This window comes from Suncus etruscus, chromosome 14 (genome assembly GCF_024139225.1).
Source record: "Suncus etruscus isolate mSunEtr1 chromosome 14, mSunEtr1.pri.cur, whole genome shotgun sequence".
In the NCBI taxonomy this organism is placed as follows: domain Eukaryota; kingdom Metazoa; phylum Chordata; class Mammalia; order Eulipotyphla; family Soricidae; genus Suncus; species Suncus etruscus.
Genome location: NC_064861.1, coordinates 93401515 through 93470024, shown reverse-complemented (window position 1 = coordinate 93470024; position 68510 = coordinate 93401515). Strand labels below are relative to the sequence as shown.

Sequence of the window (68510 nt, the reverse complement as noted above, 5' to 3'; positions counted from 1 at the left end):
AAACCCTCGAATGGAGCCTAAAAGGAACAAATTGTACTGTGTGCAAATGTTGCCTTCATTTTAAACATGCTGAAGTAAATGTGCCCCCTTCTTTTGTCATATTAAGGATACAGATTTGACAACCTTGAAATTAAGAGCACTGTGTATAAAAAAACAACTCACTGAAATTATAAGTCAAGAAATAGACTTAGAGAAAAAATGGTGCCTCGTGTGACCGAAATAGCATTTAATAAGCTTATCGTGTAAAGCAACGCGAGAAGAGACAAAACAGTGGGGTTCCGGCAGGCAAGTGGAAAGAGGCGGGCAGAGGGCATTCAAGGTCAGGGGCTGAATCTGTGTGGTCTCACCCCCAAATTCCCATTGAGGTCCTTCTCCAAGTAAAATCATTCCCATTAATTAACAACAGGGGCTGGGAAAGGTTTGAACAAAACAAACAAACAAACAAAACAACAGAGGGGCCAGAAAGATGGTACAGTGGGGAGGGTGCTTGCCTTGCATGCAGACAACCTAGGTTCAATCCCTGACACCCCACAAGGACCCTTTCCCAGCACCATTGGCAGTGATCCCTGAGCACAGAGTCAGGAACTTTGAGCACCACTGGCTGTGACCCCAAAATCAACAAAAGCCAAAAGATTGAAGAATGTGTCCTGAAGCAATAGAACAAATGGAGGTGGTTGGTTACCTTGCATGTGGCTGACCCAGGTTCGATCCCTGGCATTCTGTAGGGTCCCCTGAGCACTGCCAAGAGAGATTCCTGAGTGCAGAGCCAGGAGTAAACCCTTGAGCATTGTCAGGTGTCCCCCTCCTCCCCCCCCCCCCACAAAGAAAAGAAAGTCTCAGACACAGATTCACAAAGGTTTTCCTTTTTCTGTTGTTTTGGGGACCATTTCTGGTCTGGCCCACTCAAGGGCTATTCTTTAGGGATATGTAAAATAAAAATCCACGAGTTGTGAAATCACCCTGTACACCGTTTTTCTAAACCCCATGCAGCTGGGTCTGAAGAAGCAGGGGAATGGCGAAGAAATAATAATAAGAAATAATAAGAAATAATAAACCAAGTTAGCCAGGAAAGGATGTTTCGTGCTCTCGCCTCAGCCAATAAGCCAGAACTCCTCTTCCTTTTTATTTTTATTATTTTGGTTTTGGGGCCACACCCAGCAGTGCTTAGGGTTACTCCTGGCTCTCTGCTCAGAAATCGCTCCTGGCAGGCTCGGGGGACCATATTAGATGTTAGGGATCAAACCAGGTCCGTTCAGGGTAGGCCTGCAAGGCAAATGCCCTACCACTATGCTATTAATCCTCAGAACTCCTCTTTCTTAATTCAAACTAATTCCCAATACTAGGAGGGGAAAGGTCAAGTAATCCAGTGGGTTTTTACATACCAAAAGAGAGATTTATTGGAAAGAGGAAATTGAGGGAACACCTTTGTTTGGGGTTGATAGCTGGGTGGCCTCTTGTAACTATGAAACCTGGTCAAGAACTATAGTGAGGGGCCAGAGAGATAGCATAGAGGTAAGGCGTTTGCCTTGCATGCAGAAGGACAGTGGTTCGAATCCTGGCATCCCATATGGTCCCCTGAGCTTGCAAGGAGCGATTTTTTGGGGGGGGATTTTGGGTCACACCCGGCAGTGCTCAGGAGTTACTCCTGGCTCTATGCTCAGAAATCGCCCCTGGCAGGCACGGGGGACCATATGGGATGCCGGGATTCGAACCACTGTCTTTCTGCATGAAAGGCAAACGCCTTACCTCCATGCTATCTCTCCGGTCCCAAGGAGTGATTTCTGAGCATAGAGCCAGGAGTGCTGCCCGGTGTGACCCAAACGCCCACCCCCCCAAAAAAAGAAGAACATAGTAAACTGCATACACATGGCAAGTGCCTCAATCATGTCTGATACAATCTCTCGGACTCACTTTGTTATTTGGGGGTGGCCAGAGCTGGTTGAAAACACCTCTGCTCCCCAAACCCAAAGCATGAAGCAGCCTGATGCACTATTTCTCCAGCCCACTGGTCCTCTTTCTGAGGTTTCTGAAGACAGATTCTTTTCTTTGGGGGGGGGTCTACTGGGGACAGTGGGAATGTTAGGGGTCTGGGAAAAATCCCCATCCTCAGGACACCCCGAGAGTTCCAAGGAATGACTTAGAGACCATGCAAGAGTACAGATGAAATTTTATTCTGGATCCAGGGTCAGTGCCCCGGGACAGATCCCAAAGCAAAGACCTCAAGCTTTGTTTGAGCAAGGTTTATATAGATCTTTTTTTTTTTTTTTTTTTTTTTGGGTCACATCTAGCGGTGCTCAGGGGTTACTCCTGGCTATCTGCTCAGAAATAGCTCCTGGCAGGCACGGGGGACCCTATGGGACACCGGGATTCGAACCAACCACCTTGGGTCCTGGATCGGCTGCTTGCAAGGCAAACGCCGCTGTGCTATCTCTCCGGGCCCTAGATCATTTCTTAAAGGAATAGTGTCATCATTTCTTACAGGCGCAGGCGCAGTTTGTACATTTTTACATCATAACTTAATCAGAAGAAAGAAACATATTCAATGAACAAAGAGATGGTCATTAACACTTATCAACCCCAGTGTTACAAATTGCAGATGTCAGCTTATCACAGTGGGCCAGGATGGGAACAACCTGGCCTTGTTAGTTGTAGAGAAGAAAGGGGATCACTAAAACTCAAGGTTCAAATGTAGCCATTTGTTAGATTCCTTTGCACAGAATGGCACATATGTCAGCCTCAGAAGCATGGGAGTTGGGCTTTCGGGCGCCGAGAGCCCCCTCTGGTTGGTACTGCTGAAATCACTCTAGGCTTATAGTTATTAGCAATAATATAAGAGTATTTAATGACTAACTTAACTTATTGATATATATATATCCTATAAAACTTAAAACTTACTTAAAGTGGCAGCTATAACATAATAGTAAGTATAAAAGGGCCTTGATCCCACATGCACAAAGCTTGCTAACTCAAGCTAACTGTCTGAGGCCTCTTTCTAACTGTCTGAGGCCTCTTTGTCTCTATGACTCCCCACTCTTCTGGCAGGGGTTTCTGTTGCAAGCTAGGATTCTAAAATGGGGCAGTCTTCGAAAAAGAGAAGTTTAAAATATATATAAGACCTAAAAACATTTAAGAAATTTTTCCTCATCAGGAAGAAGAGAGGTTCTTAGAAGATCACCGAACTAGATCACTGACAAAATCTTATTGTGCAATGGTGGGGTGTGTGAGTGACTTTGGGATTCAGTGTCTACCTCACTTGGGTTTGGGGAGCAGAGGTTTAACCCCATAGAACTTGAGGTTCAGGACCAGAGTGATAGCACAACGGTGTTTGCCTTACAGGCAGCCGAATCCAGGTTTGATTCCCATCATCTCATAGGACCCCCTGAGCCTGCCAGGATTTCTGATCGAAGTGCCAGGAGAAACTTCTGAGTGTCGCTGGGTGTGCCCCAACACCCCCCCCCCCCAAGAAAAAAGATGGACTCGCTTTTCCTCCTTGGAGGCCTTCTGGACCCTGTGGTTATGCAAATACTCTTGTTTTCTTGGCATTTTATATTTGTTTACTGTTGGAGACAAGAAAAGAAGTTGACTGGGACCAGAACTGAGAATTTGGGAAAGCTTAGCAATATTTACTTTGATTTTCTATTTAGTTTTGCTTGGGGGCCACAGTGGGAGTGCTCAGGCCTTACTCCTGGCTCTGAGCTCAGGAATCACTCCTAGCAGGGCTCAGGGAACCATAGAAGATGCCGGAGATCAAACCAAGGTCAGCTCTGTGCAAAGCACTGCATTATTGCTCTGACCAAATAGCTACTTCTTTTTTTTCCCATTGCATGATTTGTTCATGTTCTTAGTTTTACTGGGGTTATAATTATAGCATGTTGAAGTAATAAGATTTCCCAATTTCTTAAAGAAATCCTTACACAAAATTTTTTTTCCACTTTGGGGTGTGTGTGTGTGTGTGGATGTTGTAGTATTTGGGGGATCAAACTTGATGTGCTGGGGATGGAACTCAAAGGCTCACACATGCAAGAATTATGCTTAACCTCCTAAGCCATACAACTGTTCTTTTCCCCTTTTTTGGGGTGGTGTCAGATTGAGGCCACACCCAGCTGGAAGCAAGGTTCTCTCCTGGCCTTCCACTCTTATCAGTGCTCAGGGTTTCAGATGTGGTGATGGAGATGAAACCAGAGCCAGATGTGTGTGACCCAACCCTAGAATATCTCTTCAGCACTTTTCCCTTATTTTTGTTTGTTTGGGAGGCACATCTGGTGATGCTCAGGGATTACTCCTGGACTAATCAGGATTTACTCCTGGTTAATTTCTGCACTCAGAGATACCTCCTGGTGGGATTTGGGGAAATAGAGGGATGCTAGGGATTGAACTCCAGCAGGGGCATGCAAGGCAAGCGGCCTCCCTGCTGTACTATAGTTCCAACCTCCAGCTCCTTTTTGTTTACTAATGACACTGCATTGCTTAGGATTTAAGTGCAGTGCCATTGTGTGCTGAATAAAATTAGTGTAGGGTTGTTCTGCTGTTAAAGAAAGGCGCCCAACCTTTTTTCCAGTTAGTCCTTGAGGGAAGTTTTATCAAGTTAAATAAAAATTATCAGAGCGGAGAGATAGCACAGTGGGGAGTGTGTTTGCCTTGCACATGGCTGACCCAGGTTTGATCCCCAGCATCCCATAGGGTTCCCAATCCTACCAGGGGTAATTTCTTCTTTCTTTCTTTCTTTCTTTCTTTCTTTCTTTCTTTCTTTCTTTCTTTCTTTCTTTCTTTCTTTCTTTCTTTCTTTCTTTCTTTCTTTCTTTCTTTCTTTCTTTCTTTCTTTCTTTCTTTCTTTCTTTCTTTCTTTCTTTCTTTCTTTCTTTCTTTCTTTCTTTCTTTCTTTCTTTCTTTCCTTTCTTTCTTCTTTCTTTCTTTCTTTCTTTCTCTCTCTCTTTCCTTCCTTCCTTCCTTCCTTCCTTCCTTCCTTCCTTCCTTCCTTCCTTCCTTCCTTCCTTCCTTCCTTCCTTCCTTCCTTCTTTCTTTCTTTCTTTCTTTCTTTCTTTCTTTCTTTCTTTCTTTCTTTCTTTCTTTCTTCTTTCTTTCGTGTGTGTTTGGGCCACACTGAGTGGTGCTCTGGGTTTACTCCTGACTCTGCCCTCAGAAATTGCTCCTGGCAGTCTCAGGGGGACCATATGGGATGCTGAGGATCGAACTCAGGTCTGTCCTGGATCCGCAGTATGCAAGGCAAATGCCCTACCGCTGTACTATTTCTCAGGTCCAACAAGAATGACTTCTGAGTGCATGACTTAAGGAGTGAGTGACCCCTGAGCACTGCTGGTGTGGCCCCAAAACAAAACAAAAGTCCTTTCTTCCCACTGACCCCCTCCCAGTTCAATAGATTAAAAGTTTGTAAATCATAGGAATGTGCATAGTTCAATGATCTGGAACATATGCTTTTATTTGTGTTGTTTGTGTGGGATGAGGGCTATGAGGTTCCCCCACCTGTGCTCAGGGGCTGACTCCTGGCTCTGTGCTCAGGGATCACTCCTGGAAATGCTGAGCAAGTTCATTAACTCCTGAACTATCCCACTGGCCCTGTTATAGCCACTTTCTTCAAGAATCCAGGAATCATGGAGTTGGATAGACTGGTATGCCTGGAACCCAGAGTCTGTCTTATGCCAATAAACTTCTGGGGTGAGGCCTTTTTGTAATCAGGTCAAGAATTTTTTTTTCCCATTTTCTCCATTTTTCTGGACCTATGCAAACATTGGCGATTGCCACTATCACACCTTTACTATATTTTTTTACTCTAAGGAAAATAATACAACTTACTGAACTTAAAAACAAATTACTGTAGTAGAATGCCTGTCTCAAAAACAGGCAGGGGATGGGAAAGAGGGAGGGGGTAATGTTGCACTGGTGAAGGGGGGTGTTCTGGTTATGACTGTAACCCAAATATGATCATGTTACTTAAATTAAAAATATATTTAATAATAAAAAAAAAGAATCCAGGAATCAGATTTTTGGAAACTTTTTGGTGAAAAAGAAAGGAATGAAATGTCTTACCTTGCATAGTGGCTCTGGGTCACTTCGACACAGACAAAAAAAACCTCAATTTCGAGGCCTGGTGACTCGCTCAAGACAGCGCTGCCAGGCACAGGATGGCATACGGATCTGATGTTGTCGTTTCCAAGGAAACGGGACCCCAGTCCACCTTGCAGCCCAGCTGGATGTGGATTCACACGGGTACATCCCTGCTTTTCTTTGAAGCAATCAGAACATTGTTTCCCTTAAAATTCCACCCCAGGGGTCTGAAGGATAGCACAGCGGGGAGGATGTTTTGCTTTGCACATGGCTGACCCAGGTTGGATCCTCAGCATCCCATGTGGGCCCCTGAACCTGCCAGGAGTGATTTCTGAGCCCAGAGCCAGGAGGAACCCCTGAGCACCGCTGGATGTGACCCAAAAGACTAAAAAATAATTCCACCCAATCCTTCCCCTTTCTTCAAAAGATAACCACAGGTCTGGACTGGGATGTGGTCTTTATTGCAATGGCTATTAAAGGTGACCCAATCTTATTAGTTCTTTACTGTCATCCCCCTCCCAAAGAAAAAAACAGAATGGATGGACAGGTGGATAAGATAAATTATATACTCAAGGTAGCCAACTTTTGGGGGAGTCCAGAACCATACCCAGCAGGACTCAGGGGTTACTCCTGGCTCTGTACTCAGGGGTCACTCCTGGCTGGTTCAGGGGGGACCCTATGGGATGCCGGGGATCATACCCCTGTTTGCTGTAGGCAAAGCAAAAGTCCTTCCTGATGTACTATCGCTCCAGTCCTTTATCTAACTTTTGGAGAAATATTTCCTGCCATTTTGAATGCATTATGAGAGTTTCTTATTTTAAATAATAGGTTATTTAGGGGCAAGAGCAATAGCATTATGGGGAAGGCACTTGCCTCATACGCAGCCGACCAGGGATCGAGTCCTAGCATTCCATATGGTCCCCTGAGCCTGTCAGAAGTAATTTCTTTGTGTGTGTGTGTGTGTGTGTGTGTGTGTGTGTGTGTGTGTGTGTGTGTGTGTGTGTGTTTGGGTCATACCCAGCAGTGCTCAGGGGTTATTCCTGGCTCCAGGCTCAGAAATTGCTCCTGGCAGGCACAGGGGACCATATGGGATTCCAGGATTCGAACCGATGACCTCCTGCATGAAAGGCAAACGACTTTACCTCCATGCTATCTCTCCAGCCCCAGAAGTAATTTCTAAGTTCAGAGCCAGGAGTAAGCCCTGAGCATCGTTACATGTAGCCTAAAAAAAAAAAAAAAAAAAAAATGTTTTAATGGCCAGGACTCTGTACTGGAAATTCACCTACATTTTGGAAGCCTTGTTGAAAGTGTCTGAGCTTGGGACCGGAGAGATAGCATGGAGGTAAAGCGTTTGCCTTGCATGCAGAAGGACGGTGGTTCGGCCCGGAGAGATAGCACAGCGGCATTTGCTTTGCAAACGGCCGATCCAGGACCAAAGGTGATTGGTTCTAATCCCGGTGTCCCATATGGTCCCCCGTGCCTGCCAGGAGCTATTTCTGAGCAGACAGCCAGGAGTAACCCCTGAGCAATGCCGGGTGTGACCCAAAAACCAAAAAAAAAAAAAAAAAAAAAAAAAAAAGAAGGACGGTGGTTCGAATCCCGGCATCCCATATGGTCCCCTGAGCCTGCCAGGAGCAATTTCTGAGTGTAGAGCCAGAAGTGACCCCTGAGCGCTGCCGGGTGTGACCCCCTCCCCCCAAAAAAGGAAAATGTCTGAGCTTAGGTTACCATCTTAGTATAAGCAAATGTGAGGTGATGGAGCAATAGCACAGTGGGCAGGCCACTTTCCTTGCACGTGGAGGACCCAGGTTCGATCCCTGGAACCCTATATGATCCCGCGAGCACGGCCAGGAGTAATTCCTGAGCATCGCTGGGTGTGGGCCCTTGCCCAAAAGAAAAGTATGGATAGACAATTGTGATTTGGACTTTAGGTACGAACTGGAACTACATTTCCCATAAGCCTTGGGGGCTAGGCTGACAGCTCTGTAGGCGGACCCATGTGAGAGGAGGGGCGTGGCTTGCTGGAGGCTTTCCCGATGGCTGCTGGGAAATGTAGTTTTGGAAAGGCTGTCGGCGTGCCTTGCCGCTTGGCCTCCTGGGATTTGTAGTTCCCGGTTAGCTTGAACCTGCAAGGCTGCTTGGTCACCGTAAGCCTTTTGTTGGTTTTTCACCCTGTCTTCTGGTGGAGACATAAACAAAACAAAAACAAAACAAAACAAAAACAAAACCCAATCAGGTAACCACACTGAGCCGTCCTGCTCAGAACTCTCCAGGTGAGGTCTGTTGCAGATGGACTCCTGCCCCATGATCTGGTTGCTCATTAATTCATTTTTGGATTTCTTGCTGCCACGTTTTTCATGGGAGCATATGCAGTGACGGTCAAGACTCCCCATTTAAGCAGCTCAAGTTTCGGGGTATGGGGAGAAAGCTAAAGGTATTGAGTATATGCTTTGATCGCAGGAGGTTGGGGCTTGAGCCTCAGCATTACATGGTCCCTGGACCACAGCAGGGTAGGGACAACTTCCAAGCAGAGAACCCCTGGGGCCAGGTGTGGTTCCCCCCAAATTAAAACACAAAAAGCTGGGAGACAGGCCATCTTATGGAATTTGGAAGAAGCTCTGTCAACTACTTGAAACCTTTGAATGTGGACTGGGGTACCCACCCCATTGCTGAGAGGTGATGGGACTGAGATGGCTACTAGGGGACATGTACCCTCCACTATTTGTGGTCAACAGAGGCACTTCAGTGGGGGGGTAGGATAAACAGGGTCATATCTCTGAGCCAGAAATAGAGGGGAGGGCATTTGCCTTGCATGAGGCCAACTGACCTATACAGTCCTTGGAGCCTGCTAGGCATGATTGCTGAGCACAGAACAAGGAGTAACCCTTGAGCACCACAGCGTATGGCACCCAAAACAAATAGGGTCATATTCCTTTGCCTGTGCTTCATGTTATGAACATGTGATGCCAGTTTTGGGGACACTCCTAGGTGATTCCTGAAGCCCCCCCTTCATTCCCAAGAGTGTTCTTTACAATATTTCAAGTCATAAAGGTATGAAAGATGGGAAGAACAGGGTGCTGTGGTCCATGTACAAACTTCAAAATTCTGAGTCACATCTAGATACCCCAAGAGCCAGACTCCCTAGATGTGGTGATTGTGCCCAAGGAGGGCAGGGGTTGACAGCACGGGGAGCCTAAGTGTCTAGACTGGGTGCTCCAGTTTGGGTCTGATGATGCGTGAGTTGTGTGCAGGGAAACAAGTCCCATTTGGTGAAACCAATTTGAGATGCTGAATAAAACTCCACGTGTCTGTGGCCAAAGCGGTAGGACAGTGAGGAAGGGGCTTTGCCATATGGCCAATCCAGGTTCGATCTCAGGCATCCCATAGGGTTCCTTGAGCTTGCCAGGAGTAACCCCTGAGGACCACTGAGTGTGGCCTAAAAACAAAAACAAAAACAAAACACTAAAAATGGGGCCGGAGAGATAACACGGAGGTAAGGTGTTTGCCTTGCATGCAGAAGGACTGTAGTTCGAATTCTGGCATCGCATATGCCCCCCCACACACACACACCTAGAGCTTGCCAGGAGTGACCCTTGAGCGCTGCTGGGTGTGACCCAAAAACCGAAACCAAACAAAAAATCACTAAAACTTTCAGGGTCTTTCTGGCAGAATTGGTGCAAGCCAAGTGTGTACAAGATCTCAGCTCAAAGACCTGGTAGACAGCATGGTGATCCCCGGCATCCGTGCACGATTTTGGGGCATCCAATGAGATCTTCAAAGATCAGGGTTTGGCCTTAGTGACCTAATATCGGGTCAGATAAAAAGCCCCCCACCCAACAAAATGGGGAGAGGGGAATGACCCCTTTACATTCTTGCTCCAGATTCTACAAGGCCAGGAGATAGCATGGAGTTAAGGCATTTGCCTTGCATGCAGAAGGACGGTGGTTAGAATCCCATATGGCATCCCATGGGGTCCCCCAAATGAGCCTGCTAGGGGTAATTTCTGAGCCCAGAGCCAGGAGGAACTCCTGAGCGCTGCAGGCTGTGACCCCAAACAACAGATTCCACAGGCTTTTTATTGCATCTTGCCGGGTGGTGTGTAGTGTGCCAACCGCTCCCAGGAAGGCCCCCGAAAAGGGGGGATGCGGGACCCCCCCCCAAGAAAGAGGATGATGGCCAGGGGGTGCGAACCCCTGAGCGCTGCCGGCTGTGACCCCAAACACCAGATCCCACAAGGCTTTTTTATTGCATCTTGCCCGGTGGTGTGTAGTGTGCCAACCGCTCCCAGGAGAGCCCCCCAAAAAGGGGGTGCGGGACCCCCCAAAAAAGAGGATGATGGCCAGGGGGTGCGAACCCCATAAACCAGATTCCACAATGGTGTGTGGTGTGCCAGCCGCCCCAGGAGGGCCCCCCAAAAGGACGAGGATGGCCAGGGGGTGCGGGGCGCGGCGAGGTCAGAAGGGGAACTCGCAGACGTAGTAGAGGCGCCGCTGGCAGTCGTGGTCCCACCAGGACCCGTCGTCCGAGGCCTGAGCCACGCAGTTCTCCAGCGGGCCCCCGTTGGGCTGGTCGGGGCTGAGCGGGTGCAAGGTGGGGGCGCCGCGGGGCTCGCGATCGCCGGGCTCGGGTCGGGGCGCGCGGTGCCAGGCGAAGAAGGAGACGCGCTGGCCGTTCTCGAAGAGGTAGAGACCCTCGGCACGCCGGTCGTGCACGCCCAGCCACACGGGCCAGTTGTAGGGCGCCAGGGCGCCGCGCAGGTACCCGGCCAGCGCCTCCATCTGCGCCCGGTCCGCGGGCTGCGCCAGACTTCCGCCCCGAGCCGCGCACCGCGCCTGCGCCGCCTCCTGCGCCTCGAACTCTCGCGAGAGCAGGAAGCACTTGTGCCCCAGCCGCAGGCCCTTTAGGCAGCCTGGGTGGGCGGGGCGAAGGGGAAGGGCGTGGTCAGGGCGGGGCCTACGAAAGCGCGTGGGGCCTGAGAAGCGGCGGGTGGGAGGGCTACGGTGTAGGGGCGCGGCCACGTGGGCGGGCGGGAGGGGCGGGGCTATAGGAGGTCGGCTATGGGGGAAAGCTGGTACACAGGCCGGGTCCGCCCAGCCCACCCCACCGCAGGCCACGCCCCACAGCCGCTATTGGCTCCGTCTCATCCCTGGCCACGCCCCCGCTTAGACTCTGCCCCAGCCATGGGCTCGTCTTATTCTCTGGCCCCGCCCCGCTTCCGGAGTCCCGCCCCATTCATGGCCACGCCCCTCCATTGGCTCTATCTCGCCCTGGGCCGGCCCACTTCCACCATTGGCTCCGCCTCATCTCTGACCACGCCCCCATCGAAAGTTAGGTGTCGCAAGAAAGGGCGGGGTGAGGAGCCTGGGGCGGAGTTAAGGATGCTGTGGGCGTGGTCACGTTCTAGGGCGTGACTAAATATAAAATGGGCGTGGTTTTCTAGAAAGTGGGCGTGGTTGTGTAGGGAGTTGGTGTGGCTAAGCCCTCTTGGAGTCCTCCCTTCTGTCTATGCACCCCAAAATTGCAGGCTTCCCTGGGGTGTCCTCCCTCTCGAGGAGCCCTTTTCTAACACCCCCAGGGGCCTACTCACCCTCCAAGCGGCCATGCTCGCGTTCTGCACGGCTCTGCGCGTCCTGCAGGCCTTGCACCGCGTCTCTGGTGTCCCTCGCCGCCTGCCGGAGCTGCCGCAGCCCCTGGGTCAACTCCACCACGCGAGTGTCCAGCGTGTGCAGGCGGACGTGCAGCTGGTGCAGGCCCGAGTCCAAGCCGGCCAAGCGCCCCACTGCAGGCAAACAGGGCCTGAGCTGGACAGGGAGCCTCCCCCCCAACCCCATCCCACCCCCAGTGGGCTGGGTTGGGCCAAGGGCAGAGAACCTCCAGGAGGTGCCCTGGGGTTAGGGGTGGCTTGGACTCCTGGAAAGTAACAGCCTGGGCAAGACCGAGGGTCTGAAGGCATTGAAGGGGCGCGGGGGGGGGGGCGCTGGAGCAACAGCACAGAGGAGAGGGCATCTGCCTGGCATGTGGCCTACTGGGGTTCAGTCCCCAGCATCGCATAGGCTCCCTTGAATATGGCCAGGAGTCATTCCTGAGCACTGAGCCAGGAGTAACCCCTGAGCATCCTGAGTAGAAGTTCCAAAACAAAGCAAAAAGAAAGAAAGAAAACCTAGAAAGGGTCCTCGGCAGTGACAGTGAAATGGTTGGGGTATTTTTTGTGAAAAAGCAAGGGGGAAGAGTTTTGAGGGTGCAGTTACTCACGGATGTAAGTGATGACATCCTCAGGGGTCGGCGAGGGACTGGGGCTGGGAGAAGGGGCCTGCGTGGGGTCCTCTTCACCTTCTCCCTGGCCGTCCTGGTTCTCCCAGGCCTCTTTCGTCTCGGAGTTTTCCCCCGGATTTTCATCCTCCTTTCCAGCTGCCAGTTCCAGAGCCTCCTGTAAATGCTGGGAGTGTGGGGAGGTGGAATGCTAGCAGGGAGCCCCGTTTTGAGGCCCTATATCCCACCCCCTTTTTCAGACTGTCCACTGGCCCTCACTCACCCCTCTTCCCCTCTGACACCTCAGCCCCAACTCACCTTCAGCATCAGCGCTTCCCGCTCCCTTTCTTCCTCCTCCTGGGCTCCTCCCCAGGCCCCCTCCCACTCCCTCTGGGCCCCCCAGACCAGGAGCTGGGGAAACACCAGGGCCATGAGGAGCCAGGCCCTGTGCATCTGGCTGGGGTGGGTGGGCACAGCCTGGTGAGGGACTTCTTGGGCAGGCCAGTGAGCAGGTAAAGGTCCCAAGGTGGATCCCAATGCCCAATATGTCTCCCCTAAATCCCTCTCAGGCCCCTGTCTGCCCCTCAGTCCGTCTCTGGTCCGTCTCTGGTCTGTCTCTGGTCTGTCTCCAAGCTGTCTCAGAGCTCCCAGTCCCTCCCAGCCTCTTTGGGCTCTTCCCAGGCCGTGCCTCTGTGGCCGGAAACCTCTAACGTTCCAAAGCTGGGATCCCGCCTTGGGGAGCCCGGTACTCCCTCCTCTTCCCTCTTTCCAGAGCTCAAGTCAGCCCTTCTGGAGCCAAAAAAGCACCCAGGGTCAGAAACAGGAGGAAAGGCACTCCCATCCCTAGACACCCTGGGACCTCTGGGTAATGGGGAGGGGGTTCTGGCACTTGTCCCCTCCACCCCCTCTCCCACTTCCTTTCCCTCCCTAGCCATCCCTCTGGAGGGTCTGGCTAAGGCTGTCATTACTTTGTGAATGCCACCCCCCACATGCCCTCCTGGACAAGGAAACCCCCATTTATGGACACTGGGGCGCCTTCTGCCCACCCCACTTGCCAGAACCCTCCTGCACAATCTGCCATAGTGGGGTGGGGGTGTCCTGGATTTGATTGGAAACCTCAGGTTGGTCTGACCCTGGGTTGGGCAGTGCCTGGGGCCCCCAAATGTTCCCAGGCTGCAAGCAGGATAGCTCTGTACCCAGGTGTGTGTGTGTGCGCGCGTGTGTGTGCATGCGTTTAGCTTCCAGCAAGGTGCCCATCTCCTGCCTGGCCCGCTGCAGCAGCCTCGCCCCAGCTCCCCCCTCCTTCCTCCCTCGGAGCCCCTCCAATCCGGGCTCCTTTGCCGCAGCCACCGCGCGGCGCTTCCAAACCCGTAAATCAGAGCACGTCACTCGGCCGGGCTCCTGTTCCAGAGAAAGCAGGACAGGAGGGCAGCCAAGCCGGTGCCAGGCTCCCCGCCCGCCCTCCTGCCCGCCCAGTGGGACGAGGAGAGGCCGGAGCAAGGGGGTGCATCCTTGGCTCGCTGCCAGCTGGTTTACTCCCCTCCCCAGGGGTCCCCCCGCCCACTGGCCTTTTGGTTGCTTCTGGAGGCTAAACCTTTTCTTTTTCCACCAGGGGAAGGGCTTTGCCTGCTGCAGTCCAGCTGGGCTGCAAGCTTTAGCTCTGAACTGGTACCCCAAATCCTTTACATCCCCAGCTGCCCTCTGCTGCCTCTAATCTTCCCCCAGCGGCAGGGCAAGGGAGGTGGACCCTTTCCCTGCTGTGCCCATCCTATTGCAGCACCAACCTGCACTTGATTGTGGCAGGGGTTGGCATATCTGATAGGGACTCCCCCTGCCCCCCAGTCCTCCTCCAGGTTGACTCTGGGAGCCAGTAACCCTGTGGTTGTGGGGCTGGGTTCAGGGGACAAAGAAAGGCGGCCAGCGGCCATGGCCACTCATGCCAGACCCGTGAGTCAAGCCTAGGCTTCCCCAGCTCCGTGCTACCAGCTAATGGTGCCAGCCCGGGGCTCCGTGGCCAGGGATGCCTGGGCCCACTTTTCAAGGAAGAATCGAGGCTCCAAGGGGGGCCAGCGTGGCTGGCAGTGGGGTGGCCGCCGGCCAAAGCTGCTGGCTCTGGGTTGGTGCTTAAGGAGCCTGGGCAATCGCTCCCCGTTTTTCCACAAAGGAAAGCACAATGGCATGACCTTGGGCAAGGCGCTCGCTGCTAGGCATCACCCCAATATCACCCTTGCCCTGACTTCAGGATTCCCAGGTGCCTATTTCAACTGGGGGGCACCCCCAGTTGCAGGGGTAGCTGCAGGGAAGGCGTGGGATGGGGTACATAGCACCTCCTGGGGTGTGTCCAGGGCAGGCCAGCACCTCTTAGGCTCGCTCAGAGATGAGGGTGCCCCAGGAGTGAGCCCTCAGCTGGAGGTAACCTGCCTCCTGGTGTCTGTCAGGTAGATGTGGGGTGTGGTGTGGTTGGAAGAGGGGTTGGGGCAGACTCTGGGGGCGCCTGGCCCCTGGAGATGAGGGGAGAGACAGAGAGAGGAGAGAGAGAGAGAGAGAGAGAGAGAGAGAGAGAGAGAGAGAGAGAGAGAGAGAGAGAGAGAGAGAGAGAGGCCTGTGCACCCAGCAGTGACCAGAAGCCATGGGCATCTTTCCCCTGTGGGCACCTGGCTCTGATCCTTGGGGCATCCCCGAGCTGTGTGCCCTGGGCTGCCAGACTGACTCTCTCTATGCTCGGGGTCTCTTTCTGACTCTGGATAATAGGGGTAAGGGCCAGAGCCCCAGCACAGGAGGTTCAGGAGAGGGGCTGGTGGGTTCTGGCAGAGCAAAGAGGAGTCACTCTTGGCAGTGCTGGGGGGGGCCCTATGGGATGCTGGCGATTAAAACCTGAGGTGCCCCAGGAGGTATTGGGATGTGCCAGTCTGGGTTGGTGAGGGGAGGGTGGGGAAGAGAAGGGGCCACCCCCAGCAAGGTGTGCCGGGTTTGGACCCCTCACACACTTCACCCGGGCAGGTGCGGAGCTGAGCACTGAGAGATGAGCACTGTGGCCTGAGCACAAACTCTCCACGGTGGCCCCTCAGCTCAGCTACTGTGGGGTCTAGACTCTCTCCTGCCCCCCCCCCCAGATAGGGTGGGACTCCCCTTTGCACCAATGCTCCGGTGAGTCGAGGAATGTGAGTCTGCCCAGTTCCTGAGCGCACTGGGGGACCCCAACCTCTTCAGGCCTGCGTCCTCCTGTGCGCCCTACCCAAGCGGAGAGGGATGGCTGCGCTCCGGAGATGCTTGGGAGTTGGGGGGAAGGGGCCTCCTTGGGGGGGTGCAGGACCAGATTTTGGGGGGCATGAGGGGTACCATTAGGGGGTGGCATCGGGGTTCAGAACCCAGTTAGGGGGTGAGGGTGGCCGAGGGGGCGGGGCCGGTGCGCACGGGTGGGGGTGGCGGACGGGCAGGGGGCCGGTCGGCCGGGCGCGGTTTGGGGGTGCGGGGAGGGGAGGGGCGCCGTCTACGCCGCCGGCTCCCGGAGGGAGGGGAGAGAGCGAGGGAGGAGGGAGAAAGCGAGAGAGCGAGCGAGCGAGCGAGCGAGGCGCGAGGGCGAAGGAGGGAGAGACGGCGAGCGAGCGGAGCGGAGCGGAGCGGAGCGCCGGGGAGCAGGCTGGGCGGCTGGGCTGTGCCGGTGGCAGCGGACCAGGCGGCGGCCCGAGCCGGGGGGGCGCCAGGAGCGGAGCCAGGCGGGGCGCGGCGGCAATCGGGGGGCGACTGCGGATGGGCAGCCCCGGCCGGCGTGGGGGGTGAGGTCCAGCGGCGCCCCGGCCGGCCGCCCCCCGGCCCCTGCCCGCCCGCCCGCCCGGCCCCGGGCCCGCTCGCCCTCCGGGGCGGTGGGGCATGGCCTGAGGGTCCCCCCGTGCCCGGGGGGGGTGGGTGGGGGGTGGGGGGAGGGGAGGGCCCGCGGGCGCCGCCGACCGGGAGCTGCAGCAGCCCCGCCAGGCAGGTAAGGGCAGGGCAGGGAAGGGGCGCAGGGCTGGGGGCGCAAGGCTGGGGGCGCGCGGATGTCCTTGGCGCGCGGGGGCGCGGTGGAGCTGGTGCTGGGGATGGAGATGCAGATGCGGATGAGGATGGAGCGGCTGATGGGGGGCTGGGGCAAGGGTCTCCCGCTTGGCTTGGCTGCTTGGCTGCGCGCAAGCCGGGTTTGCAGCCCGATCCCGCGCGCCCCCAATCTTGGCACGCGCTCCTCGCCTCCCTGCCCGGCGCGCACGGCCACTCCCCCGCCGCCCGACCCACCTGGCTGGGCCCCGGCTCCGGCCCTTCCCTTCCCCAGGGTGGGTCGCCCCGGGCCCCCATGCCCGCGGTGCCATGGGGGATCCGATCACCCGGGCACGGCATCTCCAATGCGCCCACCTACCCATCCGCCACCATCCACCCACTGCCCAGCGCGCGCGGCCGGCCACGGGTGCGCCCCTGCCGGGCTCCACGGCCCCCCTCTAGCCGGCCCTGCCCGGGCTGCCCTAACCCAGGCTGACTCCTTCCCGATTCCCTCCATTCATCCCGGGCCCCCCGCCGTCGTCGCTGTCGCCGCCGCCGCCCAGGGCACCCCCTTTCCTCCTCCCAGCTCCCCCTCGCCCGTCTCGGAGCCAGCTGCGTGCGAGCTATTCTTAGCCGCCGAGGCTTGATTCATGCCGCCCCGGCTCGCTCGCTGTGTGCCCGGCGCCCGCCCTCGGGGCTGGGGGAAGGGCTGGGAGGGGACGGCGGGCTCGAGCGCGCGCCCCTGCCCACCCACCACCCCTTTCCCCGGGGCCCCCAAGTGCGCGCTGCGCGCAGGCCGGAGATGCGCGGGGGGTCCTTCCCTGGTGCGCCCCAGGGGGAGTGTCCGCCAGGGGGGAGTGGAGTGGAGAGGAGGGTCCCGGCTAGCAGCTGGAAGGAAAGAAACCCCCCAAATTGGGGATTGTACGTGTGTGTTTTGGGGGGCCCTCCAGCTTGCAGGATGGGTAGATAGGTAGAGGGGTTGGGGGGTGGCTGGCTGGCCAAGCTGGCTGGCTGGCTGGCTGGCACGCCTGCTGCGCCTACAGCCCTTGGAACTCTGCCCCCATCCGCCCCCCAACACGCGCGTTTTGCCATCCAGATCCCTCCTCCCCCCAGCCCCCCCACCGGCCCAGCCCCACTCCCCCAAAGTCAGCGGTACCCTCCAGTGCTTCCATCACCATGGCAACGTGCGGGAGCCGGGCCTGGTGTGGGGGGGAGGGAGGGACCGAGCAGACATTCTGGTTTCCGGTGCTGGGGTGTTGGTATATGGGGTGTGTGGGGGGTGGAGGAAAGAGAAGGGGTGAGGCCGACCCCCTCATTCCTGGCAGACCACCCTGATGATGAGGCCACATGGAAAGTGATGACACAGAGGGGCCCTGCAGGGGTGAACCCTTGTGGAAACCTCTTCTAGTTTCCAGGACCCTCACCCCACTTTTTTTTTTAATATTTTTGGGGCCTTGGTCCCCGCACCCACCCCGCCACTCCCCGCACCCCGGGCTCTGTGCAAGAGCAGCCGGCAGGGCAGCGCGCGCCCGCCCACCCACCCGCGCGGTGCCAGCCTTGCAGGGAGCCCACGGGTCAGCTCTTGCGCTCCCCGTCTTGTCCTGGCTGGCTAGGGCCTCTGGCTCTGGGCTCTGCCCTGGCATGACATAGAGCCCCTCAGGCACCCTCAGGGAACCCCCACCCCACTTCTGCAGAGTGTGGCCTGCAAGTAGCACCCATCTCCAAAGCGGGGTGGGCCCTGGCTTTGGCGCGCGTGGCATGCCAGGCCCCACGTGGGCCCCTGGCACTCCATGCCAGCCAGCCAGCCAGCCTCCAGGCATTTCCGCTTTTCCCCTTTTACTCCATCTCGGGGTGAGCAATGAAGGGGGGCACCCGTCCAAGGCCAAGGGGAGCAGGCTGAGGCCAGGAGGGCAGGGTGCCCCGTCTTACCTGTCTGTCCTGGACTAATTTTAGCCGCTTTTTTTTTTTTTTTTTTTTTTTGGCAAAAGTGGGCCAGTCGCTCCCGCGGTGATTGTGCGGTTTCTGGGACACCACCAGCACGCTGGGTCAGCGGCAAAGTGGGGCGCAGGGACGGGTGGGGGGCCCCTGTGCGCCGGGGCCAAGGGCAGGGAAGGAGACGGAGCGGGTGGGAAGCACGGCGGGGATGTGGGGGTGCTGGCGGTGCACGCGGCTGCAGCGTGGGGGAGTGTCCAGCCTCCAGGCCGCCCTGACAGCGGCTGCAACAGCAGCAGCAGCAGCGGGGCTGGCGATCGGGGGCGGGCCCCAGGACCCCAGGGGTCCCCAGCCCGCTTCTAAAGGTCACCCCCGCGCCCCTCTCTCCTGCACCCCAGCCGCCTGTGATGCTGCCGGCCCCCGTCGCCCCGTGGCCCCACGATGACCCACAGCCCCGCGTCCAGCGAGGACGAGGACCCACACAGCGTCAGCGAGTGTCCCGAGGGGGGCTCCGAGTCCGAGAGCTCCCCAGACGGGCCCGGGAGAGGCCTCCGGGGGACCCGGGGCCGGGGTCACAGCGGAGCACCCCCCACTAGCCTGGCCTCCATCCGAGGCCTCCAAGGCCGCTCCATGTCCGTCCCGGACGACGCCCACTTCAGCATGATGGTCTTCAGGATCGGCATCCCGGACTTGCACCAGACAGTGAGTGCGGCACTGGGCCCGGCCAGCCGGCCCAGGGTTGGTGATGGGAGGGTTGGTACCCAGGCCTCGCAGCCCCATCCCACCCCCAACGCAGGCCAAGCCACGCCCAGCAGGCCCCGCCCCTCGCCCGCCATTGGTTCTCATCACTGGTCCCGCCCCGACGCAAAACCCGCCCCGCCATTGGCTGCTGTACACCCTGACTCCGCCCCACTTTAGGCCCCGCCCCACCATGGCCCCGCCCCCACTGGCTCCATCTCGTCCTGGCCAAGCCCCATCTCCACCACTGGCTACGTCTCATCCCTGGCCCTGCCCCTGCCACAGGCCCGCCCTCGTCATTGGCTCGTCTAATCTCTGATCCCGCCCCTGCTTCAGTCTCTGCCTCCTCATGGCCCCGCCCCGACAGAGGCCCCACACCCCACTGGCTCTGTTTCATCCCTGGCCCCGCCCAGGCCTCAGGCCCCGCCCCCACCCCGCCATTGGCTCAGGCTCGTTCTGGCCCCGCCCCGTTAGGCTCCTCCCACTATGCCCCCGCCCCTCCCGGCCTGCAGGCCCTACCCACACCACGCCCCTTCTGCTTGTAGGCTCGCCCCACCCTGCCCCCTTCATAGCCTCTCTCTTGACCCTGGTCCTGCCCTCAGCACATCCCGCCCTGTCCTTCCACCGCCCTGCTCCCCTGCCATAGGCTCTTTTCGCCTCTGGCCCCACCCTCGCTTGAAGGCCCCGCCCTATCCCCATTCAGTCTGCCTCAGGCTCGTCCTACCCCCACCCCCCTGCCCAGGGCGCCACGCCATTGGCTCCATCCCTCCTCTGGCCCCGCCCAGGTATCAGGGCACGCCCACCCTTGCCTCCACGATTGGCTCTGCTCTGCCGAAGCCTCGCCCCGCCCTGCCCTGCCATAGGCTCCTTCTCACTCCTGGTCCCGCCCTCGCTCCAGTCCCCGCCCTATTCCCTTCCCGCCTGCCTCTGTAGGCCCCGCCCACACCTCACCATCAGCTCCGTCCCTCCTTTGGCCCTGCCCACGATCCAGGCCCCGCCCACCCGGCCTCCACGATTGGCGCTGCTCGGCCAAGGCCCCGCCCCTTTCTCCAGGCCCCGCCCACTTCCTCACTTTCCGCCCCTAGAAATGCCTGCGCTTCAACCCCGACGCCACCATCTGGACGGCCAAGCAGCAGGTGCTGTGCGCGCTGAGCGAGAGCCTGCAGGACGTGCTCAACTACGGCCTCTTCCAGCCCGCCACGTCGGGCCGCGACGCCAACTTCCTGGAGGAGGAGCGGCTGCTGCGGGAGTACCCCCAGTCCTTCGAGAAGGGGGTGCCCTACCTGGAGGTGAGGCCTCGGCCTTCCCCTGCGCAGACGGGCCACCTCTCGGGGGACACCTCCCAGGGGGGACACCGCCGTCCCCCCACACGCACCTGAACCCCCACTTCCACGGGCTGCACAACCAACTCGAATTCGGGGAAACCCCCCCGAAGGGCCTCAAAGTTTCAGAGGCCAAACCCTGCAGGGAGTCCATGTCCTGCCCCCCAGTTCTGCCCAGAGTCCCCTGGGGGGCACCTCAGGTCCCAGGGAGGGGGCCCCCCGCTTCTAGAACCTTCCCTGCTGCCCGACCAGGCCTCCAGGGCTGCCTCTGCTCAGCCCGAGCCAGAGGGGCTGAGAAGGGCCAGAACGCGCCCACCCACACCCCCGCCCCCCAATTGGTCTCCCCCAAAGCCCCTGACTCCAGTTCCCGTGTCTCTCTGCATCCCATCCCCGGCCTCAGTTCCGATACAAGACCCGCGTTTACAAACAGACCAACCTGGACGAGAAACAGCTGGCCAAATTGCACACCAAGGTGAGAGGGTTCAGCACGCACCCCCAAATGCCAGCACACCCCATCCCCGTGAACCCCATCTCGGGCCTTCCCGGTTTGTCTCTCCTCTTCTCCCTCCCAAGCCCCTGGCAACTTCTGCTTCACCCTTTTTATTTTATATTATTTTATTTTTGGTTTTTTTGGGGGCCACGCTTGGTGGCGTTCAGGGGCTACTCCTGGCAGGATTGGGGGACCCTATGGGGTGCCGAGGATCAAACCTGGGTCCTTACTAGGTTGGCTGCATGCAAGACAAAGCCCGACCCTCCTGCTGTGCTCTCTCCAGCCTCTTCATCCTCTTTGTTCATCCTCACCTCAGGGTCGTCCTCTTCCTCTCTGGGGTCCCCCTCATCCACTCAGAACCCTGTGTACCCCCATCCCGGCCCATGACTACTATGGGTCTCAGTTTCCCAATCCTGCCACCTAGATCTGGACTGTGCTAAGAATCTCCCCCAATTGGGGCCGGAGAGCTAGCACGGAGGTAGGGCTTTTGCCTTGCTTGCAGAAGGACGGTGGTTCGAATCCCAACATCCCATATGGTACCCGAGCCTGCCAGGAGCAATTCTGAGTGTAGAGCCAGGCATAACCCCTGAGCACTGCCAGGTGTGACCCTCCAAAAAAAAGAATCCCCCAAATCCTTTCTCCTTCTGGAACCAGTGTTCCCCAAAGAACCAGGAAGAAAATGGAGAGTAAGACTCCCAAACATGGGGGGACCCTGCCATCTTGCTTTATCATCCGTCCTTGATTCACCATACTTTCCCTCTCTTGCCCCCCTTATCCCATCCCAGGCGAACCCCTCAATCAAATCCTCTACGGAGGCACCAGCCCCCCGGAACTGGCAGTGTGTCAGGGCACAAACATCAGGGTTTCTCATTTACCCCAACTTCCATCAAGGATATATCCCATTAATGAATGTTATCTGGGGGAGCTGCAGAGATGGGAGGTTGGCCTTGCACACACATGGTCCACTTGGGTTCGATCCCATGTAGCTCAGAGGGGTGCCCCAAGCCCAGGAGTGACCCCCAGGACATAGAGGCAAGAGTAAGCCCTGAGCACCACTGGGTGTGACCTTAAAACAAACAAAAATCTACTAGAAAGTCCTGAAGAGGAGCACAGTGGGGAGGGCACTTGCCTGGCCTGGGGCCAACCCGAGTTTGCTCCTTGGCATCCTAGAGGGTCCCCTCCCTGTGTATGATTCCCAAGAGCAGAGCCAGGACTCAGCTCTGAGCACCGCAGACTGTGGTTGCAAAAGAAAAAAATTTGGGCCTGGAGAGATAGCACAGCGGCGTTTGCCTTGCAAGCAGCCAATCCAGGACCTAAGGTGGTTGGTTCAAATCCCGGTGTCCCATATGGTCCCCCGTGCCTGCCAGGAGCTATTTCTGAGCAGACAGCCAGGAATAACCCCTGAGCATCGCCGGGTGTGGCCCAGAAACCAAAAAAAAAAAAAAAAAAAAGAAAGAAAGAAAAAAATTCATGTGGATGACCTTAGTTCGATTCCCGGCATTCCATATGTCCCCATATGCCAGGAATTATTCCTGAGTGCAGAGCTACGAGTAAGCCCTGAGCGCCACAGGGTGTCGTCCAAAACCTTAAAAAAATTAAAAAGTAATTGAAATATGGATGGGGCCAGAGAGATAGCATGGAGGTAGGGCGTTTGCCTTGCATTCAGAAGGATGGTGGTTCGAATTCCGGCATTCATATGGTGTCCCGAGCCTGCCAGGAGCCATTTCTGACCGTAGAGCCAGGAGAAACCCCTGAGCGCTGGTGGGTGGGACCCAAAAACCAAAAAAAGGAAGGAAGGAAGGAAGGAAGGAAGGAAGGAAGGAAGGAAGGAAGGAAGGAAGGAAGGAAGGAAGGAAGGAAGGAAGGAAGGAAGATGGAGAAACCCCGGAAGGAAGGAAGGAAGGAAGGAAGGAAGGAAGGAAGGAAGGAAGGAAGGAAGGAAGGAAGGAAGGAAGGAAGGAAGGAAGGAAGATGGAGAAACCCCGGAAGGAAGGAAGGAAGGAAGGAAGGAAGGAAGGAAGGAAGGAAGGAAGGAAGGAAGGAAGGAAGGAAGGAAGGAAGGTGGGGTTCAGTGCTGGTTGATCTGCCAGCTAGGTAGGCTTGTGGGAATGGGGGTGCCGGGGTTGGGGTGCCAACTGCCTTCCCATCACCTTGACTTGTTTTCTTGCTCCTGTTTCCAGACGGGTTTGAAGAAGTTTCTGGAATATGTGCAGCTCGGCACATCGGACAAGGTGGCCCGTCTGCTGAACAAAGGGCTAGACCCCAACTACCATGACTCAGATTCGGGAGGTGGGAGCAGCTCGAAGGTTGGGGGGAGGCTCTAGGTGGAGGCCCAGGATCTGTATCTAAAGCCTCCCTTCACCCCTGCAGAGACGCCCCTGACGCTGGCTGCGCAGACCGAGGGCTCTGTGGAGGTGATTCGAACCCTGTGCCTAGGCGGGGCCCACATCGACTTCCGTGCCCGGGATGGGATGACGGCTCTGCACAAAGCTGCCTGTGCCCGCCACTGCCCGGCTCTCACGGTGAGGCACCAGCTGCACCTCATGTCTGTGCTTCTTTGGTTTTTTATTTTCTTATTTTTTTTTGGGGGGGGCTACAACTGGTGGTGTTGAGGGGTTACTTCTGGCTCTGTGTTCAGGGATCATTTCTGTTTTTGTTTTTGTTTTTGGGACATACAGCAGCGCTCAGGGGTTCCTCCTGGCTCCACACTCAGAAATCGCTCCTGGCAGGCTCGGGAGACCATATGGGATGCCGGGATTCGAACCCCCGTCCTTCTGCATGCAAGGCAAACGCTTTACCTCCATGCTATCTCTCCGGCCACCAGGGATCATTTCTGGCAGACTCAGAGGACCCTATGAGAAGCTGAGGATTGAACCCAGATTGGCCACTGTGTCTCGCTCTGGACCCCCTTCCTCTCTTTTAGTGTGGGGGAGTTTCGGACATGCTGTACTCAGGGCTTACTTCTGGGGGTGTTTGGGAGACCTTCTACAGTGCTACGGATCGAACCTGGCATGGCAGGATACATGGCAAATACCTTTTCTGTTATCTTTTCTCTTGAGCTTCTCTCTTTTCTTTCTTTTTTGTGAGGGGCAGCACTCAGGGGTTACTTCTGGCTCTGCACTCAAAAATTATTCCTGGCAGGCTTTAGGGGACCCTGTGGGATGCCAGGAATCGAACCCGGGTTGGCTGCCTGCAAGGCAAACACCCTACTGCTGTGCTATCACCCTTGCATCTGTGGCAGATATTCCTAGCCCCATTCCATTTTATTTTGTTTGGGGGCCACACCCGGTGACGCTCAGGAGTTACTCCTGGCTATGTGGTCAGAAATTGCTCCTGGCTTGGGGGATCATATGGAACGCTGGGGATCGAACCCAGGTTCGTCCTGGGTCACCCACGTGCAAGGCAAATGCCTACTGCTATGCATCCCCCGCCCCAATTCCCTTTTAGATTCTGTCTGGTTTAGATGGCAGTCTGGTTACTGAAGGGGTACTATGCCTATCCCTTTCCCTCCTTCCAGCACCCAGTTCTTGTCCAGAGTGATCATTCCCAATTCTCATTGTCACAGTGCTCCCTCTCTGTTCTCACTTCACTCCCTGCTCTGTGACAAGCTTCCCACCATGGACAGGTTCTCCTGGCCCTCATCTCTCATCTTTTGTGTCCTGATACCCTCTTTAACTGAGGCTGATCACTCAAGGGTTTCGCTTACACAACATTTAGGTGTCTGCTTCCTCCACTGTTACCTGAGGTCACCTCCCAGCTCCCCCGCCCCCAAAGTCCGTCATTATGTACCCCAAGGCCCTCTGGTGCAGGTTCTACCCTCGACCCGGCCTCCCACCTTCTGCCATGAATTGCTCTCACTGAGCTGTGTGGGTCTCAGCAGCCAGAGACAGACAGAAGTGACAGAGATATTTGGAGCCAGGGTCATAGCACAGTGGGGAGGTGTTTGCCTTGCACGTAGCTGACCCTGAACCCGGCATCCTGTATGGTTTCCCGAGACTGCCAGGACCAATTCCTAAATGCAGAGTCACCACCAAGTTTGGCCCAAAAACAAAACGAAAAAAGAAAAGGAAAAAGAAAGGGGATTCCTCAGGCCGCCCACAGTTTCCACGCTGTCCACAGCCTCCCAGACACACAGCTTGGTCCAGACTCCCACAAGTTCACCCCACTTTCCTCCCCCCACTTGGCCTTTTCCAGGCCTCTTCCTGGATCCTTCTTGGGGGTGATGCCTCCCATTTGACCAGGGAACCCCTGTTCCAGACTTCTCTATCTATACCCCAACTCTCTCAACTGTGTCTGGGCTCAAAGCCACTGCAGTCTCTTCATAAAGCATCTAAAGTGGCCCAAAGGGGAAGGTTGGGAAGGGGACAGAGTGGGGGTTCCTGCAGCCTCTCCCCAACTTTCCCCTCACTCACAAAGGAGAGAAACATCCAAAGAGACCTGGAGCCCTGCCTGGGTCAGTCTCAAGGTCACACAAGGACATGGGGTTGGGCAGAGGCCCCAGCACCCCCTTCTGAAGGAGCCTGGAACCCTTTGACTGTCCTCCCTCCCTTCCCAGGCGCTCCTGGATCTTGGGGGGTCCCCCAACTACAAGGACCGCCGGGGGCTGACCCCGCTGTTCCACACTGCGATGGTGGGGGGCGACCCCCGCTGCTGCGAGCTGCTGCTTTACAACCGGGCCCAGCTGGGCGTGGCGGATGAGAACGGCTGGCAGGAGATCCACCAGGTAGCGGGGGCTCCCCAGGGCTGCGCGGGTTGGGGTGGCAGCTCAGGGCAGGCCAGCCAATTGATGGGTCCCTGCCCTGACCCCCCAGGCCTGCCAGCGTGGCCACTCCCAGCACCTGGAGCACCTGCTCTTCTACGGGGCCGAGCCTGGAGCACAGAACGCCTCGGGGAACACGGCGCTGCACATCTGTGCCCTCTACAATAAGGTGCCCCGTCCTTGCACCCCGCACCCCGCCAATGTGCCCCACACCCCACCACCGCTTTCCACTCCTCTGTGCTCCGTTATGCACTCCCTCTTTTGCCCATCTGGTCCTCCATGCGTTCGCTCCCTCTTCCGTTCCTCATTCATTTATTCACTTGCTCATTTGTCCATTCACTTATTCCTCCTTTTGCTCATTCTTTCATTCCCTCATTCATTCATTCACTCAGATTATCTTTTATTTACTCATTTTGTTCACTCATTTAGTCCACCATTCATTCAATCATTCATCTCTCATTCACTCACTCATTCACTTCTTCATTCACTCATTTACTCATTACCCACTCATTTATTCATCCCTTCACTTATTTACTCAATCGCTCATTCATTCACTCATCCACTCACTCATTTACTCATTCATTTGCTCATTCACTCAGTCATTTACTCATTCGTTCACTCACTTATTCACTCATTTGTTAATTCATTCATTCAATCATTCATTTACTCATTTAATCACTCATTTACTCAATCATTCGTTCATTCACTCAGTTTTCACTCATTCATTTTTTATTTACTCGGTCATTTGCTCCTTCACTTACTCCTTCACTCATGCATTGTCTCACTCATTCATTCACTCATTCACTCATTCATTCTCTCACTCATTCACTCACTCGCTCACTCAGACCCTACTGGGTGCCCAGAACAATCAGGAAGGTATCCTGACCCTCCCATTGCCCCTCATGTGAGCACTGCAGACTGGATTTATAGGCAGGGAGATGGTGACTGCTGGAAGTCATGGGAGCCCCATACACCCTCCAGTAAGTGATAGCTGGGTCCCTACTAGGCCCAGAAACCCGTGGGTACAAAGCACAGGATGGGGAGAGGCCAGGCCGGAACCCTGAGGTGCACAAGCATGGAATGCAGGTTTGAGTAGCTTGGTGCAGGTGTGGGCACCCCCAATTTGTGACTCAGAGTTGAAAGGGGCGGACCGGGGCCCTGAAAGGTGAGGTTGGGAGAGTGGGCTCTGAGCCACCCATTGATTTTCCTGCCTGGGGAAGCCTAGGATGGGCCGCTCAGCCCCATCTCCCCACCTCCAGGAAGCCTTCCAAGCCCAGCTGCCTCCTCAGAACACACAGTGCCAGGGCTGTGGCTCCGAGCCAGGCACCGTGTGGTAGAGGCAGCCTCGGGATGGCGTCTGGGGGGGAAGAACTTGGGGTGTCCCACAGAACCAGTATGTGCTGACACCTGTCACGCCCCCTTCCCAACTCCACAAAGGGAAGCCGCTCCCAGTGGGGTGGACCGGGGCCTGTGCCCATCCCGGCGAGACCCTCTCCTTCTCAGAGTCACCCTCTGTGACTTGCCCCCCACTGAGGCAGCTGGAACAAAACCAGCCCTCACTGTCACTGTCACTCACTGTCATCGTGGCTGTGGGCCAGGACTCACAGGAGACAACAGCCCTTCCCTGGGGCAGGGAGAGTTTTCGTGGCAAGATTATACAGGAGAAAGGGCTGGAGCCATAGCGCAGAGGGGAGGGTGTTGGCCTAGCATGAGGCTGACCTGAGTTCGATCCCAGGCATCCCAGAGTCCCCCTGAACCTGCCAGGAGTGATTCCTGAGCACAGAACCAGAAGGAAACGCTGAGCACCACCAGGTGTGGCCCCCCCCAAAAAAAAGCAAAACCAAAACCAAAACCAAAAAAAAAAAAAAAAAAACAAGATGACACAGGAAGAGCAAAAAGATAGGATAATAGGGACAAGCCAGATTCCACCCTCAGCACCATATGGGTCTCGGAGCACTTCTGGGAGTGAGCCCTAAGCACAGAGCCAGAAAGAAACCAACTCATCCCACCCCCCAATAAAATAAAAGAAACCATGCTGAAGGTCAGAGTCTCTGCTCCTGTGATGTCTCTCCCATGGAAAGACGGGAGTTGAGAACATCCTTTGTCTAGGGAGCAGTCGACGCTGGTGCTTACTGCTCAGTGATCACCTAGCTAGGATGCAATCCAGGCTGTGATCATCCCATAGTCTGCGTGTCTACCTCCTGGGCCAAAGGATCCATCATAGATGTACCTGATACGTCTTTGGTGAATGAGGGAGTAGAGGAGAGATCTGCCCCCTTAGGTCCCGGTTTCCCGCACCCCTACACCCTAAGATTAGGTGGCAGGTGATTGGGGTGCTTCCCCATAAAGGGCACTTGCCTGGAGGCAATGAATGAATGAATGAATGTTCTTCCTCTTCCATCCTCATCTTTCCATCCAGCTGCATTGTCTGTGCTCAACAGCTGTGTGTGCCCCCATCTGGTGAGAGCCCGAAACTGCAGGGCACCTGTGTGGGGGAGGGACCGAACAGCAGAGACTGGGGCGACATGAAATCCTGAATCTGCTGTCCCTGAATGTCCAGGGAACAGAGAAGGCTGGCAACAGCCGAACTAACTGATCTCTGAGCCTGTCAGATAGGAGGGGTCCAGCCCAGACAAGCATCTTTGGTGGCTTGTCCCCAGCTAGGGGGTGACCCTGAAAAGTTGTGCATTGGCAGGGGGTAGGAACGGGAGGAGAAGAGGTAAGGGGACCCCTTTGATTGAGACCAAGGAGGAGATAGACCCTGTGAGATTTATGATGAGCTGAGAAGGCTCAGGAGACCCATAGAGGTGCATTTCCAGAGGGGAGGGCTTTTGTCTTGCTGACCTGGGTTCAATCTCCAGCATTCCAAGGGTTCATTGAGTCCAAGAGGAGTGATTCCTGAGCACAGAGCCAGGAGTAAACTCTGAGCACCTCTGGGTATGGCAGAGAGAGAGAGAGAGAGAGAGAGAGAGAGAGAGAGAGAGAGAGAGAGAGAGAGAGAGAGAGAGAGAGAGAGAGAGAGATATGCAATTCACTTGAGGGATAGGATGATAGTGGGCAAGATTCTTGCTTTGGGGCCTGGAGAGATAGCACAGCGGTGTTTGCCTTGCAAGCAGCCGATCCAGGACCTAAGGTGGTTGATTGAAATCCCGGTGTCCCATATGGTCCCCCGTGCCTGCCAGGAGCTATTTCTGAGCAGACAGCCAGGAGTAAGCCCTGAGCACCGCCGGGTGTGGCCCAAAAACCAAAAAAAAAAAAAAAAAGAAAAAGAAAAAAGATTCTTGCTTTGAACACACCTGACCTGGGTTTGATCACCAGCCTCCCATATGATTCCCTGAACCCCAGCAGGAATAACCCCTGAGCACTGCCCCAGAGAGGTCCCCAGCTCTCTAAAGCCAATGGAACCAGAGTGTGCAGAGGGGGTGGGTGGGTCATACGACCTTGGCCCTGGGGAGGTTATTGAGGTCCTTGACACAGCCCTAGCACCTGCATCCGGGGTGAGGGAGGGTTCTTTCTCTTCTGGTTCCAAAGGGCAAGATTCAGGTGGGAGTGGAGTGAAGGCTAAGCTCGGAGTAGCCTGTACTTTGGGCTTTGGTGGCATTGGTGGTCCAGGGAACACAGAGCTGAGAGCACCCCCTGAGCACTTCAGGGGGTGCTCCAGGGTGAGCCACATCGAGCCAGCGCTGCGGAGTCAGGTCCCCCGGGTCCGAAACCTGGCACTGAGCAGCGTCGGCCTGGATGACCTTGAGATTCCTTTGTAACCTGAGGAGGGAAGATTATTTCCATTATTTCCATCTCAGGCCAGCTTCCCGGGCTCTTCAGGCTTGCTGAGTGAGATGAGAGCCGGGCTTGCAGCCCAGTCGGTGCCCCAGGGCCCATGGCTTGTCTTGGGGTGTCCTCCACCAGTCCTCCACCAACCCCCCTCCTCCAACCCTACACCCCTCAGACGCTGGAAGCATCCAAGACTTTTTTGGTCGCCTCCTCGAGGGTGGGGGCACCACTGCCATCTACTGGCCAAGCCTGGGACTTTTGCTAACCAAGCTCCTGCACCCTGGACCCTCCATGCGCCCCCCCCACAAATGAATGCCAATTCTAAAAAAAAAAAAGAATGCCAATTCTTGCAAAGGTTCCCATGGTGCCGACCAGTAGAATATGACAAAAGATACTGCCCAAGTTTTTTGTTTGTTTGTTTGTTTGTTGAGTTTTGGGCCACACCCATCAGCACTCAGGGCTCCTGGCAGGCTCGGGGGACCATATGGGATGCCGGGGATCGAATCCGGGTTCTTCCCGGGTCAGCCACATGCAAGGCATATGACCTGCTGTGCTGTCACTCTGGTCCCTGGTTTTGGGGTCACCTGATGGTTCTCAGGGTGACTCCTGGCAGTGCTTGGGGACCCTATGGAATGCCGGTGATGGAACCTGGGTGGGCCGCATGCAAGGCAAATGCCCTCCCTGCTGTGCTATCACTTCGGCCCCCATCCCAAATACTTTTAAATGCTCCAGGGGTCACATTTAAGGGGATCAGGGATGTGGCAGAGCATGCTTGCAGGTTTGAGATCCTGGGTTTCAAACCCTCTCCTCTGCCCCCTACCTACTCCAATACTGTCAGTTGTTGCACATTAATAACAACCAAAAAAGGGGGGGTTTCTGAGGCCATGGGACAGTGGGGAGAGTGCTGGTCTTGCACTCAGCCAACCAGGGCTCAATCCCTGGTGCCTCAGATGGTACCCCCAAGCTCTGCCAGGAGTGATCCCTGAGTGCAGAGCCAGAAATAATCATTGGATACGCCCCACCCAAAAAAAGGGAAAGAGGAGCCTGGGGCCTAAGAGATAGGGCAGAGCTTAGGGCATTTGCCTTGTACCCCGAGAGGCTGGGACTTTAACACCTGTGACTTTAACACCTGACAAATGTGGCCCATACTCCATATTACCCCAAGAAACAAACCGGCGCCCTCATCCTAACTTTCAGTTCTACTTGACTCCGGCCCCCAGCTTAGTAATTTCTAGTGATGTGACCCATTGGGCCCAGGTCCGAGACTGGAACCTTGGTGTCCAACTGGTGAAACCCACCTCAGGGGGTGGTGTTGGCACCCAGGAGGTGGCCAAGGCTGCCACGAGGGGGCCTCACCTGCTCTGCCCTGTCCCCCCCATACTCCCTCAGGAAACTTGTGCTCGCGTTCTCCTGTATCGGGGTGCCAGCAAGGATGTGAAGAACAACAGTGGACAGACGCCATTCCAGGTGCAAAGCTGTCGAGCTGGGGGAAGCTGAGGGTGCTGTTAGCTGAGGCGAGGGGTGCTGATGACTCTTCCTGCCTCTTCCTGGGCTGTCTCTCTGCTGGGTCCCACTCCCTCCTGACGAACCCCCTCTTTCCAGGTGGCGGTGATCGCTGGGAATTTTGAACTGGGGGAGTTGATTCGAAACCATCGCGAACAGGATGTAGGTGAGCTGCGACCAAGGGGTGACCCCGAACGGGCGTGGGGGGGCAGGGATCTGGGGGGGCCCAGAGTGGGCTGGTTCCAAGTTCTACCCATCTTGCTCATCTCTCTCTCTTCTTTTGTACCCATCTTCGCCCCCTCATCTCACCTCACCTCAGTGCCTTTCCAGGAGTCCCCCAAATACGCGGCCCGGCGCCGGGGCCCCCCTGGAGCGGGGCTGACCGTGCCCCCCACTCTTCTGCGGGCCAACAGTGACACCAGCATGGCGCTGCCCGACTGGATGGTGTTTGCCGCGCCAGGGGGCTCGTCCTCAGGAACCCCCGGCCCCAGCTCAGGGCCCCTTGGCCAGTCACAGCCATCGGCCGTGGGCACCAAGCTCAACACTGGGACCCTGCGAAGTGCCAGCAGCCCTCGGGGGCCCCGGGCCCGCTCCCCATCCCGCGGGAGGCAGCCGGAGGACGCCAAGAAGCAGCCCCGTGGGCGGCCCAGGTAGGCACAGGCCTGGCCTTGGTTGGCCACATGGGAGCCCCCTCAGTGTCTCACTCTCCATCCTGGGAGTTAGTCTAGATGCCCCAACTCCCACCGCACCCCTGGCCTAAAGCAGAGCCTCTAGCAGGCTTGGCCTGAAAGAAAGAGTGGGAGCGACAACACAGTGGAGAAGGCGTTTGATTGGCATGAGGCTGACTTGGGTTCAATCCCTGGCATTCTATATCGTCCCCTGAGCCTGCCAGGAGTAACCCCTGAGTGCCACTGGGTGTGGAGGAAGGAAGGAAGGAAAAAGGAAGAAAGAAGGAAGGAAGGAAAGGAGGGAAGGAAGGAAGGAAGGGAAGGAGGGAGGGAGGGAAGGAGGGAGGGAGGGAGGGAGGGAGGGAGGAAGGAAGGAAGGAAGGAAGGAAGGAAGGAAGGAAGGAAGGAAGGAAGGAAGGAAGGAAGGAAGGAAGGAAGGAAGGAAGGAAGGAAGGAAGGAAGGAAACGCTGGAAGGCTTGCAGGGAAAGGACAGGCAAGGGCCCCAGTGCGGTTGGGGGTCCTGGAGATGGGGTGGGGGCCCGACGCAGCTTGGGGGGGTAGGCGTGTGGTCGTGCCTGAGCTGTGAGGCCGTGGGAGGCCAGGCTGGGCGCTCGCCGGCTGCAAACGGGCATCTGGACACGGCCCAGGAGGAAGCTGGAGCGGCGGGTGGCTCTGCCTGCTCTGGAGGCTGAATCAGACCCGTTGGCCGTGGGAGGGCCGAGCCGGAAGCCAGTTGGCTGGATGGGGGTGGCGCGGGGAGCCCCAAATACCCTCTTTCCCCCTCCAGAGCCTGGCATTCACCCACCTGACCCTCCCAGAGGTGCCCCACGCGCCCCTGACACTCACACTCTGTGTCTCCCGCAGCTCCAGTGGGACCCCTCGGGAAGGGCCCGCGGGGGGCACCAGCAGCTCAGGGGGACCCGGGGGTTCCCTAGGCAGCCGTGGGCGTCGCCGTAAGCTCTACTCGGCTGTGCCCGGTCGCTCCTTCATGGCCGTAAAGTCGTACCAGGCCCAAGGCGAGGGCGAGATTTCTCTGAGTAAAGGCGAGAAGATCAAAGGTAACAGCCAAGCTGTTGGGGGGGGAGGCACCAAGGGGATTCGAGAAGGTTCTGTGCACTCCCCAACATTGGGAGAGGAGCAGGCCAAGGAACTGGGGTGACTCCTCAGGGGTTCTGGAGGTGAGGGACAGGGTCCAGGGGCTGCTGTTGTTAGAGATTCACCTCCTCGGTTCTCTTGCACCTCACCCCTTGACGATGACCAATTAGGAGCACTTGTGGAGGGGGACCTGTGTGAAGAGAGCTCCCGACCCACACCCCCACTCACGACAGCATCAGTCAGCCCCAAGGGATGAGGGCTGTCGCATGAGGGCTGCTTTTACTTTGTGGGTATCACCCTGAGTTTTCCCAGGAGAGGGTCTGAGTCACTGGAACCGGAACTGGTCACCAGGGCCCCCTCTTTTAAAGACCCAGAACATTTAATGAACCCCATTGAGCTTTTGCTGAGAGTGAATCAATGAACGAATGAATGAGTGGAGAGAGAGAAAGAGAGAGCGTGTGTGTGTGTGTGTGTGTGTGTGTGTGTGTGTGTGAGAGAGAGAGAGAGAGAGAGAGAGAGAGAGAGAGAGAGAGAGAGAGAGAGAGAGAGAACCAGAATGGGGGAGAGACAGACAAGAAGGGGAGAGATTGACGGGGGTGGAGTGGGGAACCCAAAAAAAGAAATGGAAGCAGAGGCTGGCATACTGTGGGGGGGACCATGGGGGGCAGGCAGCACCCGCCCACCTCACACCTCACAATACAGTGGGGAGACACTCCCTGCCGCCCCCCACTCATTCATTCAGAATCTCAGAGGCCACCCACACACCCCAAGGTGCTGGGGGAAGCCCAGCCTACCAGCATCGAGGGGCAAAGTGGCCATCCCGGAACATCCTCCCGACTCATCACCTCCCCTTCTCTTTCACCCACAGGGTCCTGTGGACCCCAACACCCCAGCCACTTCCTTTCCTGTGCAGGAGTAGCATCTCTTCGAGTCCTCCTCCAGCCAGGGCCCCCCACACCCTTGGGTGATGACCCCAGTTCCCTCGTGAGACTGTTGTGGCCCTAGTGACCCTGAAGGCCTCTCGAGGGGGTGGTCAGACGACCTCTATGTCCCTCTGTGAACTCTAGTGTGGCTTGACTGCCATCATCTGTCTAGCTGATGGGGGGAGCATGAGATCTGGGGGGGGGTAAGGACTGAGTGCAGGGGACAGTGTCAGTGCATGTCTGTCAGAAGCTTTACTAACTGGGCTTCCCCCAGGGACAGTGCTTGCTTCCACCCCCGACATCGCCAGGGGTCGCTCCTGAGCAAACCTCTGAGCACTGCTTGGTGGGCTCCCACATCCTCCCTACCCCCCAGAAAAAAAATCAGAGAGGCTAGAGAGATCGCACAAAAATAGGGTGTTTGCCTTGCACAGGGCTGACCTGGGACAGACCTGGGTTTGATCCCCAGCATCCCATATGTCCCCAGAGCCAGGAGCGATTTCTGAGCACAGAGCTAGGAGGAACCATTGAGTGCCTCCATGTGTGACCCCAAAACAAAAAGCAAAAAACTCTAGTGGGGAAGGAGCCATAGCACAGCAGGGAGGTCATTTGCCTTGCATGTGACTGGCCTGGGTTCCATCCCCGGCATCTCATAGGGTTCCCTGAGCACAGACGGAGTCATTCTCGAAAGCAGAGCCAGGAGTAACCCCTGAGCAATTGCAGGTGTTTAGTGATCCCCCTCCCCAAACAAAAACAGATAAATCCCTAGTGGCAGAATACCTTCTTCCCTCCAAGTGTTCAGACCCAGGTGGGTGGGCCTTCCTCCATTTCTCCCCCAGTTATGGATGAGCTCACCAGAGTTGGTTGGCCATCACCCCATGGTCAGTCTCAGCACCTCTGGCTGTGTGGTGAGAGGAGAGAGAGAAAGGGACCCCTTATTTTCCCTTGTTGCAGGAATGGGAAAAAGCTCCTTCTGGAACCAGGAAAGGCAGAGACCAGAGACTGAGGATGGGCAGGGAGGGGACGATTGGGGTTGGGGGCTGGGTGGTGGGTGGGAAGGGTCCCCTCTTTTGTCCCCATGGGAACTGACAGTGCTGGAGTGACAGGGATGGGTTGCGCCCTGGTCCCTTTCCTGGACGTACTGGCTGGGATGTGGGGTAGCCTTGGGGTGCTTCATGGGAATGCAAATACCCCTATTTTCTTTTTTTTTTTTTTTTTTTGTGGTTTTTGGGTCACACCCAGCAGTGCTCAGGGGTTATTCCTGGCTCCGTGCTCAGAAATTGCTCCTGGCAGGCACGGGGGACCATATGGGACGCCGGGATTCGAACCGATGACCTTCTGCATGAAAGGCAAACGCCTTACCTCCATGCTATCTCTCCGGCCCAAATACCCCTATTTTCTGCCCCCCTTTTTCCCCCACCTCCAGTGCTCAGTATCGGGGAAGGAGGCTTCTGGGAAGGCCAGGTCAAAGGTCGTGTTGGCTGGTTCCCTTCGGAGTGCCTGGAGGAGGTGGCCAACCGCTCCCAGGAGGGAAAGCAAGGTAGGGTGCACCCTATGGGGGTCCCTTTCACCACAGCGGGGCATTGTTCCTTGTTTGAGGGCGCACCCCAGAGACATCCCCCTTGTCCGTCCACAGAAAGTCGCAGCGACAAAGCCAAGAGGCTCTTCCGACACTACACTGTGGGGTCCTATGACAGCTTCGACGCCCCGAGGTACATATATGTCCCACCCATGTCCTGTGCGCTCCACTCCCTTCCCTTCACAGCTCTCCTTTGCCACCGCCCTGTTTTCCTGGATTCCTTCTCATTTGGGGAGGGGGCGGCAGAGTGAACCCCGAACCCCCAAAGCGGGTTCTGGCAGGACTAGGGAGCTGGTCGGGTGGGATGGGGTGGAGGCGCAGGGCGGGCAGGGCGCGCTGACTCTTTCCCCTCCCGGCTGCTGGCTGATGTTGCTTCGGAAGCTTGAAGGATGGGATTGGTCCCGGGAGGTGAGAGGGGGGCAGGCGGGTACTGCCCATTAGGGCCCCCCCCGAAAAGGGGTGCCTGCGGGACGGGGTGCACGACCCCACCCCCCACCTGGTCTCACCGTGGCCACCTTCTCCGACTGAGTCCCCGGACCCACCCCCTTGGGGGAGATCTTGTCCTTGCGTCCCCGTGGGGTACATGACCTCTGTTTGTCAGCATGTGGTGTGTTTTGGGGGGTTGGGATGCTGCGGTCCCTAAGATCCTGCTTCGAAAAGTGGGTGCATGGTGACTGGCGCCCGGTTCCCGGGGTGCATGCATGCAAGCCCTGCCCGGCTCTGCAAGGCTCTCTCTGCATGCACGTGTCTGCGCCTCTTGGTCCGTCTGTCTGTCTGCTGTGGAGGTTGGGGGTGGAGGTGGGAAGTGGGGGGTGACGAGACTGACCTGCAACAGCACCCCCCTGCCCCGGCCCCGTGCATGTTCCCTCTGGCCCGACTTGAACTTGAACGTCGGGGCTCCGCATCTCTCAGGCTGCTTTGAAACGGTTTGGGGGTGGGGGTGGGGCTCCGGAGGAGCAAGGTCACGCAGGGCAGGAGGGGGAGGGGAGAGCCCCAAATTCCCCCACGATCGGGCATTTGAAGGGTGAAGCCCTCCTTCCCCACCCCTCCCCTCCCACCCCGCCGGGGTCCCCTGGGGAGGGGGACGGCCGGGGACGTTGGCGCGCTCAGCTTCGGTGCATTAAATGTGTCCAAACCTTGCGTCTTTGTTCTGGCCGGTGGGGACGGGGTTGGGGTGGGTGAAATATGGTGGTACGCGGCGGCCGTGGGGGGAACGTTGGGGACCATGACAACCACGGGGGAGATGGTGCGGGACTGGGGTGCCACCGGAGCCCGGAGCATCTGGGGGGTCCTGAACGCTCTGCAGCGAGTCCATTCTCTGCTCTGGGCACCGGGTGAGTATGGGGGTGGTGGTCTCCCCTTCCCCCCCAAAAAAGCTGCTTGTCTGCATCGGTGTCTGTCTGGGGGGTCACTTGTACTCCCAGCTGGATTTGGGGGGGTCATTCCTTCTCTCCTGCTCGTCCCTCCCCAGCTGTCTTGTCTCCAGCCTGCCTGCACCAGCAAGCACCCCCTTGTCCTGTCCTGTGCGCGCTCCGCCCGCCCCCTACCCAACCGGGAGGCTGCGTCCCCTCTCTCTCTCCTGGGGGGGAAGAATCTGCGCCTTGGGGATTTGGGGAGGGGGTCCCCTGAGTCCCGCAGCCTTGTGTTAGTGTTGTCTGTCCCTCTGCCTGAAATTGGGGGTGGGGGAGAAGGAAGAAGAGGAGGAAGAGGAGGAGACGGAGAGTGAGCGTGCCAGCCTGGCCCAGGATGCGTGTGTGTGCTCGCGCGTGTGTGTGTTTTGGGGAGGGGGTTCCGCATCCCCTCCCGGTATGTGGGGGGGTCTTTTCCGCACGCACCCGGACCTCGGAGGCCCCCTGCGAAGCCCGGGGCGCTTTGCTGCGCTCGGCTCCGGCCCGGTCCCCCCCGTGCGCATCCCTCCCGTGCGCTCTCGGCTCGCTCGCTCCATCCTCCCCTCCTCTCCCTCCTCCGGTCCTTCCTCGCCAACCCTCTCCGCGCTTTGCACCTGCGCGGGACGGCGCAGGGGGGAGGCCGGGGGTGGGGGCCAGACCGGAAGTGCCCCTCTCCTCCCTCTTCACCCGGGCCCCCTCCCCCGTGCTCCCCTCCCTCCTCCTCCTCCTCCTCCTCCTCCGCCTCCTGGCGCGCAGGAGGGACGCCGAGGGGTTAAGGCCGCGGCGCCGGCTGGCTCCGGAGCGGTGCGCGGCGGTGCTCGCGCATCCCGCGGCGGCCGGACCACCCGCGCGCGCCCCCCACCCCGCCCCGCACCCCGGCATGTGAGCCCCCGGCCCTGCCCGCCCTCCCGCGGGGGGGTGCGCGCCCCCTGCCCGCCCGCCCGCCCTCCCGGGAGCGCGGGGCAGCATGAGGCGGGGCCTGGGGGCCCGGACACGGGGGTTCGGCCGAGCGGGGACGGGGCGGCGGCGGCGGCGGCGGGGGCGGCCGGCTCCGGGGCGCGGGGCCCGGCGGCGGCGGTGGTGGCGGCGATGGCCTTGTCGGCGCTGGGCGGCGGCGGCCCCGCGGGGGGCCCCTTGCCGCAGCCGCAGCCGCCCCCCGCGCTCTCCTCCAGCTGGCCGGCGCTCGGGCCGAGGCGGCGCAGCGTCTGGTACATCTACAGGTAACGGGGAACGCGGGACGTGGACGCGAGAGAGCGCGCGCCGGGCCGGGCCCCCACTCCGAGCCCCCTCTCCTCTCCAAGCTCCAAGCCCTGACCCCCGCGCCATGCCAATGCGCCAAGTCCTCCTCGCCCCCCTTGGCACCCCGCAGCCCCCCGAAGGCACCGTCTCCGTCTCCCGGAGCCCCCCACATCTCGCGTCCCCCCTCTCCAAAACGCACGCACCATCCCCCGGGCCCTCCGTTCTCTCCACGCGCGCGCGCGCGCCCCTGCGCGGAGTTGCCAAACGGCATCGTCCCCCCATTTGTGCCCCATGCGCGCTGCTGCTGTCATTGCCGGCTAACCCGCCCGGGGTACACCCTTCTCCCCACCCCCGGGGCCCACACGCGCGCCCCAAACTCCTTTTTCCGCTGCGTGTCCAAGGGTGGCCTGCGCGCGGGGAGCCTGGGTGATTGTGCGCGCGCGTCGTGTATGTGCGTGTGTGTGTTGTGCGTGTGTGTGTGTGTATGCAGGGACCCAAGAGGACTGCGGGCGCACCCCCTCCCCCAGCCATGTCCATCTGTGTGTTGGCTATTGGTGAGCCAGGTTGGAGCTGGAGAGCGGCTGCCTGCCCACCCGCCTGTCTGTCTGTCTGTCTGTCTGTCTGTCTGTCTGTCTGTCTGTCTGTCTGTCTGTCTAGGGGACGGCTGCCTGCGCGTGAGTGCGCGTTGGGCCGTGTGTGACGCCGTGTGCAGGAGCCTCGGCGTCCCGGGAGCGTGTGTGTAAGACGGTGCGTTGGCTTCGCGACGCTGCGTGTGCCGGTGCGCGCGCGCGCCACTTGGCGTGTGTCCATGCGCGTGCGTGTGCGCGTGTATTGGGAAGAGGGTCTGTGTTGGGGACTGCGGCTGTGAGCCCCTCATCCCTTCCCCGAAGCCCTTTCCTGAGCCTGGGTTCGGTTTCCCGGGTCCTCTCTCCCTGCCCCTTTGGGGTCTGCCCCCTGTCTCTCTCTGCTGTGTCCTCTGCTGCAGAGGGGTGACTGGCGGGGGGGGGGGGGGACGGTGCTTGGGGAATAGATTGGGGGGCGTGCACTGGGCAGCAGTTCTGGGGCCCCGGGGAAGGTTGAGGGGAGTGGCAGCGGTGTGAGCCTTGCTTGTGGGATCCCAGGGGACTGGGCTGGTGAATTGTGTGTGCTCCGGGCCTTGGGGAGCTTTAGGGAGGTGGACTGTGAGCTCTCACATCTCGGAGGGGGAATGAACTGTGTGTTCCCGGATTCCGGGGAGCCGGGAGAAGTGAATGGAGTGCTCCCAGGTGCTCCCGCGGGCTCAGGTAGATGCCGCCAGCCACCCGCTTGGAGCATGAATGAGGCGCCCAGGGCTGCGTGGGCAGTGAATGGGGAGGGCAGGCGCAGAGGGGTTTGGGGGGGAGGGTGGCAGGAACTGAATGGAACCTGGGGCGCTGTGGGGGAGAAGGGGGAGGGCATACCAAAGGGATAAGAGCTAAGGAGGCCTAAAACTTCAGGACGTTTGGGGGTGGAGTTCTGTCTCCCCAGGGAGAGACCAGAGACCTCTTGGGGGGTAGTCTAGTGTTGTGAGGAAGACTTGGGAAAGACTAGGGGTCCAAATAAGGGGAGAGGTCCACCGGGGAGCTGGGCAGGGACACAGGGGTCAGGAGGGTGGGTGGGAGCCCTGGATGGCATTTGGGCAAATGACTGGGGGTGGAGGAGAGACCCCAGGGGGTGTGACAGGGTCTTTGTAGTTGGGTTAGGGCTCTGTGGTTGGCTTAGTTTCCCTAGAAATGGGAGCTTGGCTTATGGGGACCCGCAGAACTGGGGTACAGAGCAGAGGCAGTCATGGGGCTGAGGAGAGTTGGGGGTTCAAATAGTGAGTGCTGGGAGCCAAAGAGAAAGGATAGCAGTTATGGTCCCCCGAGTCCTGCCAGGAGTGACCCCTGAGCACAGAGTCTGGAGTTAGCCCTGAGCATCACCGAATATGGTGAGACAGGAACAAGAAATAAAGCTAGGAGTGTTGGGGGGTGACTTGGAATCATGGGGGCCCTGTTCGACTGCCCCTTCTTGGCCGGGTCCTTCCTGCTGCTCCTTGGGTTGAGCCAGCCCCAAGGAGCCCTTATTTCCTCCTCTGTGGGATGGGATGTGCCATGAGGGACCAGCATCTCCGTGCACAGAAGGTGCTAGAAAGAAGGGCCTCTTGCGTGTAGGTGGGTGGTACTAGCAGGGGGCTCCTCCCTGGGCCATCGTGGGCTGGGGGGACTGGGGCAGGCAGGTTTGGGGGGGGTGAGCTGCGGAATGGGGACCCATGTTCCTTGAGTTTCTCCCTGCTGTGCTCTTGGGAAGGTGATTGTGGGGGTGACCCCAGGAGTGTGGTTCTTGCTGTGGGCCTGGGATGGGCTGTTGTCTTGGATGGTCTTTTCGTGACTCTGGGACGAACCCACATGGACACTGGTCTCCATAGCATGAGGGCTGGGGAACTGTGGGGGCTACTCTCTGACCTGACCTGCCTGGCTTCAGGGAGAATATCTGGGGCTCTCAGGGTTGGTTTGGGTGGAGGGTGGGCAGCTCAGGGCATCGTGGGATCGAGCAGCTTGAGCTCCCGCACCTGGCTCTCTGCACCCCCTTCCTCTTCCCCCCCATTTCCCCCATCTCTTTGAACCTGGTCACAAGGGTAGAAAAGTTCAGGGCTGTGTTATTGCTGTTGTTGTTGTTGTTGTTGTTGTTTAATTTTTGGAGCCTCACCAGGGCTTACTCCTGGGTCTGCACTCAGGAATCACTCTTGGTGAGCCTAGGAGGACCCTATGAGATGCCGAGGATCGAACCCGGGTCAGCTGTGTGCAAGGCAAATTCCCTCCCCACCTTGCTGTCACTCCAGTGATTCATAGATTTTGGGTGGGGATGTCTCACCCAGCAACGATCAGAAGTTACTCTTGGCTCTGCACTCAGGAATCATTCCTGCCGGTGTTCAGAGGACCCTATGGGCTGTCAAGGTTCAAACCCAGGTTGGCCGTGTGCAAAGCAGTGGATCGCTAACCTGCTGTGCTATATTGCTCCAGCCCCCACAGAGATGAATGGTTTTGTCTTTATTTGGGGGGGTTCTCACTCGACAATGCTCAGGGGTTACTCTAGGGCAATGCTAGGAGGACCCTATGGGATGTAAAGAATTGAATCCTGGTCATCATGCAAGGCAAGTGCCCTCCCCGCTGTGCTTTTGCCCTAGAAGGGCCTTTTCTGGACAGAGCCCTGATGAACTGCTCCCCCCCCCCCCACGAAGTTGCTTGTGGAACTGATTAATCCAAGAAGAGCTGACAGGGAAGAAAAGTCTGCCTCTGCCTCTGGTAGATAATGCAGTGCCAGAATGTCAGTGATTTGCGAAGCTCAGGTGTGCTGGAGAGACGGCGGAGGTTGGAGAGAGGTCACAGGAGCTGGGGGGGGTGACTGGTAAAGGGGGTGCACCCGAGTACAGCAACGTGCACGGGAGATATTATTGGTGCATGCTGGGGCTGCGATTGGGGGTGGCTTATGGGAATATCCTGAAATCAGAGTGTGGGGGAGTTGTTATTGGAGTATACTGGGACGTGGGGAGCCCTCACGGAAACATACTGGAGTATTCAGGGAGCAGTGTTGTGTGTGGGGGCAAGTCAGTGCCGAGTGTGTGCCGAGGGAGGGTAGGAGTGAATTGGGCCATTACTGGAACTTGTCAGGTGGGCCTGGGAGGTCACCCGGATAAGGGGATACATACATGTCTCCTGGCTCCGTTGGTCGGAGATGGTGCCAGTCCCTGGGCACTGTGGAATCCTGCTGTGATCTGGGCTGGCAGTGTTTTTATTTGTTCTTTTGGTTTTGGGGCCACACCTGGCAGGGCTCAGGGGTTACTCCTGATTCTGCACTCAGAAGTCACTCCTGGCAGGCTCGGGGGATCTTATGGGATGCCGGGGATCGGACCTGGGTCTGTCATGGTTCAGCCACATGCTATGCTATTACTCTAGACCTTGGGTGAGCAGTGTTTTGAGTGGATAGAATTAGTTCTCCAGCCCAGGGGGGCCCTGCAGCACCGAGTACCAGGTTCTGCCTTGGACTGTGGGAGTTATTTAGTGGCTGATGAATTTTGTCATTTGGTGGCTGGTGAATTTCTTCATTTGATGTATGAAGATTTTTAATTTGGCTTTTTGAGCTACACCCAGAGGCACTCAGGGGTTATTCCTTGCTCTGCGCTCAGAAATCGCTTCTGGCGGGCTAGGGGACTATATGGGATGCTGGGGATCAAACCTAGGTCCATCCCAGGTTGGCCCTGTGTGAGGCAAATGCCCTATCATTGTGCTATATCTCCCCAGCCCCTAAAGAAGTTCTTCATTTTTGTTTTTGTTTTTGGATTTTTGGGGCCACACCCAGTGATGCTCAGGGGTTACTCCTGGCTCTGCACTCAGAAATTGCTCCTGCTTGGGGGACCATATGGGGCACCTGGGGATGGAACCTCAGTCTGTCCTGAGTCAGCCGCGTGCAAGGCAAATGCCCTACTGCTGCGCCATTGCTCCAGCCCTCAGAATTTCTTCCTTTCAAGGCTCATGTTCCTGCTCTCCAGAGTCACCTGCAGCTAGTGCCACCCTAGTGTTTAGGTGCCACCCGTGAGGTGTGACCGTAATGTGAATAAAGAAAAGGCATTTCATTTAGGTCTTTCTGCCCAGCAGCGCTCAGGGCTGACTCATGGCTCTGTGCTCAATGACCACTTCCAGTGGGCTTAGGGGATCCTGTGTGTTCTCAGCGCTCAAACCTGGGTCAGGCGTGTGTGTGTGTGTGTGTGTGTGTGTGTGTGTGTGTGTGTGATCGCTATTCTTTTTTTTTTTTTTTGTGGTTTTTGGGTCACACCTGGCAGTGCTCAGGGGAAACTCTTGGCTCCAAGCTCAGAAATTGCTCCTGGCAGGTACGGGGGACTACATGGGACGCCAGATTCGAAGTGATGATCTTCTGCATGAAAGGCTAACGCCTTACCTCCATGCTATCTCCCCGTCCCCCTCCCCCCCGTCGCTATTCTAACTGCCCCCCCATGTATACATTATTATGATTTCCTTTTGGGGCCCAAGACCCCAGAAGGAGCCTGATGGAAGGTGTGCTTCTTGTGGGGCACCGTACAAAACCCCATGTGCTTTGGGGCCACCTGCAGTGACTCCCCCTTCCTCACAGAGGAGGAAACCAAGCCCCCCAAAGGTGGGAACAGTGGGGTGTCGGGGAAGTGGCTCTACAGATCACAGACAAGAAGTAGGAAGTGGCTGGGTGTTGACATCTTCCCTGTTCTGGGGAGTTGCTGGTCCCTCCTGTATGACCTATGACCCCGGGAGGACACTGGACCGATGAATGAATGAATGAATGGATGAATGAATGAACAGACAGGTGGACAGACAGGCCCGAATGAACGGGATGTGTTCTCTAGGCAAATGTGGGCACATGGGAAGTGGGTGGGTGTGAGGATTGGGGGAGCCAGGGGAGTGCAAGTGGGTGACCTGTATCTCACGGTCCCCTACTCTGTCCAGCGATTACATCATCAAGGAGAAGACGGTGCTGCTACAGAAGAAGGACAGTGAGGGCTTTGGCTTCGTGCTGCGGGGGGCCAAGGGTGAGTAGCCGCCCACCGGCCGGGGGAAGAGGGAGATAGCAGAGCTCTGTGGAATGGGGGTGCGGAGGCGGGCGACTGGCCCTCCGTGGCGGTGTGGCTTTCCTGTGACTGGGTCTGAGCCCCATCCCCTGCTCGGCCCTCCCTCCCCCTCCGGCCTCGCCGGCTCCTCCCCATCTGCAGCGCAGACCCCCATCGAGGAGTTCACCCCCACGCCGGCCTTTCCCGCGCTGCAGTACCTGGAATCAGTGGACGAAGGCGGCGTGGCCTGGCGCGCGGGGCTGCGCATGGGAGATTTCCTCATTGAGGTAAGAGCCCTGCACCCGCACAATCTCCGTCTGGTGGGGCGCACCCTCAGCATCCAGTCTCTACCACTTTTGCGCCCAGTGGCATTTTGGAAAGCACTTCCTGAGGTGACCCCAAGGGTTGGAGAGAGAGGACAGGAGGGAAAATATGGAGCTGGAGTGATGGTATAGTGGGGAGGGTGCTTACCTTACACACAAAGCTGACCCAGGTTTGAGTCCCGACATCCCATAGGATCCCCTGAGCATAGAGCCAGGAGTAAAGCTTAAGCACCTCCGGGTATGTCTCAAAACCAGAAAAGAAGAGAAAGACGGAAGGAAGGAAGGAAGGAAGGAAGGAAGGAAGGAAGGAAGGAAGGAAGGAAGGAAGGAAGGAAGGAAGGAAGGAAGGAAGGAAGGAAGGAAGGGAGGGAAGGAAGGAGGAAGGAAAGAAGGAAGGAAGGAGGGAAGGAGGGGGGAGGGAGAGAAGGAGGGAGGGAAGGAAGGAAGGATGGGAGAAAGGAAGGAGGGAAGGAAGGAAGGAAGGAAGGAAGGAAGGAAGGAAGGAAGGAAGGAAGGAAGGAAGGAAGGAAGGAATATAATGGCAAAAGAAAAAAAGAGAAAATATATAGTGGAAAATTCTGGCCTTGCATGTAGCCCAACCTGGGTGCCATTCCCGGTACCCCATAGAGTCCCCCATGCTCATCTCAGAGTAATTGATTCCTGAGCACAGAACCAGGAGTCAGACCAGAGCACTTCTGGGAAGGGTGCCCCCCCAAGTAAAGATGAGCCCTTGAGATCAGGAAGTAGAACAGAATAGTGGGTTTGTGGTTTTTGGGTCACACTTGGCAGTGCTCAGGGGTTATTCCTGGCTCCAGGCTCAGAAATTGCTCCTGGCAGGCACGGGGAAACCATATGGGATGCCGGGATTCGAACCGATGACCTCCTGCATGAAAGGCAAACGCCTCACCTCCATGCTATCTCTCTGGCCCCAGAATAGTGGGTTTGATTTCCACATCACAGGCTGACCTGAGCACCTGGGGACCCTGAAACTGTAGCTCCAGCAGCTCCACAGTTTCTGGTCCTTGGGCTGAACCCTCAAAAAAGATGACCTGGAGTTGTCCCCTCCCCTGCACCCCATGCACACAGACACACTTTACCTGGGAGTGGGAGGGAAGGGCCCCTGGGAATCCCAGGGCCATAGACCCGAGAGGGTATCCCAGATTGGTGGAACCCCTTCCCGCCCCACACGTCATCGTGGTCTTGGGGGGCTCTCGGCACAGGTGAATGGCCAGAACGTGGTGAAGGTGGGTCACAGGCAGGTGGTGAACATGATTCGTCAGGGTGGCAACACGCTGATGGTGAAGGTGGTGATGGTCACCCGGCACCCCGACATGGACGAGGCGGCCCACAAGAAAGGTGCGCCCCTCCCCGCACCACGACCTGAGGCAACCCCTTTCCTGCCCCTCCCCGCCCCTCCCAGGACCTGCTCCTTCAGGGCCCTTCCAGGGAGCAACTGAGGCAGGGAGGGCTCAGCCTGCTGCTGAGGGCTCTTTTCTGCCGCCTGGGAGCACGGCGGTGGGGGAGGGGTCCTGGCGGCTGCTTCCTGCCCCCCCACTTCCCCCACGCCAGGATCCAGGGCCTGACCCCCCCACCGGCACCTTTGCAGCTCCCCAGCAGGCTAAGCGACTCCCGCCCCCTGCCATCTCCCTGCGTTCCAAGTCCATGACCTCAGAGCTGGAGGAGATGGGTGAGCCTGGGGGGGCCGCGGAGGGAGGGGGCAGAGGGACTCGTGCTCCCCGAGTCTGTGAGTGTTGTTAGTGGCCAGGGTCCTCGTCCTCCTGATGTCCACCCCGACCCCCCAGTCCCTGGTCAGACGCTCTGACCTCCGTGTGCGTCTTGGCTTGGAAAGGGTGTCCTAGAACTGGCCTTTCCTCTGTCCTCTGTGTTTTCTGTTGGGGGGCTCTGTACACGCCTCTCGGCTGCCGCCATGCCTCGCTTCCTCTGCTGGTCCCAGCCAGCCATGGCCCCTGACACCCCACAGTGGCACCCCATACCCCCCAGCAGAAAGGAAGGTGGCCCCCCTCCATCCAGACAGGGACCTGTGGACCCCAGGGGTCTGGTTTTCACTCACAGGGACAGCGAGTCGCTTCCCCCTCTCCTCCCGCCTCCTGGGGGCCCTGGGGGAGGTGGGAGTCCCACAGAGGGGGTCTCTGGCCTTCCCCTGAAGTCCTAACTCTTGGCTCCTCTACTGCCTCTCCCCCGGGCTAGTCTCCCCCTGGAAGAAGAAGAGTGGTGAGTGGGCACAGGACTGGCGGGAGGGCCCCCCACCCCTCCCACCCCTCCCACCCCTCCCTACCCCACACCCCCAGGCGATGGCCTTGTCCCTTCCCCACTGACCCATCTCCCTGCGCCAACAAAAACACCTGCCAGCCACGCCCACTTTATGTATAGACCACGCCCACCAGCTAACAGACCACGCCCTCTGGCTTTTAGACCACGGTCCCTCCCTTGACACTTTGGCCATGCCCACGAGTTAGTGTGCCACGCCCTCTGGGTCTCAGGCCACGCCTATTGGCTCTCTGGCCACGCCCACCAGCTAATAGACCACGCCCTCTGGGTTTCAAGCCAGGTCCATTGGTGCTCTGGCCACACCCACCAGTTAGCAAGCCACACCTTCTGGGTCTCAGGCCACGCCTGTTGGCTCTGGCCACGCCCACCAGCCGACAGGCCACGCCCTCTCGGTGTCAGGCCACGCTCACTGGAGCACTGGTCATGCTCTCTGAGTCCAAGGCTGCCCCCTTTGGAGCGCTGCTTGTGCCCACTGGCCTCCCCTCACTCACCCGCTTCCCCCGGGTCCCCTTGGCGCTTCAAGCAAACCCTTTGCCCACAGAGTACGAGCAGCAGCCGCCACCGCCGCCCGTGCCCAGCATGGAGAAGAAGCGGACCGTGTACCAGATGGCGCTCAGTAAGATGCCCCCGTGTGGTCCCGTCCCTCTGTTCTGCCGCGCGTGGGCCCCCATGTCCCCCTGTGTCGGCGGGGACACAGGCAGAGCACCCCGCTCTGGCTCCCACCCACCCCCATGCCAACAGACTTCTTTCCCCGCTGCAGACAAGCTGGATGAGATCTTAGCGGCAGCCCAACAGACCATCAGCGCCAGCGAGGGGCCCACGCCCGGCGGCCTGGCATCCCTGGGCAAGCACCGGCCCAAAGGCTACTTTGCCACTGAGGTAGGTACCCTGGGACCGGGCACGGCCCGCCCACCTCCTCGGAGCCTTCTAGACCCACGATGTGGGGTAACCACTTCCTGCATCCCTATTTTTTCCCACGTGGGGCTCCCCTCTCTTCTGGTTTGCTTACCTAGCCCCATGCCCATCCCTCACCTCTCCATCTGGCCCAGAAAGAGACAAGGATATCTCGGGGGACCACCCTCGCCCCATCCAGCCTGAAGATTATGTGCTGGAGCCTGTGACTGGACAAACGGGGAAGGCACAGGATTTGGGCCCTGCCACCAGATGTGTCCCAAGCACCACCGGGGCAGGGATAGCCTCTGAGCACTGCTGGATGTGCCCCCCCCCCAAATCACCCTCCTTCCCCCAAAAAAGAACCACTTCACCCTAGGCTGTGGGCATGGGTCATATCAGTGCACTCTGCTTAAATGTGTTGGCATACTTAAGGGTCATGGTCTATAAAATTCTGTGCGGGCTTCAGGATGTGAGCCCACGTAAAGGGGACAAACAGCCGGAGACGTGGCCCAAAACGCTGGAATGTGGCTTTGTCTGTGGGACCCTCGGGCTCATCACTGGCACCTCAAGATCTTCAGGAACCACCCAGAGTGACCTCCTAATACCGCTGGGTGTGACTCGCTCAAAGAATAACTCAAACCCTTGCACGAAGCCAACCTGGGTTTAATCACATCTGGTCCCCTGAGCACGTTCAGGAGTGATTCCTGAGCACAAAACTAGAAAAAAATCCTGAGCACTGCCAGATGTGGCCCCCAAACAAACCAAAACAAAAAATCAAACCCCATTTAAATGGAAGTAGGGAAACTGAGGCTGAGGACGGGAGCCAGAAGATTAAGTGACTAGCCTAGATGAGTTGGCACTGCCTGGGCGGGGGTGGGGGGGGTCATTGTTCCTGGTGGACTGGCCCCTTTTTGTATCCTTTTCTGGGGGCCCTCAGGTCTACCCTCCAGTCTTAGCCTCTCTGTACAAATTTCCTGGCCCCCGGGGCTGGAAAGATAGCATGGAGGTAAAGAGTTTGCCTTGCATGCAGAAGGTCAGTGGGTGTCCCATATGGTCCCCCAAGCCTGCCAGGAGCGACTTCTGAGCATAGAGCCAGGAGTAACCCCCTGAGCACCGCTGGGTGTGACCCAAAAACAAAACAAAACAAAATTTCCTGGCCCCTTCTGTGCGTCTTATCCATGCAAAACACTAGGGGCGCCCTCCCAGCCACTGAGGGCTCTCTCTGCCTCCTCCTGCCTTTGTGATCTTGGTTCTCTTGGTTCCTGCCTCTATTCCCAGGGTCTCCCTCAGTCCCCCTTTCCTTTCAGGGGTCTTTCATTTCCCTGATTCCCTTATTTCTTCCTCATCTAGGCACCCAGCTCCAGTTATCCCCCAATCTCACTCCTGCTAAAACCTATGGGATTGGGGTTCAAGGCCCATGCCCAGTCTTCTTTAGGTGTGTCTTCTCAAGCCTCAGTTTCTACCTCTGAGTCTGTCACTGGTCCCCTGGCTGTGTCCCCGACTGGTCTTTCCTTCCTGAGATCTCTGCCCTCCCCTGTTGGGATCTCCAAGGATCCTCCTACCTCTGCCTCTCTACCCCTCCTGTGTCCCACTCAAACTCCATCTCTACCTCTGGATCCCCCATCCCATCTCCCCCACTCTTCGCTCCACTCACATCATCTCGTCTGTTATTCTCTCACCCTGATTTCTCTCTGGTACGAATTTTCTGGGCCTTTCTGAGTGTCCCACCCATGCACGACACTAAGGGGGCACCCTTCCAACCACGGAGGCACCAGACCCAGAAGTCAGGGAGGGCATGCCCAACTGGATTTTTGGCCTAAGTGGGGAGGTTGTGGACAGTCCCCTGCAACCCCCCTGTTGCTGGGTGGGGGTTACTTTCTGGCCCACCTGGACCTCACCACGCCCCCCCCCCCCCCAGCCACCCTTCTCTTAGTGGCTGGCTTCTCCAATTCCCCTTAAGAAAACTAAATGGGTTATGATTCAATTCCACTTCCTCAGTTCTGCCTCTCCCCGAGACCTTCAAACCTCTAGGTCCCCCAGCTTCTCTCCAAATAATCTGCTTTTTAATTTTTGTTTTGGGGCTACACTTGGCGGTGCTCAAGGGTTACTCCTGGCTCTGCACTCAAGTCTTACTCCTGGTGGTGCTCAGGGCTATCTGGGGTGCTAGGAATTGAACCTGGATTGGCTGCATGCAAGGCAAGCACCCTCCCCACTACACTATCGCTCCAGCCACTGATTTCTCTCTTGCTGGCCCTCCCTGATCTGCTTGGACCCCACTGCAGCCTCTTCCGCCCTCATGAGCCCCCACATCCCGTGTATAATGGTACACACTTTTGCTTTTGGACCTCTTTGTCTTTTAAAAATTATATTTAAGGGGAGGGGTTAAATATATATATTTGGGCCTGGAGAGATAGCACAGCGGTGTTTGCCTTGCAAGCAGCCGATCCAGGGCCTAAGGTGGTTGGTTCAAATCCCGGTGTCCCATATGGTCCCCCGTGCCTGCCAGGAGCTATTTCTGAGCAGACAGCCAGGAGGAACCCCTGAGCACCGTCAGGTGTGGCCCAAAAAACCAAAACCAAAACAAACAAACAAACAAAAAAACCCAAAAAAAATATATTTGGGGCCGCAGCAGTGGTGCAAGAGGTAAGGAGTCTGCCTTGCCCGCAATAGCCTAGGACGGACCACAGTTCAATCACCCAGCGTCCCATGTGGTCCCCCAAGCCAGGAATGATTTCTGATCTAATAGCCAGGAGTAACCCCTGAGCTATGAGTCACCGGGTGTGACCCAAAAACCAATATATATATTAAAGGGGTCAGAGTAATAGCCCAGCGGTAGGGCATTTGCCTTGCACACGGCTGACCTAGAACAGACCTCGGTTCTATCCCCAGCATCCCGTGTGGTCCCGCAGGAGCGATTTCTGAGTGCAGAGCCAGGAGTAACCGCTGAGCGTCACCAGGTGTGGCCCAAAAATAAACTATATATATATATATATATATTTTTTTTTTTTAAGTAATAAATGTTTTATTTTTTTGTTTGTTTTTTGGGCCACACCCATTTGATGCTCAGGGGTTACTCCTGGCTAAGCACTCAGAAATTGCCCCTGGTTTGGGGGGACCATATGGGACGCCGGGGGATCCAACCGTGGTCCTCCCTTGGCTAGCGCTTGCAAGGCAGACACCTTACCTCTAGCGCCACCTCACCGGCCCCAAATGTTTTTTTTTTTCAAATGTTTTATTTTTGAGGGGTGTTTGGGTAACACCCCGTGACCATATGGGATGCCAAGATTCGATGCCACCGTCCTTCTGCAAGGCAAACTCCCTACCTCTATGCTATCTCTTCGGCCCCTAAGTAACAAATGTTTTCATTGAATCATGAGCATGAGATACACAGTGTATATATATTATATATATATATCTTTATATATACATATAAAGTTGTTCATGATTGAGTTTGAGTCCTACGATGTTCCAACACCAACCAGTGCACATTTCCCACCACCAATGTCCCCAGTTTCTCTCTTACCTTCCCTCTGCCCTCTCTTTTTCTTCTCTTTCTTCCATTTTCTTTTAGGCACCATGGTTTGTAGTATTGATACTGAAGGGGTACCGTGCCCATCACTTTATCTTCTTTTTTTTTTTTTTTTTTTGGTTTTTGGTTTTTGGGCCACACCGGCGATGCTCAGGGGTTACTCCTGGCTGTCTGCTCAGAAATAGCTCCTGGCAGGCTCGGGGGACCATATGGGACACCGGGATTTGAACCAACCACCTTTGGTCCTGGATCGGCTGCTTGCAAGGCAAACACCAATGTGCTATCTCTCCGGGCCCAATTTATCTTCTTTTAGTTCTTGTCCAGAGAGATTATTCCCAACTCTCGTTGTCATAGTCCCTTCTCTGCCCTAACTGCACTTGCTGCTCTTTTAGCAAGCTTCCTATCCTGGACTAGTCTGCCTGGCCCTTATCTGTATTGTCTTTGGGTATTATAACTATGCTGTCTTTTTTTATATATCCCACAAATGAGATCAATCATTCCATATCTTTTCCTCTCCTTCTGTCTCCTTTTACTCAGCATATTTATTTCCATATATCCATCCAGGTATAAGCAGATGACATTTTTTCTCCTAATAGCTGTATAGTATTCCATTGTGTAGATGTACCACAATTTCTCTATTCCCTCATCTCTTTATAGGCACTTGGGTTGTTTCCAGATTCTGGTTATTGTGAATAGTTTCATTCCCTTCCAAGCCTTTCTTCCAGGATCTTTTTCCTCAGGCAGCCCTGTTACCTCCTCCTTAGTCAGGGGCTGCCCAGAACTTGTCCAGTCTTCAACACTGTTTCTTCCATCCTCATCCAAATGGGCACAGCTCACCCCACCCCGCAACACTATTTGGGGGTCCAGTGAAGACAAATGTGCAGAAAGCAGAGAGCACTGTGGTTGGTGCAAAAGCGCCTCCTTCCTCTGTCAGCCCCTTTGTACTGCCACATTCTTATCTTGGTCTGGGTTCACATCATCACCAGCTGGAGGTTGAGATGAAAAAGCAAACAGGGCACAAAAAAAAAAAATGTGGTGGCCACACCTGGTAATGCTCAGGACTTAATCCTGGCTCTGCACTCAGGAATCACTACCAGAGATGTCCAGGGGACCATATGGGATGTAAGGGATTGAAATCCCGGTCAGCCGTATGCAAGGCAAGCACCCTCCCCACTGTGCTATCACTTCAGCCACCAATCAGAGCATTTTGGGTAAAGGTTTATGGAGAATGTTGGAGAAAAGCATTTGGCCGGGCCAGAATGCTCAGCAGGTGTGGCGGAAGTGGCTTGCAGGAAGTGGTTGGTGGCCACGCGGGAAGTGAACCTGCTTTTAGGAACACTGGCTGAAGGCTCCTGGAGACCAACTGATGGATGATGGATGCTGTTTTCTGGCCCAATCTGAAGCACAGGACTAGTGTTTGTTTGTTTTGTTTTGCTTTGTTTTGCCTTTGAGATGCATCTCCCCATCTCGTCAGAAGTTAGTCCTTCACCTCATAAATCCCATTTGGACACCCTCTTATGTACAGAATCTGCTGCTGCTCAGCCCCTTGGGAATCAGGATGAACCCGTCAAGCTAGGTTCCTTTCCCCTGAATGAATTGCATCTCAGGAAAAGGTCTGTTTGTACAACTGGATTCTGCTGCTATGAAGAGAAACTTCCAAATCATAGTGGTGGAATCAGAGTCCATTTTTCTCATGTTTGAGAAGTCAGGTGAAGGACGTCGGGTCCCGTGTGGTGGCCTCCATGGTCAGGGGGTCCTAGGATTCTTCTACTCTCTGCTTTGTGTTCCACCATCTGTGTCTTGATTTCAGTGGCAGTCACCTCATGGCCCAATGGGGGCTGCTAGAGCTCCAGTGACTACATTAGCAATCCAGGGATTAAGAACTCAAGCAAGTGGAAAGACATAGGGGCAAAGGAGGACACAAGACTGCTTGAGGGCCCGGAGAGATAGCACAGCAGCGTTTGCCTTGCAAGCAGCCGATCCAGGACCAAAGGTGGTTGGTTCGAATCCCGGTGTCCCATATGGTCCCCCGTGCCTGCCAGGAGCTATTTCTGAGCAGACAGCCTGGAGTAACCCCTGAGCACCGCCGGGAGTGGCCCAAAATCAAAAAAAAAAAAAAAAAAAAAAGTGCTTGAATTACTTCTACTAAGACTCCCAGGAGTGACACAGAACAATTCCATGTATGTAGTTGGACTACCCCACCTCACCCCGACCCATGGTCGCATCCAGTCACGCGGAAGTCCAGGAAATGTCATCTCTATGTTGATACTAAGACAGATATTCTTCCCAAGGAAGAAAGGAATGGAAGTATTTGAATGAAACACAGACGTCGACTCACCTTGATAGAGAGGGGAACCAAGCACGCTAATGTGGGCCCCGAGAACATCAGTCTGGCTGTTCTGAAGAACTTTGTGCACCCAGGACTGAATTTTGTGCTGTCCAGCTCTGTGGCCATGGCCACCAGTCACATCTGCCGATTATATAATGCTTGATGGGAGGATTGTTTTCATTCAGTGATTTTGGTCCTAGCATTATGCAGATTCCAGATAGACGGATGGAAGGACAGTTGCACGCATCACAGATTCATCGAGGATTGACCCCTTTCACCACCAGTGAACCCCACTTTGGCTTTGCAGTGCTGTGTTTCTTTTGGTGGGATCCCGGACTTCAGGACCTGTTTGATGTAGGTGCTCTACCCCTGAGCAACTTCCCCTGCCCTGTCATTTTCTGTTTTTATTTATTTATTTTTATTTATTTATTTTTTTTGGGGGGGGGCCACACCTGGCGTTGCTCAGGGGTTACTCCTAGCTGTCTGCTCAGAAATAGCTCCTGGCAGGCACGGGGGACCATATGGGACACCGGGATTCGAACCAACTACCTTTGGTCCTGGATCGGCTGCTTGCAAGGCAAACTCCGCTGTGCTATCTCTCTGGGTCCCATTTTCTGTTTTTAAACTCCAGGCCTCAGCATTCTCCTTTGGCTTCTAGATATACTACATTACTTTCTTTTTTGCTTTTGTCACTTTAAGGGTCAGACTCAACAGTGTTCAGGGGTTACTTCTAGCTCTAAACTCACGCGGGGCTCTGGAGACCATATGGAATACTGGGGATTGAACCTGCGTCAGCCACATACAGTGCCCTTCCTGCTGGAATATTGATATGGCTCCTCCATTACTTTTTTTGTTTGGCTTTGGGTCCATAACCAGTAGCACTTAGGAGTTACTCCTCAGAAATTTCTGCACTCAGAAATTACCCCTGGCAGGCTCAGGGGACCCTATTGGATTCCGGAGATCAAAGCAGGGTTGACCGTGTGCAAGGTAAATGCCCTCCCCATTGTTCTGTCCTCCAGCCCCAACTACATTATTTATTTATTTATGTTTTGTTTTGGCGCTCAGGGGTTACTCCTTGCTCTGCTCTCAGAAATTGCTCCTGGCAGGGGTTGGAGCAGTGGCACAGCGGTAAGGCCTGCTCTGCCCACGCTAGCCTAGGACAGACTGCGTTTCGATCCCTCTATGTCTCATATGGTCCCCCAAGCCAGGAGCGATTTCTGAGTGCATAGCCAAGAGTAACTCCCAAGAGTCACCGGTGTGCCCCCCCAAAAAATAATAAATTGCTCCTGGCAGGCTCAGGGGATCATATGGGATGCCAAGAATCAAACCCGAGTCCATCCTGGGTCCGCAGGATGTAAGGCAAACTCTCTACCACTGTGCTATCCCCACAGCCACTACATTACTTATTTTAATTGATTTTATTTTTTTACCAGCTACCCTCAGAAGTGCCATCTACTATTCCTGGCTCTTTGCTCATGTCTACCCCCTGGTGGTTCTCAGGTGACTCTACAGAGCCAGGTCTTAACAGGTTGATTGGCAAAGCATTAACTTCCTATTCTATTTCACTTGGGCCACACTCAGTAATGCTCAGGGGTTCCTCCTAGCTCTGTGCTCAGAAATCATTCCTGGTAGGCTCGGAGTACCATATGGGATGCCGGAGATCAAACCCGGGTCCATACTGGGTCCGTCGTTCAAGGCAAACGCCCTACCGTTGTACTATCACTCCAGCCCCAATTTATCTGGCCACTAGACTGAGCTGTCAGGCCCAGAAGACGGGCCTCTGTGCCTGTAGGGTCAGATACAGGGGCCGGTTTTTCCAGCAGAGCAGAAGGAAGGGATGTAGCAGGTTGGAGAACAGTTGAGGCTCCAAGTGGAGAATTCAACCTAGGAATCTTGAGAAGGGGGAAGTAGGATTAGGGATCATTAGTGGCTGGGATGAATGTGACCCCAGGCTTGGGGCTGTCACCTGAGAGGGTTTCCTTCCCCCCCCCCCCCCCCCCCCGCGCTCTGGTGTCAAACACCCAGGACAGGGACATGTGGGGAGGAGCTGGAGCAATAGCACAGTGGGAGGGCACCGCCTGAGGCCTCGCATGAGACTGACCCAGGTTTGACTCCTGGCACCCCATATGGTCCCCTGAGCCTCACCAGAAGTAATTCCTGAGAGCAGAGCCAGAAATAAGCCCTGAGGACCACTGGGTGTGGCCCAAAAGCAAAAGAAATTTGATGGGCCCAGAGAGATAGCACAGGGGCGTTTGCCTTGCAAGCAGCCGATCCAGGACCAAAGGTGGTTGGTTCGAATCCCGGTGTCCCATATGGTCCCCGTGCCTGCCAGGAGCTATTTCTGAGCAGACAGCCTGGAGTAACCCCTGAGCACCGCCGGGTATGGCCCAAAAACCAAAAAAAAAAAAAAAAAGAAATTTGAGAAAAGAACAAAACAACAAAACACACATGGGGGTCCGGAGCAGTGGCGCAGGCCGTAAGGCATCTGCCTCGCTTGTGCTAGCCTAGGACAGACCGTAGTTTGATCCCCCTGCATCCCATATGGTCCCCCATGCCAGGAGCAATATCTAAGCACATAGCCAGGAGTAACCCCTGAGTGTCACTGGTGTGGTTCAAAAACCAAACACACGCACGGGTCACCTGGTGGACGTGGGGGAGCAGGGCCTAAGGCACAGGGCCCCTATGGTCCCTACAGTGACCAAAACTGCAACCGCTGACTTGTTCCATAAGATGCCCATCCTTTCACTTTCCTGAGCCCCTTCTCTCTATAAATTCTTTCTGTTCCCTTGTTTTTGTGGTGCCAGGGAGTGAATCCAGGGCTCACATATGCAAAGCCTGAACCCCAGAACTGGTTTCATCCCCAACTTCTTCAAGTTTCATTTTGAGGAAAGTGAGTGTTGGGTTTGGGGGCCACATCTGGCTGTGCTGAGGGAGATTACTCCCAGCTCAGTGCTCAGGGATCACTTCTGGCAGTGCTTAGCATTGTGTACACAAGGCAAGTACTTTCCCTGTCCTGTCTCTTGGGCCCTTTAAAAATTGTGTCTGGGGGTGGGGTGGGCTGGGGTGGAGTGACACTACAGCAGTGGGGTGTTTGCCTTGCACACGACCAACGTGGGATGGACCCGGGTTTGATTCCCGGCATCCCATATGGTCTCCCGAGCCTTCCAGGAGTGATTTCTGAGTGCAGAGCCAAGAGGAACCCCTGAGCACCGCTAGATGTGGCAATAAATAAATAAATAAATAAATAAATAAAATAAAGGGGCCGGGCAGTGGCGCTAAAGGTAAGGTGCCTACCTTGCCTGCGCTAGCCTTGCACGGACCGCGGTTCGATCCCCCGGTGTCCCATATGGTCCCCCAAGCCAGGAGCAACTTCTGAGTGCATAGCCAGGAGTAACCCCTGAGCGTTACCGGTTGTGGCCCAAAAACCAAAAATAAATAAATTAATTAATTAATTAATTAAATTAAATAAAAATGTATCTTGGGCCAGAGCAGCGGGGCGTTTGCTTTACACATGGTTGACGATTCCTGAGTGCAGAACCAGAAGTAACCCCTGAGTGTCGCTAGGTTTGATTCCCCCCCCCAAAAAAAATTTGTATCTCATGAGGGCTGGAGCAATGACAAGCAGGGAGGGTGTTCTTTGCATGCGGCTGACCCAGGTTTGATTCCAGGCATCCCATAGGGTCCCCTAATCCCACCAGGAGTGATTTCTGAGCACAGAGCCAGGAGCAACCCCTCAGCGCCACTGCCAGGTGTAGGCCAAAAAAGTAAAACAAAAATATTGTTTTTCTTGACTTTGATGCTGGAAAATGACTGTTCTCCAGGTGTGACGGCCAGCTTCCCAACCTTCTAATATGAAAAGAAGAACTGTGCCTCTATCCTACTTTACCCTACTTCACACACAGAGAGACTTATTATTTCTGGATTCTCGACTATTCTATTCCTCGAGGCCCTTGGGAAGCTGGCATGCTAGGCAAGAAATGGAGACGTGCTCAACGTCATTTCCACTGGCGAAAGTATCGCAAAGAAATGCTGACAAAAACAGGCTAAAGAAATAAATTTTTAAAAAAAAGTAAAAACAAAAAACACAAAACACAGGCTCGAGAGATAGTACAGCAGGGAGGATGCATGTTTTACACCTGCTGACTCAGGTTAAATCCCCAGTATCCCATTTGGTCTCCCGAGCCCTGGCAGGCATAATTTCTGAGCATCACTGGGTGTGACCTAAATACCCAAAGGGAAGGAATAAAAGAAATGGTGACAAACAACAGAGTGATTGTCCAGTGAGAAGGGCACTTGACCTGCAAGTGGTTGACCGGGGTTCAATCCCCAGTATCCCATATGGTCCTCTGAATTCCACCAGGAGCAAGCCCTGAGCACCCCTTGCTGTGATCCCCTAAAACACAAAGTGGGGATAGCTAGCATGGCTGGTGTGGGGTACCAGTGTAGGAGTGATTTCTTGGACAGCGCCCTCTGGTAGCTTGAGATGGGAGTCCAGGGAGGACAAGCCCAGAGAGCTGATAATTCACATTTTCCCCCTTTTTTCCTCCCTGCAGCCCAGGAACAAAACTCGGAACAAAACTTGACCCCCCACGAGATCATCTGAAAGATGTGAGGGCCAGGTGGGGAAACCGGGCATCTAGCCATCCTGACTGACCTGTTTCTCTCTGCTCTCTCCTCTCCTCTCCCAACTGCTGTCCAAAGTCAAACTTCGACCCCCACCATCGGTCCCAGCCCAGCTACGAGCGACCTCCTTACCTACCACCAGGCCCTGGGCTTATGCTTCGGCAGAAATCGATAGGTAAGTCGCCTCTGCTGGGAGGGGGCACCTCTGCACGGTGGGGTGAGGCGAGGCAGGTCAGATGTGGGCAGCTGGAAAATGACCTTCTGGCTTCCATGGGTGACTCTGGATCAGGCTTTGCTGCTGACCAGTGACCGATCACTGTCCAGGACGCATGACCCTCTGGTCTGTCTCTATCCTGTGTCCAAAGGCCCTATCCTGACCTTGGTTCCTTCCCTCCCAACTGGTCCATTCACTCGTTTGTTCATTCTTTCATTCATTCACTATAGAGTTGGAGAATTAATTCGCCTAGCATTAATTCACAGAGCACTTGCTCTATGCCGGATGGTGGGTCCGCAGCAACCTCCAGAACCAAGCATGGAAGTTTTTCTTCTAGTTCCCCAAAGATGAAAGAACTAGGGGCTCGGTTGACAGAGGGAAGACTGGGGGCTGGAGCCATATAGCTCAGTGGGGAGCGTGACTGCCTTGCATGTGGCCACCCCGGGTTTGGTCCTCGGCATCCCAGATCCTCCTCTAGGACTAATTTCTGAGCTCCACCGGCTGTATCCCCAAAAGATAGATTAGTAGGGAGCAGAAGAATGGGAATCAGGCACCAGATTGCAGGCAGCATGGGGGCGGGTCCTGGAGCTGAAAGGAGTAGACCCACCATCCCTGAATGGAACTGGGCTGCAGGTTTGAGATACACCCACCGACTTCCTTCCCGGGATCCAGCTCCCACAGGCTCACTCGCCTCATCTCCCCAGCACTCGCAAAAACTAATTTTGGGGAGCATTGAGGCACAGCGTCCCCTCCTGGCCGGGGGAGGAACTTCGGCTGCGTTTCTCTCCGCCTCGACAGCTCCCCCTGCTGTTGGCCGCGGTGCAGTGCACCGCCCGTACCCTTGGGTACCAATTTGCAGCATCCTTTTGGGATGGTGGCTCTTAGGCTGGACCCGGCGCCACCATCATGGGCCTCCTCCGGCCTGAGCGCTTGTGGCCTTTTTGCTTTTTTTTTTCTATTTTGGGGGGTTTTGGGGTCACATCCGGCAGCGCTCAGGGGTTCCTCCTGACTCTACGCTCAGAAATCGCTCCTGGCAGGCTCAGGAGACCATATGGGATGCGGGATTCGATTCACTGTCCTTCTGCATGCAAGGCAAACGCTTTACCACCATGCTATCTCTCCGGCCCCACTGTGGCTTTTTTCCTGCGGCATCGTGCGGCTGTACCCCCTCTACATCGTCACCACCCTGTCCCTCCCCTTCCCGGACCTTCTCTGTTCCCACCCCCAGGGGCTGCCGAGGATGAGCGGCCCTACCTGGCGCCTCCCGCCATGAAGTTCAGCCGCAGCCTGTCGGTGCCCGGCTCGGAGGACATCCCCCCGCCGCCCACCACGTCCCCCCCGGAGCCCCCTTACAGCACCCCTCCCGCCCCGTCCTCCTCGGGCCGCCTCACCCCGTCCCTGCGCGGGGGCCCCTTCAACCCCAGCTCCAGCGTCCACCCGGCCTCGTCGCCGTCGTCCTTCGACGGCCCTTCCCTCCCCGAGGGCCGCCTCGGGGCGCGCGAGCGCAGCCTGTACCACGGCGGGGCCCTGCCGCCCGCGCACCACCACCCGCCCCATCACCACCACCACGCGCCGCCGCCCCAGACGCACCACCACCACGCGCACCCGCCGCACCCGCCCGAGATGGAGACGGGGGGCTCCCCCGACGACCCCCCGCCCCGCCTGGCCCTGGGGCCGCAGCCCAGCCTGCGCGGCTGGAGAGGCGGCGGGCCCAGCCCCACGCCGGGCGCCGCGTCCCCGTCGCACCACGCCAGCGTGGCAGGCGGCGGGCCCTCCTCCTCCGCCTCCTCCTCCGTGGCCGCCGCCTCCATGCAGGCGCCCGCGCTGCGCTACTTCCAGCTGCCCCCGAGGGCGGCCAGCGCGGCCATGTACGTGCCCGCCCGCTCGGGCCGGGGGCGCAAAGGCCCGCTGGTGAAGCAGACCAAGGTGGAGGGCGAGCCGCAGAAGGGCGGCAGCCTGGCCGCCTCGCCCACGTCGCCCGCGTCCCCGCAGCCGCCGCCCCCCGCCGCGCCGGAGAAGAACTCCATCCCCATCCCCACCATCATCATCAAGGCGCCGTCCACCAGCAGCAGCGGCCGCAGCAGCCAGGGCAGCAGCACCGAGGCCGAGCCCCCGGGCCAGGCCGAGCCCACGGGCGGCAGCGGCGGGCCCGGCTCCAACTCCCCGGCGCCCGTGCCCGCGCCCGCGCCGCCCCTCTCTCCGGGGCCGCCCTCGCCCTCGCCCGTGCCCACGCCCGCCTCGCCCAGCGGCCCGGCCACCCTGGACTTCACCAGCCAGTTCGGGGCGGCCCTGGTGGGCGCGGCGCGGCGCGAGGGCGGCTGGCAGAGCGAGGCCCGCCGGCGCTCCACGCTCTTCCTCTCCACCGACGCGGGCGACGAGGACGCACTGGCCGGCGCTGGCAGCGGCGGCGCCGGCACCGGAGTGGGCGCGCCCCCAGGCCCGAGGCTGCGCCACTCCAAGTCCATCGACGAGGGTATGTTCTCCGCCGAGCCCTACCTGCGCCTGGAGGCCGGGGCCGGCTCCTACGGGGCCTATGCGGCGGCCGGGGGTCGCTCCTACACGGGCAGCGGCGGCAGCGGCAGCAGCGCCTTCTCCAGCTTCCTGCCGCCGCGGCCCCTGGTGCACCCGCTGACGGGCAAGGCCCTGGACCCCTCCTCGCCGCTCGGGCTGGCCCTGGCCGCCCGCGAGAGGGCCCTGAAGGAGTCCTCGGAGGGCGGCGTGGCGCCTCAACACGTGCCCAGGCCGCCCTCGCCGCGCTACGACGCGCCGCCACCCACCCCGCACCACCACGAGCCAGTGCTGCGCCTCTGGGGCGCCCCGGACCCGGGGCACCGTCGGGAGCCGAGCTACCGGGCCGGGCTGGGCAGCCAGGAGAAGGCCGTGCTGGCCAGCCCGCCCACCGCGCGCCGCTCCCTGCTGCACCGCCTGCCTCCCACGGCACCCGGTGGCATGGGGCCGCTCCTGCTGCAGCTGGGCCCCGAGCCCCCAGGCGTGGCCAAAGCCTGGAGGTCCAGCGTCCCCGACGACCCCGACAGGCTACCCCTGCACGTTCGCTTCTTGGAGAACTGCCAGCCCCGCGTGCCCGGTGCCAGCGCCATCACCATGCCCGTGGCGCAGGGCGCACCGTCGGAAGACGGGCCCCGGAGAATGCCGCCGCCGCCGCCTCCAGGTAGTCCACGGCGCTCTGTGCCCGCGTCGCCCACGTCCCCGAGGCCCACCGAGGAGAATGGCCTCCCCTTGCTGGTGCTGCCGCCGCCTGCGCCATCCGTGGACGTGGACGACGGCGACCTGCTCTTCGTGGAGCCGCTGCCGCCGCCCCTCGAGTTCTCCAACAGCTTCGAGAAGCCCGAGTCGCCCCACACGATGCCCACCGCCGAGCAGGTCGCGCCCCCCGCGCCTGCGCCCCCTGCCGTGGCGGCCCCCGCGCCCCCAGCCGCCCTGGACTCCACGCCGTCCAGCCTCACGTCCTACGACAGCGAGGTGGCCACGCTGACGCAGGGGACCCCCGCCACCCCAGGGGACACCCCGGCCGCGGGGCCACCACCACCCGCGCCACCCTCCACGGCTGCCACCGCCTCCTCCGCACCACCCGCCGCTCCCGCGCCCGGCCCCGACCCGCCCGCGCCTGGCACCGACTCGGGCATCGAGGAGGTGGACAGTCGCAGCAGCAGCGACCACCCGCTGGAGACCATCAGCAGCGCGTCCACGCTCAGCAGCCTGTCAGCCGAGGGCGGAGCTGGGGGCAGCGCAGGGGGCACCGGCGTGGGCACCGGGCCAGAGCTCCTGGATACCTACGTGGCCTACTTGGACGGCCAGGCCTTCGGGGGCACCAGCTCGCCGGGACCCCCTTACCCACCGCAGCTCATGACTCCATCCAAGCTGCGCGGCCGGGCATTGGGGGCCGGGGGCCTGCGTGCAGGGCCCGGGGGTGCCCTCCGGGACCCCGTCACCCCCACCAGCCCCACCGTCTCTGTCACCGGGGCCGTCACCGGCACCGACGGGCTCCTGGCCCTGAGCGCATGTTCCGGACCCTCGACGGCAGGCGTGACCGGGGGCTCGGTGCCCCTGGACCCGGAGGTACCCCCCTTGCCATCTGCCTCCTCCCTGCCTCGGAAGCTGCTGCCCTGGGAGGAGAGCCCCGGACCCCCACCACCACCCCTGCCCGGTCCCCTGGCACAGCCACAGGCGTCCGCCTTGGCCACGGTCAAAGCCAGCATCATCAGCGAACTCAGCTCCAAGCTCCAGCAGTTCGGGGGCTCGCCCGGAGCGGGGGGCGCGCTGCCCTGGGCACGGTCAGGCAGCGGGGCCAGCGGGGACAGTCACCACGGCGGAGCCAGCTACGTGCCCGAGAGGACCTCATCCCTGCAGCGCCAGAGGTGAGCTGGGCATCCGCGCAACCAGGCAGGGCTAAGGGCAAGTTTTCCCACCCACCTCAGATACGCTCAGATGATCCCGCCCGTTATCTCTCGGGGGTAGCTGTGTTTCCCCCCATTAAGGCCCCCAAGACCCCTGGACATAAAGATTCTTTTTGTGGGGACCACACCCCGCGATGCTTGGGGTTACTCCTGGCTCTGCACTCAGAAATGGATCAGTCCTGGTGGTGCTCCGGGAAACCATATGGGATGTCAGGGATCGCCAATTTGGGATTGGCCAAGTGCAGGCAAACACCCTCCCTGCTGTGCTGTCACTCCAGCCCTGTTTTATTATTATTATTATTATTATTATTACTACTACTACTACTATTATTAAAATATTGAAGGTAGGGTTTTGGAAGCCACATCAGGTGATGCTCAAGGCTGACTCCTGGCTTTGTGTTCAGGGATCAGTCCTGGTGGTGCTCCAGGAAAACCTATGGGATGTTGGGGATCGAACCCGAGTTGGCCACGTGCAAGGCAGGTGCATTGCCCTCTGTGCTCTGGGTCCGGCCCTGAAGAATCACATCATTTTTGTGTTGGGGGGTTTTGTTTGTTTTTGTTTTTATAGTTGTTTTTGGGCCACACCTAGTGGTACTCAAGGCAAGAGCCCTCCCTGCTGGACCATTGCTCCAGCCCCAACTTTATTTTATTTATTTATTTATTTATTTTTGGTTTATTTATTTATTTTTTGTTTTTTGGGCCACACCCTTTTGATGCTCAAGGGTTACTCTTGGCTAAGCGCTCAGAAATTGCCCTTGGCTTGGGGGAACCATGTGGGACTCGGGGGGATCGAATCATGGTCCTTCCTTGGCTAGCGCTTGCAAGGCAGACACCTTACCTCTAGCGCCACCTCAGCAGCTCCCCAACTTTATTTTTTAAATTATTTTAAATAGTGTGGTTACAAGGAGACCCTGTGGGACCCTGGGGATTGAATTCTTGTCAGCTCCTTGCAAGGCAAAAGTTTTCCCTGCTGTGCTAATGCTCTGGCCCCAGATTTTACTAGGCCTTTGAGAGTGACCTTTTGGGTTTGTTTGTATTATTTGGGGACCACATTCGCTGGTGTTCCCAGCCTACTCTCAACTGTGAGACCCCCCAGTGATCGGACCATGAGCCATGGAGCCTCTGGGCCACTTAGGCAGAGCCCAGGCTTCCACACACTGAACTCTCCCAAGCCTTTTACGATTTTTAAGGCAGTTCACTGGTTCTTTTTGCTCATTTGTTTTTGCTGGGGTGTCTCTACCCAAAGGTGCTCAAGCCTTCCTCCTGGCTCTGAGCTCAGGGATCACTCCTGGCAGTGTTTGGGGGACCCCCATGAAATTCCAGGATCTAGGCAGGGCCTTCCCTTCTGTAAGTTCCCTCTGGCCCATACATACTTGCTGATTCCTAAATGTTCTGGGTAGACTCCTTGGGTCAGCCTGTATCATCCACGATGGGTGTCCTGTCGGGATGAGTGGGAGCCCCCCACACTGCTCCCAGAGGGACAAATGAGTGCTCTAGGAAAGTGGTCTCAGGGCAGGGCTGGGGTCAGAGGATGAAATCATCGGTTATTCAGCAGCAAGAGACCCAAGGGGGTGCTTGTGGTCTGGCTGGGAGCAAAAGGAGCAGAGAGGAGGCAGCCAGTCTACAGAGCCAGGGAGGAGCAAGCCAATCAAAGTTGGAGGAGGAAGAGCGAGCCAGTCAGAGCCGAGGGTGAAGGAATGAGCCAATCACAGTTGGGGGACAGGGGAGAAAGGGAAGGAGCGAGCCAATCAGGGAGCACTCAGGGCTGAGCAAGACTCCTGGAGGGAGTCCAAGGGATGAGGGGAACCTGCTCCTCCCCTTGTTTCTTCTCTCTTTCATCGCCCTCTCCCCATCTCTCTCCCTCTCTCTCTCTCTCTCTGTCCCTGCCCCCTTCCATCTGTCCCCTGAACGCTGATCACCTTCTCTTCGTTCCTCGCTCACCGTCTCCCTGTCTTCTACTCTGCTGTGACTCGGCCATAAACCCCCCCAAAGGCAGTATAGAGTAGTGGTTACGAGCTCAGACTTCTTCGGTGCCATCTAACCGGGGCTCTGCCACTTCTGGGCTGTGTCCTTAGGCAAGTTTCCTAAGCTCTCTGTGCTGCTGGTACTAGTAACCACTCAAGTGACCCGCATCAGGGCGGTCAAGGGGGGAGATTAACTTGAGCCGGAGACCGTAAGGCCCTTGGACCAAGGCCTGGCACACGTGGGCATCAGTAAGTGGTGGCAATGATGACTACGATCACTTAATGTCTCTTTTTCTTTTCATCTCTCGACTGTCACCCTCTCCCTGTCTCCCTTCATTTCTGTCCTGATGTCCATCTGCCCTCTCTCTCTCCTCTCTCTTTTCCCATCACTCTTCTCCATCTCCCACCCCCAACCTGCCCCTTTGTCTCTCTCTTCCTCTCTCCCTCTATCATGGCCTCCTCGCCTGCCCATGCCTTCCTCCTCTTCCTCCTCCCCTTCCTCCTTCCTCCTCCCCTTCCTCCTCCACCCCTGTCCCCTTATCACGTTCCAGAATCTCCGACGACTCCCAGCCCTCCATCCTCTCCAAACCTGTCAGCAGCCTGTTTCAGAACTGGTCCAAGCCGCCGCTGTCACCGCTGCCCCCAGGAAGCGGGGTGTCCCCTGCAGCTGCCGGGGGCTCCCAGGGGGCCACCTCGCCCTCAGGCTCTTCCTCCTCCACGTCCACCCGCCACCTCCCGGGCGTGGACTTCGAGATGCGCTCCCCGCTGCTCCGCCGGGCCCCCAGCCCCTCCCTGCTGCCGGCCTCGGAGCACAAGGTCAGCCCCGCACCCCGACCCTCGTCCTTGCCCATCCTGCCTTCCGGACCCCTCTACCCTGGCCTCTTCGACATCCGGGGCTCCCCCACCGGAGGCCCAGGAGGCACCGCCGACCCCTTCGCCCCCGTCTTCGTGCCACCGCACCCCGGGATTTCTGGGGGACTGGGGGGAGCCTTGTCGGGGGCCTCCCGCTCGCTGTCACCCACGAGGCTCCTGTCGCTGCCTCCGGACAAGCCCTTCGGCGCCAAGCCACTGGGCTTCTGGACCAAGTTCGATGTGGCCGACTGGCTGGAGTGGCTGGGCCTGGCCGAGCACCGAGCCCAGTTTCTGGACCACGAGATCGACGGGTCCCACTTGCCGGCCCTGACCAAGGAGGACTACGTGGACCTGGGGGTGACCCGCGTGGGCCACCGCATGAACATTGACCGGGCCCTCAAGTTCTTCCTGGAAAGGTGATGGCTGGCCTGGACGGACCCGCCGGTCCGCCGGAACCCCCCTGGACTTCAGAGCCCGGCCTTCCTCCACCCTCCTCCTTGGGGAGGACCGGGGACTCTACGGAGACTGTGCTGCGCCCTGTCCTCCCGAGGTCGAGGCCACTCGTGGGGTGGCCTGTCCTGGCAGACAGACTTTTACATCACCTCGCTGGAAGGGGCAGCTGAGTAGGAAGGTGGAGGGGGAGAGAGTGGGGTGTGGGGGGTGAGCTGGGGAGGAGGATGGGTCGATTCTGGGGAGAGGGGAGGACCAGACAGAGCCATAGAGGGTGGGCCCGGAACCTGATGGGATGGGGGCTGCCCCCCAGGCCTCAGGGAAAGGGGGTGCCCTCAGATTCCACCACCCTGCCCCCGTCTCCAGGCCCCCCACGCCCCTCCCTGCACACGCTGCAGCCCCGCCCCGGCCTCTTGCACGCCTCTTTGCACTCCTCCTTGCCACGCCCCGCTCCCCAGGCTCCAGTTTTGCACAAATGCGGCCCTTGCTGTCTTGCACACCCGCCTGCCTTCCCTCGCTGGGGGACGCGAGCTCCTCATCCCTGCTCACCCCCGCCACCCACCCGTCCCTTGTCCCACCCTCACGCTTGGCTTGGCTTTCTCGCACCCCTGCTGCCGCCTCCTCCTCCTTCCTTCTCTCTGGGGAATCTCTAGGACCCTTGCTGCAGACACACTTGGGACCCCGTTTCCTTTCTGCACCCCGCTTCTGTACTGGCAACCCCCAGGCAAATGCTCGCCTGCGCTTCCTTGCAACACTCAACTTCTTACTTCCCCACGCTTCTCTCTCTCTCTCTCTCTCTCTCTCTCTCTCTCCCTCCCTCCCTCCCTCCCTCCCTCCCTCTCCCTCCCTCCCTCCCTCTCTTTCTCTCTCTCCCTCTCTCTCACTCGCTATCTCGCTCTCTGAGGCTGGGGCGGGGCTGCTCTGCCCCCATCCATCTTTCTCTTCCAAATCTCGTCCATCCCATTCTACTCCAGGAACCTTCGGACCCTCACTCACCCCCCACCCACTGCTCCCCGAAACTCTCCACCCCCCAAACAAGGTTCTTGCACACCCTGGCTTTGCTGCCCACTCGTTCTTCCGTTTCCACTCGTTCTTCTCAGCTCCCTGCGACTTGCCCCCACACCATGCTCCCTGCCTGCAGGAGCTCCGAGGGGGGGGCCCTCACTCCACTCCTCGCTGCTCTCTCCATCTCTCTCTCTACGGCTTGTTTGCCCCCCCTCGAAGGCTCTGCCCACTCTTGGCTCCTGGCACCTCCTTCCTCTGCAAAAGGGGTCCCCAGGCCTGAGGCCTGCGACCCTTCTCTCCCTGCTCATCACCCCCTCACTTCCATTTCCTCCCCATCCCAGTTCTTCCTGGGCCAGCTCTCCATCATTTTGCACGGAAAAGACCCCCACCCACCCACACACCCCTTTTTCCATCTCCCCCCAAGAAACTGCCCCTCCAGCCTGGCTGTTCTCTCCCTGCACGCTGCGTCCCTTCTCTACCCAACCACCCGGGGCTTGGGAATTTTAAGCGACCCCTTTCCCCTGAGAAGCCCCCTCCCCTGCTGTGGGTGAAGGGGGGAGGGCGCTGCCCTCAGGTTCTCCCCCCTCCTGTCTTCAGCTGCCAAAGAAGGGAGCGCCTCCTCTCCCCCCAGCCCTTACCCCACCGACTGCCTCTCACCCCTGCGCGGGTGGTGGTCGTGCCCATCCGGGGAGAGGGCGCTCGCAGCCCCTCGCCTCCCCCCCTCACCACGTCAGGGATCTGGGGGGGAACCTTGTGGGAGGGTGTGGGAGGGGGGAGGGCAGGGGGTGCGGAGGTCACTGGCTAGGCCCCTACCGCCTCCTCCCCCTGGTCGGATGCCCCCGTCCACAGGGGGGGCCTGCGCGGCATCCATCTATCAAGGGCTTGTTCATTCTGGGTGGGTGCCGCGGGGTTGGGGGAGGGTGTCGGGGAGGGGTGGGGAGGATGGGGGGAGGAGACGGAGGGACTGGATTGGGGGGAGGGCCGGTGCGGGGTGGTGAGGACAGACAACGCAAAAAGAGGAACAATAACAAAAGAATACAAACATGAAAATACACGAAAAAGAACCCTAAAACATACACACACAAAGTAAAAAAAAAAAAAAAAGAGAAATCCAGAAAAAAAAAAAGCCTGAAATAAAAGCCCAAGAATTGTCTTCCAAGAGGGCGAGGGTGGTCGGAGGTGAAAGGGGGGAAGTCCGAGCATGAGGACGGACGGACAGTCGGACAGTCGGGGGTGGCTGAGACGAGAGCCGGACATCGACACCCTCACCCTGGTCCTGTTGTCACCCCACCTCGAAACCCGGGGACCCCCCCCCCCAGGTCTTCCTCAAACTCATCCCTCAAGGGATCGGGGCCCAGGCATCTGGTGTTTTTTTTTTTTTTGGAGGGGAGGGGGGTCGGGATATATCTAGGGGGGTTCCCCTTAAACCCCCCTAATCCCTCCGTCCCCTTCTTCCTGCCCCCCCACCCTGACGCCCACCAAAATTTTGCAGAGAGAAATGGCTTTTGTACCAGGTCATTCTTTATATAATTAAACTCACAGTATCCACCCCCTCGAGCAGGCCACGCCTCCTTCCTGGGGAAGCCACGCCCCCGAGGGTCTCAGGGCTCCGGATTGGCCGCTTGCGCAGGCGGGGCGGGGAGAGGGCGTGGTCAGACGTCCTCGGCGGGGTCCGCCCCCAGCGCCTCGAGCATGCGCCGTCGCACCGTGGAGCGGCGCAGGTGCAGCCGGTAGTCGGCCAGCAGCAGCTCGTCGTGGCGGAGCAGCAGGTGCAGCAGGCCGCGCACCGTGAGGCCCGAGCGCAGCAGGCGCGAGCGCGTCTGGAAGTCGGAGACCGTGATGAGCCACCTGCCGGGGGGCGGAGGGGGCGATGACTCGGGCCCCGCCTCGCTCACCCACGGGGTACCCAGCTCGGGGCCCCTCTCTCTACCCTCGCTCCGGCCCCCAAATCCTCCAAGCCTGGGGCCCGGAGAGATAGCACAGCGGCGTTTGCCTCGCAAGCAGCCGATCCAGGACCTAAGGTGGTTGGTTCGAATCCCATAGGGTCCCCCGTGCCTGCCAGGAGCTATTTCTGAGCAGACAGCCAGGAGTAACCCCTGAGCACCGCCGGGTGTGGCCCAAAAAAACCCAAAAACCAAATCTTCCAAGCCTGGACTCGGGCGGAGGGGCTCGGATTTGCAATGCATTGCAGTGCAAGTGGTCACTCTTGCACCCCAGTCTTGTTTCCTCATCACTGCGGTGTGGACGAGGGGCCCTCTTTTCCGACGGCCGCTGCCCCACCCCTGCACCATGATGCTTCCTTTCC

At 57.6% G+C, this 68510-nt stretch overlaps 2 protein-coding genes across 6 annotated transcripts; one reads left to right on the top strand and one right to left on the bottom strand.

The window, feature by feature from the left end:
• Positions 1-10461: 10461 nt before the first annotated feature.
• CLEC11A (C-type lectin domain containing 11A) lies at positions 10462-12765 on the bottom strand. The gene is made up of 4 exons (XM_049787125.1): positions 12631-12765; positions 12316-12499; positions 11651-11842; positions 10462-10972 (listed from the first exon to the last, which is right to left on the bottom strand). The coding sequence occupies exons 1-4, from the start codon at positions 12763-12765 to the stop codon at positions 10518-10520; spliced, it is 966 nt and encodes a 321-aa protein (XP_049643082.1). The 3' UTR covers positions 10462-10517.
• A 3462-nt stretch (positions 12766-16227) lies between these two features.
• Positions 16228-66255, top strand: SHANK1 (SH3 and multiple ankyrin repeat domains 1). Of its 5 annotated transcripts, XM_049786990.1 has the most exons (25): positions 16228-16288; positions 18651-18954; positions 20076-20279; positions 20713-20784; positions 22983-23091; positions 23173-23324; positions 25358-25525; positions 25614-25730; positions 30722-30799; positions 30935-31001; positions 31155-31485; positions 32369-32562; positions 34946-35059; positions 35156-35231; positions 35480-35506; positions 43218-43300; positions 43481-43605; positions 44862-44997; positions 45248-45328; positions 45850-45873; positions 46472-46546; positions 46691-46809; positions 57384-57480; positions 58748-61895; positions 64450-66255. In XM_049786990.1, the coding sequence occupies exons 2-25, from the start codon at positions 18694-18696 to the stop codon at positions 65168-65170; spliced, it is 6579 nt and encodes a 2192-aa protein (XP_049642947.1). In that variant the 5' UTR covers positions 16228-16288; positions 18651-18693; the 3' UTR covers positions 65171-66255. The 5 variants fall into 5 exon arrangements, with proteins under 5 accessions (XP_049642947.1, XP_049642949.1, XP_049642950.1 ...); XM_049786992.1 differs by lacking the exon at positions 35480-35506; XM_049786993.1 differs by lacking the exon at positions 45248-45328.
• Positions 66256-68510: the final 2255 nt, after the last annotated feature.

Excerpts from the sequence above, each read along its gene's own strand:
- CLEC11A (XM_049787125.1), bottom strand. The coding sequence starts at position 12,765 with ATGCACAGGGCCTGGCTCCTCATGGCCCTGGTGTTTCCCCAGCTCCTG. Across the intron at positions 11,843-12,315 it reads GGATGTCATCACTTACATCC|TGGGGCGCTTGGCCGGCTTG; the intron begins GTGAGTAACTGC and ends GTTTGCCTGCAG. Across the intron at positions 10,973-11,650 it reads CGAGCATGGCCGCTTGGAGG|GCTGCCTAAAGGGCCTGCGG; the intron begins GTGAGTAGGCCC and ends CCGCCCACCCAG.
- SHANK1 (XM_049786990.1), top strand. The coding sequence starts at position 18,694 with ATGACCCACAGCCCCGCGTCCAGCGAGGACGAGGACCCACACAGCGTC. Across the intron at positions 25,526-25,613 it reads GCTGGCAGGAGATCCACCAG|GCCTGCCAGCGTGGCCACTC; the intron begins GTAGCGGGGGCT and ends CTGACCCCCCAG. Across the intron at positions 35,232-35,479 it reads GACAGCTTCGACGCCCCGAG|CTTGAAGGATGGGATTGGTC; the intron begins GTACATATATGT and ends TTGCTTCGGAAG.